The 72,089-nt window shown below is 45.4% G+C and overlaps 1 protein-coding gene, 1 long non-coding RNA gene and 1 other non-coding gene across 3 annotated transcripts; 2 read left to right on the top strand and 1 right to left on the bottom strand.

Moving 5' to 3' along the window:
• The first annotated feature begins 25,696 nt into the window (after positions 1-25,696).
• LOC115834551 lies at positions 25,697-25,759 on the top strand. Its single transcript, XR_004029492.1, has one exon. It is a non-coding gene; the product is annotated as a U7 small nuclear RNA (small nuclear RNA).
• A 23,413-nt stretch (positions 25,760-49,172) lies between these two features.
• LOC115832325 lies at positions 49,173-50,266 on the bottom strand. The gene is made up of 3 exons (XR_004027735.1): positions 50,119-50,266; positions 49,446-49,517; positions 49,173-49,289 (listed from the first exon to the last, which is right to left on the bottom strand). It is a non-coding gene; the product is annotated as an uncharacterized LOC115832325 (long non-coding RNA).
• A 5,484-nt stretch (positions 50,267-55,750) lies between these two features.
• On the top strand, positions 55,751-59,335 carry NKX2-3 (NK2 homeobox 3). Its single transcript, XM_003255326.2, has 2 exons — positions 55,751-56,307; positions 57,811-59,335. The coding sequence occupies exons 1-2, from the start codon at positions 55,950-55,952 to the stop codon at positions 58,542-58,544; spliced, it is 1,092 nt and encodes a 363-aa protein (XP_003255374.1). The 5' UTR covers positions 55,751-55,949; the 3' UTR covers positions 58,545-59,335.
• Positions 59,336-72,089: the final 12,754 nt, after the last annotated feature.

The raw sequence follows: 72,089 nt of genomic DNA, 5'->3' as shown, positions 1-72,089 counted from the left end.
GTTTGAGACTAGATGAGATCTCAAAGCGAGATTCCATCTCTGCAGAAAAAAAAAAAAAAAATTAAAAATCAACTGGATGTGGTGGTATGTGCCTGTAGTCCCAGCTACCTGGGAGGCTGAGGCAGGAAGAGTCCCTGAGTCTGGGAGGTGGAGGGTGCAGTGAGCCGTGATTGTGACACTGCACTCCAGCCTGGGCAACAGATTAAGACCCTGTCTCAAAAAAAGAAAAGAAAAAGAAACAACATAACAATCTAGAACATTTACGTGCCTAAGAACAGAACTTCAAAATACAGGAAGCAAAAACTGGTAGAACTGCAAAAAGAAATGGACAAATCCAGTTATAATTTGACATTTAAATACCCTTCTCTCAACAATTCATAAAACAAGTAGAAAGAAAATCAGGGTAGAGAAGAGTTAAACAACACAATCAACCAACTTGACCTAATTGACATTTATAGAACATGTTATGCAACATAAGCAGAGCCCACATTCTTGTTATGTGCACGTGGAACTTTCATCAACATATAAATAAGATACTCAGCCACAAACTAGTCAAATACATTTAAAAGAATTCAAGACATAAAAGATGTGTTCTCTAACCACAATGGAATTAAGGTAGACACAGAAAACAAAGGTGTCTGGAAAATTGCCAAGTATTTGGAAATCAAATGGCAACTTCTAACTTACTCATGAATCAAATAAGAAATCAAAAGGGGGATTAGAAAATATTAATCCCCCTTTTAAGGGGGCTGGGCGAGGTGGCTCATGCCTGTAATCCCAGCACTGTGGGAGGCCAAGGCAGGTGGATCACCTGAGGTCAGGAGTTCGATACCAGCCTGGGCAACATGGTGAAAGCCTGCTTCTACTAAAAATACAAAAACTAGCTGAGTGTGGTGGTGCATGCCTGTAATTCTAGCTACTCAGGAGCCTGAGGCAGGAGAATTGCTTGAACCCCAGAGGTAGAGGTTGCAGTGAGCCAAGATCGCACAATTGCACTCCAGCCTAGGCAAAAGGGGGAGACTCTGGAAGAAGAAGAAGGAGGAGGAGCAGGGGGAGGGGGAAGGGGAGAAGAAGAAAATATTAACTGAAAGAAAATGAAAATACAAAGTATCAAAATTTGTGGGATACTACTTGGGAGAATCTAATAGCATTAAATGTCTATATTAGGAAAGAAGAAGGATCTCACGTCAATGAACTGAATCATTGGTGGATCTCAGCTTCCACCTCAAGAAACTAGAAAAAACAGAACAAATTAAACCTAAAGTAAGTATAAAGAGATGAAGTAGAAAAGAGAAAAATAGAAAAAAGAAATCAATGAAACCAAAAGTTGATTCTTTGAAAATATCAATAAAATTGATAAAACTCTAACCAGACTGATCAGGAAAAAAATAAAAATTACTAATATAAGAAATGAGACAGGGACCACACAGATCCTAAACATATTAAAAAATGATGAAGGAATATTATGAAAAATCAATGCCAATAAATATAACAAATTACATGAAATTGACAAATTATTTGAAGAACACAAACTACCAAAGCTCATTCAAAAGGATATTGATGACTTGAATAGCCTTTATCTATTAAAGAAATTGAATTTGTAATTAAAAACCTTTCCACAAAGAAAACTTCAGGCCCAGATGACCTCATTAGTGAATTCTACCAAACATTTGAGGAAGAAATAATACCAAATCTATATTAACTCTTCTAGAAAATTGAAAAAGTAGGAATACTCCTCAACTCATTTGATGAGGCCAGCATTACCCCGATACTAAAGCCAGATAAAGGCATTACAAGGAAACTACAGACCAATATCCCTTATGAACATAGGTGCAAAAATGCTAAACAAAATTTGTCAAAATGAATCCAGCTATATATAAAAAGGATAATACTCCATGACCAAGTGGGGTTTATCCCAGGAATATAAGATTGGTTTAACATTTGAAAAATCAGTGTAATTCACCATATTAATTAAATTAAAAAGAAAAAGCATATAGTCATCTCAATAAATGCAGAGAAATTATTAACAAAACCCAACATCCATTTCTGATTTTTTTAATTAACAAACTAGGAATAGTTCGGAGCATCTTCAACCTGATTTTTTTTTAAATCTCTAAAAAATCTACAGCTAACATACTTAACAATGAAAGACTGAATCCTTTCTCCCTGTGAGCAGGAACATGATAGTAATAGTTACCCTTAATACTCCTATTCAACACTGTACTGAGAATGTAGACAATGAAATAATAAAGAAAAGAAAATGAAAGCATCCAGTGGGGAAGAAAGAAGTAAAACGCTCTCTATTCACAGATGACATGATCATCTATGCAGAAAGTCTTACAGAATTTACAAAAAAAACTCCTAGAATGAGTTCAGCAAGGTTGCATGATACAAGATCAATATGCAAAAAATAATGGTATTTCTATACGCTGGCAGTGAACAATTGGAAATTGAAATTTTAAAATACTATTTACAAGAGCATTGAAAGATGTAAATGCTTATGTATAAATCTGACAAAAGATGTGGAAGAATTGCACATAGAAAACTTCAAAGCAACATAGAGAGAAATTAAAAACCTAAATAGAGAGATACACCATATTCATGACTCTGAAAGCACAACTTTTTAAGATGTTGATTCTCCCCAAAATGATCTGTAGATTCAATGCAGTTTCAATAAAAATCCCAGCAAACTTTTAGTAGAATTTGAAAAATTATTTCTAAAATTTATATGGAAATGCAAAGTCTGAAGAACTTTGAAAAGAAGCATTGTCCAAACAACTTTGAAAAAGGAAAACTAGGAGGACTAACACTATTATAAAGCCATAATAATCAAGATAATGTATCACTAAATCAATGTACGACAATCAGTAGCATTTCTTTTTTTTTTTTTTATTTTGAGATGGAGTCTCGCTCTTGTTGCCCAGGCTGGAGTGCAATGGTGTGATCTCAGCTCACTGCAACCTCCGCCTCCTGGGTTCAAGCGACCCTCCTGTCTCAGCCTTCCAAGTAGCTGGGATTACAGGTGCCCGCCACCATGCCCAGCTAATTTTTTGTATTTTTAGTAGAGATGGGGTTTCACTATGTTGGCCAGGCTGGTCTCAAACTCCTGACCTTGTGATCCACCCGCCTCGGCCTCCCAAAGTGCTGGGATTACAGGTGTGAGCCACCACACCTGGCCCAGTAGCATTTCTATACACCAATAACATCCAGGATGAGAGTCAAATCAAGAACACAATCCTATTTATAACAGGAATAAAGAAAATGAAATACCTAGGAATACAGCTAACCAGGGAGGTGAAATATTACTACAATGAGAATTACAAAACATTGCTCAAAAAAATCAGATGATGCAAATGAATGGGAAGACATTCCATCGTCATGCAAAGGAAGAATCAATATCATTAAAATGGCCATACTGCCCAAAGCAACTTACAAATCAATGCTATTCCTAACAAACTACTAATGCCATTCTTCACAGAATTAGAAAAACCATTCTAAAATTCATATGGAACCAAAACAGAGCCTGAATATCTAAAGCAATCCTAAGCAAAAAGAACAAAACCAGAGGCATCACACTACCCAACTTCAAAATATTCTATATAAGGCTACAGTAACCAAAACAGCATGGTACTGATACAAAAACAGACACATTGACCAATGGAACAGAAGAGAAAACTCAGAAATAAAGCTGCACATCCACAACCACCTGATCTTCAACAAGGCCAACATAAACAACGGGCAAAGGACTCCCTATTCAATAGATGCTGCTGAGATAACTGGCTAGGCATATACAGAAGAATGAAACTGGACCCATACCTTTCACCATATGTAAAAATTAACTCAAGATGGATTAAGATTTAAATGTAAGACCTCAAACTATAAAAATCCCAGAATAAAACCTAGGAAATACCTGTCTGGACATCAACCTTGGCAAAGAATTTTTGGCTAAGTCCCCAAAAGCAATAGCATCAAAAATGAAAATTGACAGGTGGGAATCAATTAAACTAAAGAGCTTCTGTACAGCAAAAGAAATTATCAACAGAGTAAACAGACAACCTACAGAATGGGAGAAAATATTAGCAAACTACACATCCAACAAAGGTCTAATATCCAGAATTTAAAAGGAACTTAAATCAACAAGCAAGAAACAACCCCCCTTAAAAAATGGGCAAAGGACATGAACAGACTTTTCTCAAAAGAAGACATACAAGTAGCCAACAAACAAATGAAAAAATGCTCTTCATCACTCATCATCAGAGAAATGCAAATCAAAACCACAATGAGATACCACCTCACACCAGTGAGAATGGCTATTATTAAAAAGTCAAAAAACAATAGATATTGATGAGGCTTCAGAGAAAACAGAATGCTTATACAGTGTTGGTGGGAATATAAATTTGTTCAGCCACTGTGGAAGGCAATTTGGAGATTTCTCAAAGAACTTAAGACAGAGCTATCATTTGATCCATCAATTCCATCTCTGGATATATACCCAAAGGAAAATAGATCATTTTACCAAAAACACATATGCATGTGTATGTTTATTGCCATGCTATTCACAAGAGCAAAGACATGGAATCAACTCAGATGCCAATCAATGGTGGATTGGATAAAGAAAATGTAATACATACATACAATGGAATACTATGCAGCCACAAAAAATAATGAAATCATTTCCTTTGCAGCAACATGTATGGAGCTGGAGGCCATAATCCTAAATGAATTAACACAGGAACAGAAAACTAAATAGTGCATGTTCTCACTTACAAGTGGAAACTAAACATTGAGCACACATGAACATAAACACGGGAAAAATAGACACTATGGACTACTAGAGAGGGGAGGGGGGAGGGAAAAGGGAGGGGGAGTGTGGGCTGAAAAACTACCTGTTGGGCGCTATGCTCACTACCTGGGTGCAATATATCCATGTAACAAATCTGCACATAAAAGTTGTATCTAAAATAACAGTTAAAATTGTTAAAAAAGAAACTAATTTTTTTTTTTTTTGAGACACAGTCTCGCTCTGTCACCAGGCTGGAGTGCAGAGGCACAATCTCAGCTCACTGCAACCTCCGCCTCCCAGGTTCTCTTAGCCTCCTTAGTAGCTGGGACTACAGGCGCGTGCCACCATGTCCAGCTAATTTTTGTATTTTTAGTAGAGACGAGGTTTCACCATGTTGGCCAGGATGGTCTCGATCTCTTGACCTTGTGATCCACCCGCCTTGGCTTCCCAAAGTGCTGGAATTACAGGCACGAACCACCGTACTCGGCCAGAAACTAATAATTTTTTAAAGGACAATGTATCAAATTAAAGACAGACAATTAGATCAACAGAAATAGATGCACACATATATGAAAAACTGATTTTCAATAAAGGTAGAAAGCAATTTAGTAGATTGTCTTTTCAACAAATGATGCTGAAAAAATTAGATATCCATATACAAAAAATGGATCATAGATTTAAATGTAAGACCTAAAATGATAACATTTCTAGAAGTAAGCAAAGGAGACAATTTTTATGACCCTGGGTTAGGTAAAGATTTCTTAGACCCAGCCCAGCTTGGTGGCTCATGTCCGTAATCCTAGCACTTTGCGAGGCTGAGGTGGGTGGATTGCTTGAGCTCAGGAGTTCAAGACCAGCTTGGGCAATATGGCAAAACCTCGTATAAAAAAAAAAAAAAAAAAAATTAGCCAGGCGTAGCTGGGTGCGGTGGCTCATGCCTGTAATCCCTGCACTTTGGGAGGCCAAGGCGGGTGGATCATTTGAGGTCAGGAGTTTGAGACCAGTCTGGCCAACATGGTTAAACCCCATCTCTACGAAAAATACAAAAAATTAGCCGGGCTTGGTGGTGGGCACCTGTAATCCTAGCTACTCGGGAGGCTGAGGCAGGAGAATCGCTTGAACCCGGGAGGCAGAGGTTGCAGTAAGCCGAGATCAAGCCACTGCACTCCAGCCTGGGCAACAGAGTAAGACCCTGTCTCAAAAAAAAAAAAGAAAAGAAAAAAAATTAGCCAGGCATGGCGGTAAGCACCTGCAGTAACAGCTACTTGGGGGGTGCTGAGGTGGGAGGATCAGTTGAGCCCGGTAGGCAAATTTGCAGTGAGCCATGATCATGCCACTGCACTGTAGCCTGGGTGACAAAGCAAGACCCTGTCTCAAAAAAAAAAAAAAAGATTAGACAAAACTGAAGCACCTTTAATAAAAAAGAAATTGATAAACTGGATTTCATCAAAATTGAAAACTTCTGCTCTTTGAAAGACACTGCTAAGAGCATAAAGACAAGCCACAAGTTGGAAGAAAATATTTGCAAATCATATATACGATAAAAGACGTAGCTAGAATATATAAAGAATGCTCAAAACCTAATTAGAAAAAAATTCAATAATAATAAGAAAATGGCAAATTATTTGAACAGACACTTCACCAAAGAGGACATATAGATGGCAAAAAAGCACATGAAAAGATAACTTCATTAGTCATCATGGAAATGCAAATTAAAAGCACACACATACCTATTAGAATGGGTTACATTAAAGTAGACCATTCCAAGAGTTGAAGATATGAAGGAACTAGAACTCTCATACACTGATCGTGGAAGGATAAAATGGTCCAACTACTTTGGAAAATAGTTTGGGAGTTTCTTTAAAAATTAAATACAATTCTCCTATAATCCAGCAACATCATTCCTAGGTATTTACCCAAAAGATATGAAAACTTGTAGTTGTACAAAGAATTACACGTGAATGGTCATAACCGTCTGATTTGTAATAGCCCAAAAGCATGATCCAGAATCAGCAGGATCAATAGCATCTGGGAAGTTGTTAGAAATGCAAATTTTTATGCCCCACCCCAGACTTACTGAATGAGATGGTTTATGATTTAATCAATTTCCCTTTGGACTGGGAATTGTCCCAGTAATCAGTGATTAATAAATCCTTCAGATAATTCTGAAACTGGCTAGAATGTGAGAACCACAGCCCACCTTTCACCCTCCCCCTACCCCGACCATTCCCCAATCACACTTTGAGAACAACTACCTCAATCAATGCTTCTCCAACTTCTAAGTGCACAGAAATGACCTGGGGATCTTCTGTAAATGGATTCTGATTCAGCAGGTTTGGGAGGGGCTTGAGCTATGGCTTTTTGCTTTTTTTTTTTTTTTTTTGAGCCAGGGTCTCCCTCTGTCACTCAGGCTGGAGTGCAGTGGCACCATCACGGATGGATCACTGCTACCACCAACTCCTGGGCTCCAGTGAGCAGCCTCAGCCTCCCAAGAAGGTGGGACTACAGACATACAACACCATGCCCGGCTAATTTTTTTCTATTTTGTTTTTGGTGGTGTTGAGATGGGTTTCAGTTTTGTTGCCCAGACTGATCTCAAACTCCTGGGCTCAATTGATCCTCCCACTTCAGCCTCCCAAAGTGCTGAAATTACAGGTGTGAGCCATCGAGCCCAGCCAAGAGATTCTGCATTTCTAAAAAGCTCCCAGGTAATGCTGATTCTGCTGGTTCTGGGAATGATGGCAAAGACTGTTGTTCTTGGAAATGCCCTAATTTCTCAAAAACAGAGCATGTTTGACTACCTCAGTTCTTCTCCCAGAGAAAATCCATTAGGTATTAGGATGGAATGTAGCCTTTCTTACTCTCTTCTGCTCTGGTACCTACACAGTTTGGGAAAAGAACTAAAGCCCTCCCCTCTCCAGCAGACAGGGACTCTGTTCTGGAATGTTCTCTTGACAGCTCTAAAATTCTGACATTCCTTTGGAGCCTAGCCCCAGTGACTCTCAACATTAAAATTACCCATGGAGCTTTTAAAAACACAGATGCCTGGGCCCCACCCCAGAGACTCTGTTTTTGTTTGTCTGGTGTGAGGCTTAGGCATCAGTTTTGTTTGTTTGTTTTTAGAGACAGGATCTTGCTCTGTTGCTCAGGCTGGAGGGCAGTGGTGCAATTATAGCTCACTGAAGACTTGAATTCCTGGTCTTAAACGATCCTCCTGCCACAGCCTCCCAAGTATCTAGGACAACAGGTGCACACCACCATGCCTGGCTAATTTTTTTTTTTTTTGTAAAGATGGGTCTCACTATGTTGCCCAAGGTGGTCTGAAACTCTGGCCTCAAGCAATCCTCCCATCTTGGCCTCCCAAACTGCTGGGATTAAGGGCACGAGCCACCAGGCCTAACCTAGGCATCAGTATTTTTAAAGCTCCCCTGGCGATCCTCCTGTGAGCCAGAGCTTATAATCACTAACCCTTCCTGTGCCCCCAGACTGCCGCCTTCCTTCTTAACATTCATTCAACAAATATTGCTAAGCCACTATTTCCCAGACTCTGAGCTAATGTGCCAGGTATACTGAGATGGATAAGCCATGGTGCCTGCCCTCAGGAAGGTCATAGTCCAGTGGGAAAGACAGACAAGTCCACTCACAACTGTAATACCTACGATAACGGATACTGGCAGAGATATAACAGTGATATTTCATTCAGTAAATTCGCATTTATTGAGAATTTACAAGCTACAGGCACTAGGAACGTTACAGTGAGCATGACAGATAGAATCCTTGCTTTCATGGAGCTCATGTCCGATGGGAACCAAGTCACACGGGACACAGAAGAGGGGCCCCCAATCCAAACTGGAGTGATCAGAAAGGGTCCTCCTATGGTCCCAGTGCTTCCTTCGAACCTTAAAACCTCCTATCATCCAGGCCCAAGAAGAGAGGACAGCACTCCAGGCAGAAAGCAGCACAGCACGGGCAAAGGCACGAAGGTATGGAAGAAGACGGCACATCCAGAGAACTGGCAACGCCACCGCAGAGAGCGCGCCCTGTAAGCCTGGTCCTCGGCGTTTGACTCACCGCTTCTCCCCGGTGAAGGCAGCTTCTCCCCCTCTGCTTCATCACACACTCCAGAGTCCACACATGCACAGCTCTCTTCCCGTCCATTCCATCATTCCAGAACTCCACAATCTGACATCATTTATGAGGGGGTCTTAGCCCGAGAACCTTCCTCCTCTATTCTTCCGACTCCAAGACCACTGCCCAGACACACCTGGGCCCCACTTTTCCGCTACCGCCGCCAGAAAAGGCCTCCAGGTGGAGCCCTTTCATTCCATTCTTTTGCCATTACACGCCCATTTTACATTTCCTACCTAATTTCCACTCCACTGAATTTCCTCCCCACAAACCCCCGGACTGGAACTATCATCATCCTTAATTTGAGGAAGATCACAGGAACCGTGTTCAATGCACAAACCGGTTGAGTTGCTCACTTTGAGTCTTTTCCTTAATTCAAGAAGCCCATGATCATTCTTAGCTCTCTCCTGGCTTCTCCAGCCCCTGGGAAGCTCCCTGTGCTCCTGCCTGAAAGGCTTCCCCAACTCCACTCACCAGAGGTTGGGTGTTCCCTACCCCCCAGGAAAGATTCCGAGTGGAAACTCGGGCAATTCCTGCTCAAAGAATTGTTCCCCGGATAACTGGACATCTGGGCAGGGAAGAGGATACATTTTTTGTTTTTTTTTTTTTAGAAAAAAAATCCAGCATGCCAATCTCCACTCCCTGCTTTCTGCCCAAGAGAGAGCCAGAAGGGGCGGTTCCTGCAGAAGAGGCAGAGAGAGGCTGCTGTTGAGAAGCAAGCTGCGGATTCCCTTCGGACAACCATGCAAACCCGTTTTAACCATCACAACAATCGTGCCACTTGCTTTCCCTAGCCATTTCCCCTTACCACCTAGGTCCTCTCCATTTTCCAGTTATGCTTAACACCCAGGCTGGAAAATAGGACCCCAGCAGAAGGTAGGGAAGAATTGTTCTCCATGTTCTGAAGAGTGCGGGCCATACTGAAGCCATCTTGGCATCTCACAGAATACCTAGCACGGTGCCTCATCTCTTCCAGGCAGATGGCTTTGTAATGGATGCATATATAAAAACATTCTATGGATTCTAGCCTATTTGGAGAACAGAAGTTACAGCAGTGCAAGGCCAATTCCAGGGTTTACCTTAAAGTCCACAGAGATAGTCACTACTTTTCTACTTATTTCCATTTACTACATGTGGGTTGAGAAGATGATTCAATTTCTCTGTCACACTCTTTTTTTGTTTTTGAGACAGGGTCTTACTTTGTCATCTAGGTTGCATTGCAGTGGTGAGAACACAGCTCACTGCAGCCTTAAACTCTCAGGCTCAAGTGATCCTCCCACCTTAACCTCCTGAGAAGTAGCTGGGACTATAGGTGCATGCTACCATGCCCAGCTAGTGTTTTTTTTATTTCTTGTAGAGATGGGAGTCTCACTGTGTTGCCTAGGCTGATCTCGAATTCCTGGGCTCAAGTAATCCTCCTGCCTCGGACTCTCTAAGTGCTGGGATTATAGGCATGAGCCTCTGTCACACATTTATTGAACAAATACTGCCTACTGGTGCTGTGACACAGTGACTGAATGACAGTTGTCATAGGACAAATCAGACATAAGGACTTATCCTACTAATGACCGTAACACCAGTTCTAATGATCTCTTCCTTAGCATGCTCATCCACCCATTTGGTGACCACCAAACTGCAGGGCAGTTGTAGTGGATTGAAGGTAGCCATCCAATTTTTTTTGCCACTTCTTCTGTTGTGATGTGGAGTCTAATTTCTCTTTCCTTTGAATCTGGCTGGCATTAGTGACTCGCTTGACCAATAAAATGTTCTGGGACTTTCAAGACTAGATCATTAAGAAGCCTTTCAGCTTTCACTCAGGCCTCTTGGAGCAACTGCTCTTGAGAAAGAAGAAATCTTCATGCTGACACCACTCTGCTGTTAGAATGCCTGAGCTACCCACTTGGAGAGGCTGCATGGAGAAGGAGATGCCTGACCAGACCAGCTTCACACAGGAGAAGAAACTTTCAAATGACTCCAGCCTCAGCTGTCATGTGATAGCAACTGAACCACCCAGCGGAGTTCATCAACATTCAGAACCATGAGGTAATAATAAATTATTTGTTCTTAAATACTGCATTAAAAATAAATGAATAATGGTTAGATATTATCCCTGGGGGGAGCTGGGTGAAGGGTACAAAGGAATTCTCTGTACTATTTTGTACCTTCTTGTGAATATTAAATTATTTTTAAATCATTAACAAAACACCAGCCCACCTGATCTAGAGAAGATTCATTTTGAAAGAAATAAAGACAGCTGGAGATTCTCCCTAAACCATGCCCCAGATGCTGACAATACCAGCACTGGTTGCAGCCAACGAGTATGTGTGGCTATGGCCCTATGCACTTTGCTGGCTTTGAAGGCTCAGGAGAAAGCTCTGACCCCACCCCACACCTCCAGTGCCGGGGTGACTCAGCTTCAATCCTAATGCTTCACTCATCACATCTGGGTCTCCTCCTGGGGAAACACCCAGTTCTTCCTTTTGTCTAGTGAGAAAGAGACTGCTTTAGTTCTTCATTTTTCAAAGACTGACATAACGATATGAATGGGCATGAAATGTCACTCAGCCAAAGGAGAGAGATTTTCTCTGCCCGTGTTTTTTAAAAACTCCTTTTCTTTGGTTTTAAAAAGCCCCTCATAAACAAGTGAAATCCTGTCCTCCTTCTGCCTTGCTTTAGAGGTATTCCACCCCACTGTCTCTTCAGGGAGATCATGCCCCTCCCAGATAGCCTCCCTGGAGATCCCAGTCCTCAACTACAGCTTCCATCACAGAAGATGCCTGAAAGAGTAGACCTTCCACCTCTTGTGCATTGCAGACTCTCACTCATCCACGCTGATGGCTCGTGACAAATAGAGGCAGCCACTTTGAGTTGGGAGCAGGTGGCATATAGGGTGATATTGTTGAGATCAATACAGCAATCCACAAATAGTTATTGGAGAATCTGATTTTTCACAACACTGAGGTATAGGCACTGTTGAGGTATAGATGTGTGAGCTGGAGACAAAGGACTGTCATAGAAAAGCTTTGGACTTCAAGGGCCTGGACTGACATCCTAGTTTTGCCATTTACTGGCAATATGGCCTTGGGCTGGTCTTTCATTCTCTCTGAGGGGACAAGAAAATTCTCCTTACCAACCCCTGGGGCTTGTGAAAATCAAAAGTGAGGGCAGTACTTTGTCAACCACTGGGCCAATGGAGGCTATTATTATCACACAGCATTGTGTGTTAGCAGGTCAGAGAAGGAAGAGGGCGCTGAGCAGGAGCTGTCAGGGAGGGCTTGATGGAGGACGCTGGTCTAAAGTGGACCTTGGAGGAAGGAAAGGATTGGGAAAGGCAGAAAAGGCATTCCTCCCAAGGGGAACTGAGGGAGGGATTTGTATCCTGTGGGGGAGGGAGGAAAGTAAGGAAACTTGACCTAACCTGTGAGAGGGGTTTTGATTGAGGAACCATATGGAAAACAAGTTTAGGGAGATAAGGGAGCCCCTGATTATAAAGGATCTAGAAAAAAATAAAGATACATAACAGGATAAAGATACTGGGCAAAGGATGTGTACCTTCCTACCTGCTCTGTACCACAAAATATATCCCAAACTCCCATTCTTCTAAAGTATTTACTACTCTGGTCTATACTGTGAAACTACCATAGTAAACTACATTGGACAATGGAAATTGAAACAGCAATAATAAGGTATCAGTTATATTGATAGATCCCATATATAGGGAGGGGACACTTTGAATTTTATTCTTTTTGTTTGTTTCATTTTTTATTGTAGCTTTTTTGTATGTTTGTTTAGAGATAGGGGTCTCTCTATGCTGCCCAGCCTAGATTTGAACTCCCAGGCTCAAGCAATCCTCCCACCTCAATCCCTCGAGTAGCTGGTACTAAAGGCATGTGCCACTGTGTCTGGCTTAGAATTTATTCTTTATGCTCTGAGAAACAAAATGATGTTTATCTAGTTGGCTGCCTTCTAAAAGATGTGGCAAAGTATTTTCCTAACTAGAAGGTTCTAGGACAGGGAACCCTGTACTTTTGCTTCACACATTGATCTACTCCAGCTCTAAATCAGCATACTGAGAGGAAAGGGCAGCTTGCATCTCTACACACTCCTTCACTAAGATTCAGTCAGGCTAGAACACAACAGCTCTAGCCTGTCATATGCCCCAAGCATGGGCATCTTGCAATTATCTGTGGCTGGGGTAATCCAATACAACAAATCAATCTCCTTTAAAGGCAAAGATCATGAATCAAGAAAAGTTCTCCTTTTTGCTTTCTGTACAAGTGTTCCTAATCTTTCTTTAGCATCTTATTACTTCGGGGGTGGAGGGGTGCGCTTTTATTTAACCTAAGTTTCCCTCTCATTAAAAGGAAATAGAGGAGTCTGGTTGAATGCTAGAAAAATGCAAAGCATGCCAAATATAAGAGCAAATTCAGCTATATTGTGGTTAAAGAACCATTGAAAAGAATCACATCTCAAAAGCTGCTGTCGCTCCTGGTCCTTGCAAAAAGAAACCAACAATTTTTCACAAAATTATGGCTATTCTTTCAAGTTGAATTACTTCTTGAAAACAAGTACAAAACCAAAGTAAATAAAGTGTATTTAAAAATGAGAAAAACAGGCCAGGCACAGTGGCTCATGCCTGTAATACTAGCACTTTGGGTAGCTGAGGCAGGGAGATTGCTTGAGCCCAACAGTTCGAGACTAGCCTGGGCAGCATAGGGAGACTCTGTCTCTACAGAAAAAAAAAAAAAAGAAAGAAAAGAAAAAAATAGCCAGGCAAGGTGGCATGGACCTGTAGTCCCAGCTACTCAGGATGCTGTGGTTTGAGAATCACCTGAACCCAGGAGGTCAAGGATGCAGTGAGCCATGATCAAGCCACTGCATTCCAGCCTGCAACAGAGTGAGACCTTGACCAAAAAAAAAAAAAGAGAGAGAGAGAGAAACATAGTTGGTGCCACTAGACTTAAAGTCTGAGTTGAGTTTGTGTCTGTTCTTTTTGTATTCCTGTTACTTAGCACAATAAATATACACTGAGTAAAATCTAATGATAATAGTAAATAATGTATCATGAAAATAAGAAAAGGTGATAAACTAGATCCAACACAAAGAGCAGATGAAAATGATCAGTGAAGAAATCTTGTGTATCTAATGTGAGAGTACACATGTCATCACCAGGAACAAACATATATTAACTGTCCACAATGCAAATATAGCTATGCTATCTTCTTAGCCTAAAATGCAGCCACAGTTCCTATCCTGGGGGACTTACCAATTGCTGGAGAAAACAACACACAAACTTATTCAATGGAAATACATAAAAACAATTATCTACCGACTGTCGAAAGAAAAATAGTGTGTCAGAAATTGTGCTGGCAAGTTGGAGAGTAGGTGCGGTTACTCAGGAAACATGACATTCCTTATCATCAAATACTGTTTATTGAGACTGATTTTGATCATTCAGAGAAGATGAAAATGGAGAATGAGGTTGAGCTTGAGAATAAAATTGAAGATGAAGATCAATAATGAGGGTGGAGGCTCATTATTCACATTATCCTCATAATCAGCCTGGGAAGTATATTGGACAGATATCCCCATTTCATTGATTAAAAAACTGAGGCTCAGAGAAGACTTGATGTCTTCTTCAAATATCCCAGAGGGAAGTTAGACAGTGATGGACCTAGAATTTGGTTCTATTCTTTAGCCCCAATCATGCTGAAAACAGAGTGGAGTTGATTTTTAAAGGACGGATAGTTAAGTTGTAAAGTCAGCTTACATGGTGAAAAATATGTATAATAAAAACTATGCTTGAAAAGTCCATAATTCAGCCATAAAGTAGAATAGAGGTGCCCATACTTACATGCCTCTCTAAAGACATCTCCATAGCCAGTTTTTTCTCCTGGATAAGAGCAGTGCTCTATACATTGAGTACTAGGTGGAGAATTTAACTCATATTTAAAGACCATGTTGTTCTCCACTCCTCACCTCTCACCCCAACCCCTCCCCTGACACAGAAAAATATGTATCTATATTATATAGAGAGATACCGGAATCACACTCCTCGCTGCAAAATCCTACATCATGACAGGCACATGGCAAATGAGACCAAAGGAGCTGAGCAGATTCACCTCTCCAGTCTCACTCTCTGAAGTTAAGTCTTTGCATTTTAAGTCTGAACTCTGTAGTTGGCAGATCCTGTTTGCTTCTTTGCAGAGAGGCAAGCCTGTTTCAAAAGGTTTCTTTTTCAAAAAGTCAACTGTATTGAAGTATAATCTACAAACAATAAAACATACCCATTTTAAGCATATAGTTTGACAAGTTTCACATAAATATATAGACATGTAACCACCACCAAACTGAACAAATAAGGTATTTCTGTCCCCCCAAAAAGTTCCACTGTGGCTCTTTGCAGTAATTTCCCACCTCTGACACTAGGCAACTACTGATACATTTCCCTTTTCTAGAATGTTTAGAATTTTGTGTAATTGGAATTTCCCTTTCCAAAAATTTCATGTAAATGGAATCATGTAGCATGTATTCTTCTGTAAAAATGACCCATTTAAGACCAGGTGCGGTGGCTCATGCCTGTAATCCCAGCACTATGGGAGGCCGAGGTGGGTGGATCACCTGAGGTCAGGAGTTCGAGATGAGTCTAGCCAACATGGTGAAACCCTGTTTCTACTAAAAATACAAAAATTAGCTGGGTATTGTGGTGCACACCTGTAGTCCCAGCTACTCAGGAGGCTGAAGCAGGAGAATCGCTTGAACCCGGAAGGTAGAGGTTGCAGTGAGCCAAGATCGTGCCACTGCACTCCAGCCTAGGTGACTGGGTGAGACTCTGTCTCAAAGAAAAAAAAAATAATAAACCCACTCTTAAACAAGGATTTAAGGATTTAACCCCTCTGTAGAAATATAATAACTACAGAAGGTAGTAAAGCCTTTAAATATAACTTAAAGGGAAAAAAGGAACATAATATAAAGGAGGGAAGTTGCTCTACCAATAAGGGACAAAATGCTCAATTCTTGAAGATAGAAGAATCAATAGATAATCAAGCTCAGGAGACCTCAATAAGGTCAACTTCAGTAGCAGGATGGTTTAGGATGGATCATTGTGGAAAATGAAAGCAGATAAAAACCATTCAGAAAAATGTGAAGGTAAGAAGGAAGGAAGAAGTAGAAAAAGCCAGGCAATCAGCGTCAAACCTTTTTTTCAGCCCTGTTTTGTCACTTACAAGCTGTGTGACTTTAGGCAATTCGTGTGCCCCATATGATCCTGATTTCCTTGTCTATATGCTAAAGGCATTGGACTGCATACATGATTTCTGCATAGCTGCATTATTAGATATAAGTTTCACAAGGACAGGAACTTTGTCTTTTACTGCTGTGATCCCAGCATCCAGCAAAATGCTAGCATTCAATATTTGTTGAATGAATGAATGAATCTAAGCTTTCTCTTCTAGCTCTACATCCAATCACTTTTGGCAGAATCATCTGACATGTTGTTGGTATCTCAGGCCTTGCCAGCCACCAATGAGTCTTGACCCAAACTACCCTCTTAGCCACATGACCCATGTACATGTGAAGACTAAAGGTGAATCTTGCCCACCCAATAAAAGCCATTGAGACAAACACTTCCCAATGTACTCAGAAAGAGAAACAACCTTCAGCCTCCCAGGAAAGCCAAGGGTGGAGAACAAAGTGGCAAATGATCTGAACCTATAATTTGTGGCAAGAAAATTTATGACATATGGGTCTTCTAATGGAGTACACTTAGTGGACAAATGAGACTGAAAGGTCAGGTGTGTGACCTTCTAGTGTTACTAAGATGTTTGTAGGCATCGTTTTCCTTGGCCTAACACATTTCACTCTGAAAGTTTGGCAGCCTCTATCACATGCCAAAAGACCTTACCCCAAAGGTTGCAAACTCAAATGCCTTCAGGGGCTGGATAAGTAATGAATAAATAGTAATATGCTGATATAGAATGTGAGAAGTGTAGTGAGCTTGAAAGTACATGCTTAAACTTAAAAATCTGAGTCAATTTTTAAAATGCTTTGCTGGTGAAAAGATTGCTTTTAGAATTAGGCCCCTGGGTTGCCAGTTTTCTATTACATCATGGTTGTATTCATGATGGTGGGAGTCTCTCCAGTGGCAGCTCTTAGAAAAGCCCTGAGCACACAGTAGGAATTTAATGAATACTTCTTGAGTTAACAGATTGTGTTTATGGACTGGGGTTTTATTGGAATGAAAAGTCTAAAGAAGTGAGTTCCTTTTATCATCTCTTCTCTCCACCTTGCTTCCCAGTAAAGTGCCTGCTCCAATTTCTGGTTGTTCCACACTTTCAGCTTGCCCACCTTGAAGCAAATTTGACATTCTAATTTTCATTTGTCAAGTCGAGCCTGCTTTTATGTCTCTGTCTCTGTCTCTCTCTCTCCCTCTCTTTTTTCTTCTCCTCCTCCTCCTCCTTCTTCTTCTCCTTCTTCTTTCTTCTTTCTTCTTTCTTCTCTCTTCTTTCTTCTTTCTTCGTCTTCCCATGTCCTCTTCCTCCCAGGACAGAAGTTGGTTCACTTTATTCTGCAAACTTCCACCCACTTTTTGACCCTGGCATGCTGCACACCAGCTTTCTCTTTATTAACTCTCCAAGTTTGTGCTCCTCTTTCTATTATAAAAATTTCTCAGGGCCAGATGTGGTTGCTCGCATCTGTAATCATGCCAGTTTGGGAGGCCAAGGTGGGAGGATCACTTGAGCCCAGGAGTTCGAGACATAGTGAGACCCTGTCTCTCCAAAAAGACAAGAAGATTAGCCAGTTGTGGTGGCAGGTGCCTGCAGTCCCAGCTACATCCAGGCTGAGGTGCAAGGATCACTTGAGCTCAGGAGGTTGAAGCTGCAGTGAGCAGTGATTGCACCACTGCACTCCAGCCTGGATGACAGAGCAAGACTCTATCTCAAAAAAATTATCAGTAAACCTATTCACACCACTGTATTAATGACAATATGTTACTCCTCCAAGAATGCTTAGTTTCAAAGGGGATATAAGGGCACTACTGAACGCAAAGGAACACATCCAGGCAATGAAAAAAACAAACCTAATATTTGGCCCACTCACCTCCTAGGTGACCCTCAGATCACAGTACCACTTTCATTGTGTCAATGGCTTAAAGACAATTGAGAGCCAGGTACATTTTCTTCTGCTATAAAGTAAGAAGAACAAAGCTGGACTGGCAGAAAGCTTAGTAATTATGTGCTTTGGTTTACATTCCAATTTTGCCTCTTGCTAGAAGATCTTGGGCAGGTTACTTAACCTGTCCATGCTTTAGTTTCCCTACCTCTAAGATGGAGATAATGATACATACCTTGTGGGTTGCTGTGAGGGTTAGGAGAGTTAATATATCTAAAGCCCAAGAAGAGAAGTTGGCACATAATTAGAATCATATGAGTGTTAGCTGTTATTGCTTGCAGATTAGGGCCAGTGGATACTTACAAGGTTGGAGAGTTAAAAGGGCCTGCATTAAGACATTTAGCATGGTACTTCACACACAGTAAATGTTCAATAAATTCCTATAGTTACTTAAGGGTATGGTAGGCTAAATAATGGCCCCTGTATTCGTCAAGGTTATCCAGAGAAACAGAACCAATAGAGGAAATAGAAAGATAGCTATAGCTATAGCTATAGCTATAGCTATAGCTATAGCTATAGATATAGATATAGATATAGATATAGACATAGATAGATCTTCTATATAATAGGATATGGCTGTAAACATAGTTGTCCTTATTTTAACAGCTTTCACCCTGAAAATGTGGCTGCCTCTATCACATCCCAAAAGACCTTGCCCCAGAGGTTGCAAACTCAAATGCCTTCAGGGGCTGAATAAGTAATGAATAAATTGGAAATATGCCAATATAGAGTGTGAGAAGTGTGGTGAGCTTGAAAGTACATGCTTAAACTAAAAAACAAATCGGATTCAATTTTTAAGATGCTTTTTTGGAAAAGCTATACATATATACATATATACATATATGCATATATATGTATATATATGCATATATATATATATGAATGGGCCAGTTCCTGCAATAAATCTCTGTCTCTCTCCTCTCATTCATATGTATTTCATTCATATGTATATATATACATGTATATATGTATATATATACATGTATATATATACATATATATGTATATATATACATATATATGTATATATATACATATATATGTATATATATACATATATATATATACACATATATATATATGTATATATATGTATATATATACATATGAATGAGAGGAGAGAGACAGAGGAGACTTATTGCAGGAACTGGCCCATTCAGCTATGGAGGCTAAGTCCCATAATCTGCCATCTGGCCTGAGAATTGAGTGGCTGATGGAGTAAGTGCTGGTCTGAGCCCTAAAGCCTGAGAACCAAGAGCATTGTTATCTGATGTCTGAGGGCAGGAGAAGATGGATATTTCAGTTTAAGCAGAAAGAGAGCAAATTTGCCCTTTCCTCCACCTTTTTCTTCTACTTAGGCGCTCAACAGGTTGCAGATGCACCCCCACATGGGTGAGGATGAGTCTGCCTTCCTCAGTCTACCGATCCAGAAACACCCTCACAGACACATCCAGAAATAATGTTTTCCCAGCTATTTGGGCATCCCTTAGCCCAGTCAAGTTGACACATAACATAAAACATCACAGCCCCCCAAAAAATCCAATTTCTCACCCTATGGAAACTGTGAATGTTTCCTTGCATGGGCAAAGGGGTCTTTGCAGGATCTTGAAATGAGGAAATTATTCTGGATCATCCAGGTAGGCCCTAAATTAACCCCGTGTCCTATAAGAGGGAGGCAGAGGATGATTAGTCTACAGAAGAGACACATGACAGAAGCTGAAAGAGGCAGGCTCAGAGGTAGAAAATGCTATGCCACTGGCTTTGAAGATGGAGGAAGGGGCTGCAAGCCAAGAAATAACAGCAGCCACCAGAGGCTGAAAGAGGCAAGAAACGGATTCTCCCCTGGAGCCTCCAGAAGGAACCAGCCCTACTGGCACCTGGATTTTAACCTCATAAGACTCAATTTGGACTTTGCATTTCCAGAACTGTAAGAGGATGAATTTCTGTTGTATAAAGCTATTAAGTTTGTGGCCATTTGTTATAGCAGCCACAGGAGACTAACACAGAGTGCTCATTTTATCCAGAAGCTCCTTTATAGCACAGTAGGATCTTCAAGGAAATCAGGGGAGCAAGAATGCTTTAGGGATAAACAGCTGTTAAGACTCTTTGGAGAAAACACATTTTGGTACCTCTCTTAACCACAGGGAGAATCCAGTTAAACTTTCTTTTGCCCTGGGTTTGGAGGGAAAGGAAGGAGCTGAGAATCCCAATCTATTTGCAGCAATGCAAGAGTCAACAGCCAAAATGGTCATTTTTTGCAGTTTTTTAAAACAATAGAGTTTGTTATTTCTTCTCCAAATGCATCAGCAGGACCAGTGGAGAAGGTCTGGAAAGCAACAGCTAAGATTAGCTTCCAAGCTCCCACTGAGACCTTGAGTGGCTGTCAGCTCTGCAGGGAACAGCAGCAAACCCTCACGCAAATGGCCTATAAAAAAGGCCTTGTCAGAGGCACCTTGACCTGCCAGGGCTTCTCTGGTACTCTGATTCCCAGCGGCCCTCCCAGGGTTATGCTCCCTTGCATGATGTATTTCCCCTGCCTTTTTTAGAGCTGCATTATGCTTGCTCCAGGAAACAGCCTCTTCCTTCTCATAAACACAGCCTTGAGTTTCTGACCAAGCACCCTGCCACTCTGTGGCTCCTCATCCATCCATCACACCTTGCTGTCACCCTGGCCCCGATTGTGAAGAACTGGTCCAACTCCAGAAGTGAAGTCAGGGTGGGGAGAAGGAAGGGGCAAGCCGTGGGAGCAGCCGAGGTCAAACACACCCCAATTCCAGCCCACTGATGAATTCCTTGGAAGCTGGCTGGACTGCACAGTGAGCAAGCCTTTCCGATGACCCAGCAAGTATGTTGGAAAGGTCTTGATAAGGTCACCACCAGAGCTAGGCTTGGCATTTCCACTCCCTCAGCTGCATGTGCAGAGCTCAGGGATAGGCTAGATCAGAGATGCCAGGGAGAGACTGAATCCTGAAAAGAGTGTGTACCCGTGTAAGAGAAGGGAGACGTAGTGAAAAACCCTGGTTCCTTATAAGCGGTATTATAGATATAGCTAAGGATGAGATTTGAAGGGTCAACATGACCCACTCACAACATATATGCTCCATTGGCTCTGGTAGTGCACCTGGAGTTTCCATTAATGATTTAAAAAGAGTTAACATGTATTGAATGCTGACCATAAAAGTGCCAGGCACTTTTCTCAGTGTCTCATTCAATCCTCTCCCTCATCCTGTCAGGTAGGTATCATTACTGCCTCATTTTACAGATGAGAAAATTGAGGTATGCTGTATAAGTTATGAATGGTCACAAAGCCAGTAAGTGGTAGAACTGAGATTCAAACCCAATGCAGCAACCCAGTGTCCACACTGTTTACCATCATGCTATCCTGCTTCTCAGGAGCAGCCAAAACATTAAAGACAGGATAATTGATGCAGATATTATCTAGGAGTGTGAATACCAAAAAGTTATTTCCTCTGCTGCTCCCAGCACTTGCCCCTTCCTTCTCTCCCCCATGGGGAGAGAACTTATCCAACTCTCCTCTCTGGAGTTGGATAAGTTCTCCATAATCACAGCGAGAAGCATGGAGGAAGCCCTCCAGAATGCTAGAAATGTTCTATATCAGGGTCTGCATATTGGTTATACAGCATATATTGTGTAAAAATTCATCAAGCTGTGCACTTAAGATTTGTGTACTTTCCTGTATGTGCACAGTATATCTTAATTAAACATACAAACACACAATCTCCCTCATTCTCCCTTCTCCTCTCTATTCCCTTCTCATTATTGCCAGGGCCTTCCTTATGAAATTTTGAATCATGCAGCTATTTAGGTAATTAGGTGGTAGAGGGCAAAGAGTATTGTAACTTTGTCAATGTTTTTATTTAGGAAGAAGGAAGTTTGAAGGAACTACAACAGATTTGGTGCAATACGTACTTGCAAGAGAATGGAAGCTGGGGCTTGGAGCAGCAGAGAGAGAGGAGTGTTATGTCCCACTGCCTTGCCATGGTCAGGGGATGATCACCCCTGCAAAGGCGCATAAGATGATGGAGTGATATAATATTTTATCCATACTGCACCCCTTTCATAATCCTTCAACCTGACTTTCCCCAAAAACACTCAGTGCAAAACATGCTCTCAGCTCTTATCACATCTAATGGCCTTTTCTCTCAGTTGTCATCCGCCTTGATGTCGTAACCTTTGGTCTTTTTTTTTTTTTTTTTTTTTTTGAGGCAGAGTTTTGCTCTTGTTGCCCAGGCTAGAGGGCAATGGTGTGATCTCAGCTCACCACAACCTCTGCCTCCCAGGTTCAAGTGATTCTCCGGCCTCAGCCTCCTGAGTAGCTGGGATTACAGGCGTGCACCACCACGCCTGGCTAATTTTTGTATTTTTAGTAGAGATAGGGTTTCACCATGTTGGTCAGGCTGGTCTGGAACTCCTGACCTAGTGATCCGCCTGCCTCAGCCCAGCCACCTTTGGTCTTTTGACCAAGACCTGCCTTCTTTGGTGGGGCTCTTCATCTGACTTTGGTGGTACTACACTATCCTCTCATTCTCTCTCTCCAGTGCTTCTTCTCTGTCTCCTTCTTTTGTCACTTCCTTCTTCTGATGACCCTAAACATGATTCTACATTAAGATTTCATCCTTGCCAGGTACGGTGGCTCACGCCTGTAATCCCAGCGCTTTGGGAGGCCCAGGCAGGTGGATCACCTGAGGTCAGGAGTTCGAGACCAGCCTGACCAACATGGTGAAACTCCTTCTGTACTAAAAATACAAAAAAATTAGCTGCCTGTGGTGGTGGGCACCTGTAATCCCAGCTACTTGGGAGGCTGAGGCATGAGAATTGCTTGAACCTGGGAGGCGGAGGTTACAGTGAGCTGAGATCATGCCATTGCACTCCAGCCTGGGCGACCCAGTGAGACTCCTTCTCAAAAAGAAAAGAAAAGAAAAGAAAAGAAGAAAAGAAAAGAAAAAAAGACTTCATCCTTGGCCTCTCCACATCTTACTCTCAATTCTGTCTCTATTCATCTCCTGCCATGGCCTCTACCTACCATCACCTCTATCTCAATGAGTCCTAACTCTACAGTTAGGACTCAGTGTAGATAATATATTATATTATCTATTATCCTATTATTATAGATATTTTTTCTGAACTCTAATCCTGCATCTCCAAGTGACTACTCAACACCTCTATCTAGAGGTTTTTCCAAAAGCAGCATGTGAAATGGATGGGTACTATCCTTCCCCATAATCAGCTCCAAGCCTGAATTCTTCCTTTCATCCCAGATCAAACCTTGGCATCTTCCCCGATGCTTCTTCCTCTTTTCCAATATCCAGTAAATCTCTACATCCCATAGCTCTTTCTTTGCAAAATCTCCCCAACCAGTTCTTTCTCCAAGGCAGATCCTCATCAGCTCATCTCAAACTCCTGGTAGTGTAGGCAGGGAGACTGGAGTCTTTGAAAAGGTAGTTCCTTACCCAAATACCTTCCTCCAAAGCCCAAAATTCCACATCACCAAATCGTCATATTGTGTAAAGTACCACCATCTCCTGCAGTCTTCTTTTAAGATGCAAAATTCTTAGGAGGAAGGACGTGATTTTAAAGAAAGAAGACAAGTTTGAATCCCAACTCTGTTCTTTAGTGTGTGGCCTTTCAGCAAGTCCTGAGCTTCATGGAACCTTTGTTTTCTGGTATTAAAAACAAGGATATTAATTCTTCCCTAGCTACCTCACAGCTAATGTCGCTTTGAAGAGAAATTTTAAAAGACCTATGAGCTCTTCAATATGTATTATTTGGTTATGTTCCCAGCAACTTTGTGTAAATGGTTTTGCTGGTTCTCTAAGAGGAAGGACAAGGGTGCTTCGTATTGAAGGATAAGGAGCCTGCCTGGTTCCGCCGGTTTGCCTCAGAGCAGCCCTGTAACTCTATCACATAATTACATGTATGTATAATACATATCTACAATTATATGTATATGTACATATAAAATACATATATCATATAATATGTATATTATATATGTAATGTCGTCTTAGAATGACATCTAAGATTATCTTTAAAAATAAACAAATTACACCTATTAGACATATGCATAATTATATATTATATAACATAATCACATATATATGTATACAATCACTTGTAATGGTACCAGATTATGAAGAAAACTGAGGAATAGTGGTCTACTAAAATCTAGAAATATCTGTAAATATATTTAGGTAAAATGTTGTGGTAGTTGGAAAGTATGTTAAAATACTCAGCAAAGAAAAAGAAATAGATGAAATGAAATGGAAAAATGTTAATCATTTTTAAATCTAGGTAGTGGATATGTGGATGCTTATTATGATGTTGTATCTCTTTTACATGTATCAAAATTTGTATAATAAAAATTTGAATATCTTAAAGACAGAAGTAATTAATAATATTAAAATATTCATCATATGCTATTAACTTTTAAAATAAGCTATGAAACAATAAATAGAGTATGTTACCATACTTGTACCAAAAAACAAAAGGAAGAAAAGGAATATAAATTGTAGCACTGGCAGTAAACACCCACCAAGTTATCACTGTTATTATTGCTGGGTGGGATTGTGATTTTTAAAAATCATCTCATTTTGCTTTTCCTATTTTGTAATTTTTATCTGATAATTACTTGCCTTTTGTTTAAATTGTGGAAAATGCTATCTAAAATTCAATAAATAACACCTATTAAATGAATATTTCAGAGACTGAGGATAGCCTGTCTTGGTGAAACTGAAAAAAACAGGCACTTCCATTCCTATTTGATGAAAATGTAAACTACTATAATCTTTTTAGTGAGTAAATTGGCAATAACTATTAAAATTCTAAATGTTTGCTGGGCACAGTGGCTCACGCCTGTAATCCCAACACTTTGGGAGGATGAGGCAGGTGGATCATGAGGTCAGGAGTTCGAGACCAGCCTGGCCAACATAGTGAAACCCCGTCTCTACTAAAAATACAAAAAATTAGCTGGGCGTGGTGGTGGGCACCTGTAATACCAGCTACTCGGGAGGCTGAGGCAGGAGAATCACTTGAACCAGGGAGGCAGAGTTTGCAGTGAGCCAAGATCATGCCACTGCACTCCAGCCTGGGCAATAGGGCGAGACTCCGTCTCAAAAAAAATTCTAAATATTTACGTCCTATTTTTCAGAAATAAATAAAAGAAGAACGAAAGAAAATAAAATCCCAAAAAGAAAAAGTGGAGACGAAATAACCCAGGGGGTCATCAATAATGGACTGGCTAAATCCATCATGGTTCATCCATACAATGGACTATTACGCAGAAGTATGTGAGGCAACAGTAAGCGGTATTTGGTGGGGAGGTAGGTGCAGAAACCTTGTATAAAATGCTACCATTTGTGCAAAAGGTAAAAAGGAAGAAAAAAGGAATATGTGCTTATTTACTTGTACATGGATAAAATGTTTCTGAAAGATACATTTTAAAAACTGATAACATTGGTTGACTCTAGAGAAGGAAACTAAGGGCTGGGTATGTGGGAAAATAGGATACTTACACATTTTGAAATTAGAAAAACATGAATTTAATGCCCATTCATATAAATAAACATAATTACAATTAAATACAAAATATAAAAATAGGGTTACAGCTCTTTTAGAATTTGTCTAGCAGATTTTTCAGTAAAAAAAAAAAAAATACAAAATATGGTAAAACAAAAAAGGGAGGGTATGGCATCAAGTCAGTATATTTCCAAATGAGTGCAATTACAAGAGAAAGAACAACCAGAATGACATCTAAGATCATCTTAAAAGCCTCTGGTTCCTTTTTTTTTTTTTTTTTTTTTTACCATGATTCTACCAATCGAGGCTGCTAGAAGTATTATAACGATAGTTTTTATTACTTGCCCCATGGCACAGGTTTTAATGATGGTTTGGAAATCAGGGTTCTAGCCTTGCATTACCCATGGTAGCGCAATGGGAGATGACGGGCTTCTCCATCATTCTTCCTTATAATCACGCTTTGACCCTCCCCTCCAGGACCAAGCCTTTTCCAAATATTCAGAACTTTATTGAAAGGGGCAAAACCTGATGAGGCAACTTGTATACAGTTTTCTTTAGTGCCTCTGTGAGTACATAATCCATTGGGCAGATCACCTGTTGACGTTTCTTTTCCTTCAAGATCCCAGACTTCTGGGCTCCCACTCTTCTCTTGGGAGATGTGTACTTAAGGCTTTGGAGCTAGCTGTCCATTAGGCCAGGCAAAAGCAAAGCTCAGAGAATGCCATCTGGAGCAAATATAGGCTGATTGGCTTGGGGGTTTTTCTGTACATGTGTCAGCTTGATTAGCCCCAAGGTGCCTTCCAATTCTAACATTCTGCTGTTCTAGAAATCCAGGATTTCCTTTATTACCCCAAGTGACTGAAAAGTTAGCTGAACAGCTAGACATACATAATGTCCTTGATTTTTGCATCTTCTTACACAGGTCTGGCTCTTTTCTGAAATAAAAATTTTATGTTAGGATCCAAAGTTTAACCTCACACCATAGCCCTACCTTTGTTTGTTTGTTATTTAGTTTTTTTCACCTCCCAATTATAAGAAAGGTAGAAGTAATAGAATCAAGAAGCTGAATTCCAAGCCAGCAATGGGGAAAGCTGAGAGCCAATCCAATGAGTACCATAGAATCCTCAAAGTCTCAGAACAAGCAGCATCAAGCAGGAAAATGGAAGATGCCTCCGTGAGAATTTGACCAGACCAAGAGGAAATACCTACAGATTCTGACATTGAAGGTTATGCAACAAACAGCTCACCCAAATCACAATACAGTGAGGTGCAGAGTCAGAAGTTCCACTCCTCTTTGAGGTTCCCATCAGCACATTTAGATCAGATCTTAATCAGAAGTCTACATACATTCAAGTAGCACTAGACATCCAAGGAAAGCCATTATCATGAAATACAAAGATTAAAAAAAAGTCAAATGTAACTTGAAAGATACAGCAATTATGCAGAGAAGAAAACAAAACTATCAATATTACCTTCAGAGAAAGAAGATATTGCAACCAGGAAACAGGAACAGAATGTTGTGTTTCAACAAAGCAGCATTCAGAGAACAAAATAAAAAGGAGCTCATAAAATTAAAAACATGAAAGCAACAATGAAAAACTCAGCTATTGAACAGGATACTACATAGAAAGTCTTCCAGAGAGTTAAGAAAAAAGTCAAAGAGGTTGAAAAAAGTCAAAGAGGTTAAAAAAAAATGACAAAATAAGAAAAACGAAGGGCCAGCCCAAAAGACCCAATATCCAAATAATTGAAGAGGAAAAGAAAAAAATAGAGGACAAAAACCAATAAAATAACCCGAAAACATTTAGCAAACTGAGGGACATGAATTGATAGGCAGAAAGGATCCCTCAAGTGCTTAACACAACAGATGAAAATAGACCCACAGGATGGCACATTATGGTGGAATTTCACAATATTGAGGGGAAAGAAAGCTTCTACAAGAGTCCAGAGAAAGCAAAGGTGATTTAGGGATGATTAGGACTTCTCGACACTTAACATGGGAAGCTAGAAGACCATGGAACAATGTTTTCAGCCTGCAATCCCAGTACTTTGGGAGGCTGAGGCAGGAGGATCTCTTGAGACCAAAAGTTTGAGAACAGCCTGGTTAACATAGTGAGACCCTATCTCTAAAAAGAAAAGAAAAGAATTTAAAAAGGGGAAAGGCTGGGCGCGGTGGCTCACGCCTGTAATCCTAGCATTTTGGAAGGCCAAGGTGGGTGGATCATGAGGTCAGGAGTTTGAGAACATCCTGGCCAACATGGTGAAACCCCGTCTCCACTAAAAATACAAAAATTAGCCTGGCGTGGTGGCGCGCCTGTAGTCCCAGCTACTCGGGAAGCTGAAGCAGGAGAATTGCTTGAACCCCGGAGGCGGAGGTTGCAGTGAGCCAAGATCGCGACACTGCACTCCAGCCTGGTGACAGAGTGAGACTCCGTCTAAAAATAAATAAATAAATAAATAAATAAATAAATAAATAAATAAAAAATACGTACATACATACATAAAAAATCACCCAGGCATGGTGGTGTGCACCTGTAGTCCCAGCTACTTGGGAGGGTGAGGCACGAGAATTGCTTGAACCCAGGGGGTGGAGGTTGCAGTGAGTGGAGATCATGCCATTACACTCCAGCCTGGTGACTGAGCAAGACTCTGTCTCAAAAAAAGGGGGCGCAGACAGATTTCCAAATAATGAAGAAAAATCATTTTCCAAACAAAAATTCTAGATCTAAACAATCCATCTATTAAAGATAAGGGTAGAATAAAAGTAATTCTAAGCTATTCAAGGTCTTAGATTGTTGATATACCATGTATCCTCCCTTTTTCAAAAAGCTCTTGGAAGCAGTGTTCCTACAAAGTAAGGCAGTAATCATGAAAAGAATGTGGGACACAGGAGAGCGGTGAGCCAGCATCGGAGAGGGGTAAAGGCAGTCCCGAAGAGACTGATGGAGAGTCTAAAAGAACAGTTTTGTTCCCATGAAGAGGGGTCTTGCCCATTGTCTTGTCCAAGATGGTGCAGGTAAACTCTCGGGAAAGCTACAGCAGGACTATGACTCAGAGGCTCTGTTCACCTTATCTCCTCCTGAGCGCCATCATCTAATAGTGACAATATTGTTCTTTTCATAGGCAGCTAGATTTATGTTTGAGACTCAGGTTTTTTCCCCAGAACTTTGGCAATAGGGTGTTTAGAGAGACACAGATTGAAAAATTCTAAGGAAATAGGCAACACAATAATATCTGGGGGTAAAGGAAGGCACACTATGAAAGAAGGGAACTTCTAAGTCCCAGCAATGGTTTATTTCTCTACCTGGGTGGTGAGTTAAATGTTTATATTCTTGTTGTTATTAAAACTGAACATATGTTTTATATACTCCTTTCTATTTAGTACACACATATGCACAATAACTACATAGAAGAAAAAAATCCATACTCTTAATACCTAGTCACAGGTATTAACATTTGCAAGTATTTCCTTTTATCTTTTTTCTGTGTACTTGACGTAACTGAGATGATACTGTGCATACATTTTTGATATGTTCCTTTTTTTGAGACGGAGTCTTGCTGTGTTGCCCAGGCTGGAGTGCAGTGGCGCGATCTCTGCTCACTGCAAGCTCCACCCCCGGGTTCATGCCATTCTCCTGCCTCAGCCTCCCCAGTAGCTGGGACTACAGGCAGCCGCCACCACGCCCGGCTAATTTTTTTTGTATTTTTAGTAGAGACGGGTTTCACAGTGTTCACCAGGATGGTGTCGATCTCCTGACCTCGTGATCTGCCTGCCTCGGCTTCCCAAAGTGCTAGGATTACAGGCATGAACCACCGTGCCCGGCCTGATATATTCTTTTGTGAGAACTGTTTAACATAAGCAACTTACGTTAAATTCTTTGCGTACTTATCATTTTAGGAACCACGTAATATTGCACTGAAACTCTTCCCTATTTCAAAGAGTATAACTCTTGGGAATGACATGACTGAATCTTTGTGTTGGTAACAGCTTGTATGTGAAAATGCTTGCAGGGAAATTCAGAATGTCTTCTCACCACCTCATCACCCTGTCAAAACCACACACCTCCTTGAAGGTCCAGTTCAAACCCCACCTCCTCCATGAATCATTCCCTGACCTCTGCAGAGAAGCCCTCTCCTCTAACCTTCCAGAATCCAGAGTTCTTGTCTATTCTGGCTTTTGTTTTTTTTTTTTTTCAAGATAGGGTCTCACTCTGTTGCCCTGGCTGGAGTGCAGTGGTGTGATCATGGCTCACTGCAACCTCCACCTTCTGGGCTCAGATGATCCTCCTACTTCAGCCTCCAGAGTAGCTGGGATTACAGGTGTGTGCTTCCACGCCTGACTAGTTTTTGTGTTTTTTTTGTAAGGATGAGGTTTCACTATGTTGACCAGGCTAGTCTCGAACTCCTGGGCTCAAGCGATTCACCTACCTAGGTCTCCCAAAGTGCTGGGATTACAGGTGTCAGCCACCATGCCAGACCAGCTACTCTGCCTCTTTTTAAAGCTTTTTATGTGCTCATTTCTTTTCTCTCTGGTACACTATAAGTTCCTGGGAACAGAAATCTGTCTCTAGAGGGGCTGGAATATACTAAGTGGGCCATAACTAATAAGTAAATAAATTTGGAAGGCTGTTTTTTTATTTGCTTTAATATCCTGCATTACAAATAGTATATATGATTAGGTCATTTATGAGCTTTCACTCAAATTGAAGGTTCTCAAGTGGAAACCTTCTGCTTGTTCATAAATACCACATTCAGAAACTAGGAGTATGACCACTCCTGCTGTCTCTGATAATGGATTTTATATTTGCTTTGAGGGCTGGGTTAAGCAATGGTTGAGTTCTAAAAATAACATTTATGTTTATTGAGGGCCTATTACGTGCCAGACACCAGCCCAAGAAGTTTTCATGCATCTGTAATTTAGTTCCTATAGTAACACTATAAGGTAAACCACTGAGTTTTCTCATTTTACAGCTGAGGAAATGAAGTCATCTGCAGGGAGTCAACTAGGTTGTACGTGGAGGAATTAGAAATCTAACTCAGCTACACATGATTCTCGTATTTCTCACTTCTGAGCAAGGCTGCCTCCTCAGATATAAAAGTATAAAATCTAGGATTTGGCTTCCAACTCTCAGTTCCATATTGAAAATCATTCTCCATCAAATGGCTGACACTTGTGAATATATATTTTATTGATAAATACAAAGAATATTAGATAATATTTAGAAGAGAAGTAAGAAAGAAATCCACAGTTTCACCACCTAACAATTACTGTCATTTTAGAGTGTTCTCTTCCAGTCTTTCCCTATATGTATACCTTTAAAAAGAAAAAAATAGGCCAGGCCCGGTGGCTCATGCCTGTAATCCCAGCACTTTGGGAGGCCAAGGTGGGCAGATCACCTGAGGTCAGGAGTTCGAGACCAGCCTGGCCAACATGGTGAAACCCCATCTCTACTAAAAATACAAAAAATTAGCCGGACGTGGTGGCAGTTGCCTGCAATCCCAGCTACTCAGGAGGCTGATGCAGGAGAATCACTTGAACCTGGGGGACGGAAGTTGCAGTGAGCCAAGATTGCATCATTGCACTCCAGCCTAGGCAACAAGAGTGAAACTCTGTAAAAGAAAGAAAGAGAGAAGGAAGGAAGGGAGGAAGGAAGGAAGGAAAGAAAGAAGGAAGGAGGGAGGGAGGGAGGGAGGGAGGGAGGGAAGGAAGGAAGGAAGGAAGGAAGGAAGGAAGGAAGGAAGGAAGGAAAGAAGGAAAGAAAGAAAAAAACATCCTCAGTTGTGTGTGTGCTTTTAAGCAGAAGAGTCTGCTTAGCGGTAGGGTGAAGACAAGGGTAGCAGCGAAGACAAACTTCAGCTATTCTACCACCTGGGGCTCATCTGACATCAGATAGAAACATGAAAACATAACAAAGATTAAAGGGCAATTAACACAGATCTGATTGCCTGCACTGAGATGGCTTGTGTGTAGCAGGGGCTCCTGGATGAGAAGGGGGCAGAAGTTAATAGAGCTGACTTGTGCCTTGAGAGTCATATCTTATGTATTCAGCTGCTGACTGTGCAGCAGAGTGTAATATAGTTTACTAGAAAATGTTGATCTTTAGCTGCATTCTTAATTCTTAACTTTTCAGTTATTGAAAGCCCATTTTTCTGGTAAAGACATTAGGGAGATCCTTCTGCCCCACCCTCCTTCTCCCACTCCCTGATAGGCAGAAGAGTGGTTTCCAAAGATGCCACACCCTAATCTCTGGAAGATGTGAATATTTTACCTTACATAGCAAAATTTTGCACTGTGATTAGAAGTACCGACCTTGGTATGAGGAAATTAACCTGGATTACCCAGGTGAACTCAATTCAATCACATCAAATTTTTTTCTTTTCTTTTTATCTTTTTTTTTTTTTAGAGTCTCGCTCTGTTGCCCAGGCTGGAGTGCAGTGGTGCAGTCTTGGCTCACTGCAACCTCCACCTCCCAGGTTCAAGCAATTCTCCTGCCTCAGCCTCCCAAGTAGCTGAGATTACAGGCACCCGCCACCACACCTGGCTAATTTTTGTATTTTTAGTAGAAACAGGGGTTTCACCATGTTGGCCAGGCTGGTCTCGAACTCCTGACCTCAGGTGATCCACCCGCCTCGGCTTCAAGTGCTGGGATTACAGTCATGAGCCACCGTGCACAACCACATCAATTCTTAAAAGCAACGAACTTTTCCAATCTGTGGTCACAGAGGGATGTGACTACAAAAGATCAGTGAGAGAACCACAGAGATGGCAGCGTGAGGACTTGGCCTATCATGGCTGGCTTTGAAGATGGAGGCAGGGGGCTACCAGCCAAGGAATGTAGGTAGCCTCCAGAAGCTGGAAAATTCAAAGAAATGGATTCTTCCGTAGAGCATCCAGAAAAGCTTATACCTTGATTTTAGCCACGTGAGATGTGTCAGATTTCTGACCTACAGAATTGTAAAATTAAAAATTTGCATTTCCAACAGATGAAAGGCAGAAGAAATTGTGTTCTGTACAGCAAAAGAACAATTAACAAAGTGAACAGACCTCACACAATGGGAGAAAATATTTTCAAACTATCTATCTGACAATGGATTAATAATCAGAAGATATAAGGAGCTTAAACAACTCAACAGGAAAAAATTTAATTACCAATTTTTTAAATGAGCAAAAGGTCTGAAGAGACATTTCTTTTTTTTTTTTTTTTTTTTTTGAGACGGAGTTTTGCTTTTGTTGCCCAGGCTGGACTGCAATGGTATGATCTCAGCTCACTGCAAACTCCACCTCCCAGGTTCAAGTGATTCTCCTGCCTCAGCCTCCCCCGTAGCTAGGATTACAGGCTCCAGCCACCGCGCCCAGCTAATTTTTGTATTTTTAGTAGAAACAGGGTTTCACCATATTGGCCAGGCTGGTCACGAACTCCTGACCTCAGGTGATCTACCCACCTTGGCCTCCCAAACTGCTGAGATTCTTAAAAGAAGACATATAAATAGCAAACAGACATCTGAAAAGGTGCTCAACATCATTGATCATCAGAGAAATGCAAATCAAAACTATAATGAGATATAATTTCACCCCAGTTAAAATGGCTTATATCCTAAAAACAGGCAATAATAAATGCTGGCAAGGATGTGGAGAAAAAGGAACCCTTGTACACTGTTGGCAGGAATGTAAATTAATACAACCACTACGGAGAACAGTATGGACGTTCCTCGAAAAACAAAAAAACAGAACTATTATATGATCCAGCAATCCCACTGCTAGGTATTAATATACACCCAAAAGAAAGAAAATCAGTATACCAAAGAGATATCTGCACTCCTATGTTTATTGCAGCACTATTCACAATAGCTGTATTAGCAGTTCTAGCTCTGCTAATAAAGACATACCCAAGACTGGATAATTTATAAAGGAAAGAGATGTAATTGACTCACAGTTTCACATGGGTGGGAAGGCCTCACAATCATGGTGGAAGGCAAAGGAGGAGCAAAGTCACATCTTGCATGGTGGCAGGCAAGAAGAGCTTGTGCAGGGGACCTCCTATTTATAAAACCATCAGATCTTCTGAGACTTATTCATTCACTACCACAAGAACAGTATGGGGGAAACTGCACCCATGATTCAATTATCTCCACCTGGTCCTGCCCTTGACATGTGAGGATTATTACAATTCAAGGTGAGATTTGGGTGGGGACACAACCAAATCGTATCAATAGCCAAGATTTGGAATCAACCTAAATGTTCATCAACAACCAGTAGATAAAGAAAGTGTGATATATATACACAATGGAGTACTATTCAGCCATAAAAAATAATGAGATCCTGTCATTTACAACAGCATGGGTGGAACTGGAGGTCCTTATGGTAAGTGAAATAAACCAGGCACAGGAATACAAACTTCTCATGTTTTCACTCATTTGTGGGAGCTAAAAATTAAAACAATTGAACTCATGGAGACAGACAGTAGAATGATGGTTACCAGAGGCTGGGAAGAGTGGTGGGTGGGTGTGAGGAGTGGGGGTGGTTAATGGGTACAAAAATATAGTTAGAATGAATAAGATCTAGTATTTGACAGCACAACAGGGTGACTACAGTCAACAGTAATTTATTGTACATTGTAAAAATCACTAAGAGTGTAATTGGAATGTTTATAACACAAAAAAGAATAAATGCTTGAGGTGATGGATACCCCATTTACCCTGATGTGAGATGTGATTATTACACATTGTAGGCATGTATCAGAATATCTCATGTACCCCATAAATATACACACCTGCTATGTACCCATACAAATTTTGTAAATAAATTTTTAATTGCAATTTATAGATACACGGAATATTATTCAGCCATAAAAAAGAAGGAAATCCTGCCATTTGCAACAACATGGATGAACTCTGAGGGCATTATGCTAAGTGAAATAAGTCAGACGGAGAAAGACAAATACCGTATGATCTCACTTATATGTGGAATCTAAAAGAGGTGAACTCATAGAAAAAGAGAGAAGAATGGTGGTGGCCAGGGGCTGGGGCCTGGGGGAAATGAGGAGATGCTGGTCAAAGGGTATGAACTTTAGTTATAAGATAAATAAGTTCTGGGGATTTAATGTACAGCATGATGAGTATAGTTAATAATACAGATGTTCCTCAACTTACAATACAGTTGCACCCTGATAAACTCAACACAAATTGAAAACATCACGTCAGAAATGAATTTAATATACCTAACCTACCAAACATCATAGCTTTAGCTTAGCCTACCTTAAACGTGCTCAGAGCACTTTTGCCTAGGTTGGGCAAAATCATTGAACACAAAGCCTATTATATAATAAAGTATTGAATATCTCGTGTTATTTATTGAATACTGTGCTGAAAATGAAAAAAAGAATGGCTGGATGAATATTAATGTACACATTAAGTCGAAAAGTCATAAAGTTGAAAAAGTGTGAGTTGAACCATCGTAAGTCAGGTACTGTGTGTACTGTATCGTACAATTGAAATTTGCAAAGAGAGTAGATCCAAAACTTTCTCCCCATATACACCAAAAAAATGGGAGAGGGGGCAGGAATTTTCCTTTTAAGTCATGGTGGTAATTTGTTACAGTAGCAATAGAAAACTAATTTCTCTCTCTCTCTCTCTCTCTCTCTCTCTCTCTCTCTCTCTGTGTGTGTGTCTGTGTGTGAATTATGTCTTTACTGACTAGTGTATGTGACTACTGTATGCTTAATTCACCAGTCCTTCATAGATCCTTAATATCCTCCAATGGAGACCATCTCAGTGACTGCAACAAGTTTCCCAGGCTTCAACTTCCAGATCTTCAAATCTACTCATCTCAAAAAGAAAACAAGAAAAGAAGCAGAAACTCTAGAAGTCACTCTCTGTACTGTCTAAAGGGACTAGTGACAGAAACCTTGTCTGTCTGCTGAATCCCCAATGCCTAGAAGAGTGCGTGGTACGTAGTGGTAACTCAATGAACATTTGTTGATTGACTGCTTGATTGAGGAATAGTAATATAGAAATGTGTATCTTTTACCAAAGCCATGTACTGGAGCCCTTTGCTGCTGCAGACTCTGAGTCTCATCATGACCTCATCTTCCTCCAGGGAGAGAGATGAATGCAAATGACCCACTAGGATAGAGCTGGGGTTGAAATAAACCCAGGAGTAGCTCTGCTTGGCCAATGAATACTTTGTGTAAGTGTAGCTTATGCTGTGCATGGAGATATATATACAAAGCTTTCTTAGTTATTTATTCAATCAAAATTAAGAGTCTACTATGTGTAGCAGTCTCTGCCACATTCTAAGAACACAAAGATATATAGGACACAGCCACTGTCATCCTAGCATTAACAACCTAGGAATGGCTGTAGGCATCCTTACAATGTGGTGGACACTCTTTTACATACAACAATCTCATTTAAATATTAGAACAGTAACCAGATAAGTGGGTATTAGTCCCACTTTATGGATGAGGAAACTGAAGTTCAGAAAGTTAAATAACTTAGACAAGTTACTTAGCAAGTAAATGGTTCATGCCAGGTTTAGAATTCAGGTTTATCTGGCTCCAAAAGCACATAGTAGCTATTGACATTGCACAGTAACCTACAGTTTGCAAACCACTTTTATTACACATTATCTTACTCCATCCAACAAAGGTTATTAAATAGGTATTACTATACCCATTTTACCAAACAGACAACTCAAACTCAATTTTTCTACCCAAGTCACAAAGTTCTTCAGTGACAAAAACAGAATTGGAACCCAGATATTTTGTCTCTAGCCCCTATTCCCTTTCCACTCTGCCATGGTTTCATTAATCTCTGAATTCTTCACACAGACCCACCTGCTATCATGAGTGTGATCTAAGACCCTGATGAAAGCACATGGGAGAATATAAATAAGGCAAACAGGACTGCTAGAGTTGAAGCTCATGCCAGGTGAACATTTATTAGTTAGAGCTGGGTTTACTCTGTGCTATCAGTTATAATCCCTTGCTTGATCTGGGGCTAGCAATTTCATAACTATCTTCAAGTGTCCTATTGGGTGTATCTTACCCATCTCTTAACATTTGGAACAAGCCCCACTTTGTTCAACACTTTAACATTATAATAGTGTTCATCAAAGCTCATGGTCTAACTAGTTACCTGTTACAACAGAGAAGACAGGTCTCCAATTAATCAATATACTAAAAGCTCTTCTCCTCCCTTCCAATAAGACTTTGGCCTTGGCAACTGCACAAATATCAAATTAGGTCTGGATCAAAAGAATTAATGGTTATCAAGGTTACTTAAGATTGATAGTGATTAGGCCAGGCATGGTGGCTCATGCCTATAATCCCAGCACTTTGGGAGGCTGAGGCAGGAGGATTGCTTGAGCTCAGGAGTGTGAGACCAGCCTGGGCAACATAATGAGACTCTCATCTCTACAGAAAAAAAATAATAATTAGCCAGGCTCCCACTTGAACCCAAGAGTTGAAGCTGCAGAGTTATGATCATGCCACTGCACTTCAGCCTGTCTCAAAACAAAACAAAACAAAACAAAACAACTGATAGTGAATGGAGAATGTATCTGTGAAAATTCCTGAAGAGTAGTGATCATTTCTTGTTTTCATTTCTGTAGCTTCCATCGCATCTAGGTCAACACCTGGTCCATGGCAAGTAATTACTCATTGAGTGAAAGCTCCAAATATGCCAACTCAGGAAGACTCTGTAAAGGATCATAGAACCTAGGAACACCTGAAAGCAAATGGAAGCCAGTGCTTCAAGAAGAAAAAGTTATATCCGCCTTGCCACTGACCATGTGGTTACACCCTGAACTCACCACCACCAAGTGTAAGAATTAAACTTGGCATTTAAGTCTAGTGGACTACCTCTTCCACAAACAATGTGGTCTTCAACAAGTTTCTCTTGTTGTGTGTAAAATATAGGGTCAGGGTAGGAATGGGGATTCAGATTAAATACAGGATTAATTTCAGTTAATTCCTGAAGTATTTTCAGAGCCTTTGCCAGCACTTTGGGAACCTTCACCAAGATGCCCCATCTCCACTTCCATCTCTGCTATTCTCACATGCCTCATCTGCTGTGCCCACCAATGTCACGTACACCACCTGCAAGCAGTCTACACAGAAAAGCCTAGAATCCCTGCTTTCCCACCCACCTCCCAGCTCTCCAAGGAGATCTTCCTTTCATCATCCAAGCAGCCAACCAAAGTGTTGGTGCTAATCCATGAGGATCAGATGCAGTGATTCTTACACTTTTGTGTGAAAAAAAATCCTCTGAGCATTAAGACGAAAATGCAGCATTCTGGATCTACCCACAGAGGAGGTCTTAGAAGGAGAAGGGACTCTAGAATCTTGTAACAAACACCCCTAGAAGATTCTGATGCAGATGATCCAAAGATCACTCTTTCAGATGAAGTGATCTAGGTTTTGATCCTAGACCACAGGTTCTTCACCTGGCAGTTTATGAATTCCCAAGGGATCTGAGGACCAAATCCAGGTCCTTAGTTAAGTCCATGAACTTAAAAAGGGAAAAATACAGGCATACCTCAGAGATATTGTAGATTCTGTTCCAGACCACTGCACTCAAACTAATGGCGCAATACAGTGAGTTATACAAATTTTTTTTGTTTCCCAATGCAAATAAAAGTTATGTTTTCACTATATTATAGTCTACTGAGTGTGCAAGAGGACTGTACATTCCATAATTTAAAAATACCTTATTGCTAAAAAAAAATGCTAACGATCATCTGAGACTTCAGCAAGTCATAATCTTTTTGCTGGTAAAGGCTTTTGCCTTGACATTGATGGTTCTTTTGACTGATCAAGGTGGTGGTTGCTGAAGGCTGGCATGGCTGTGGTGATTTCTTAAAAGAAGATGACAATCAAGTTTGCCATATCAATTGACTCTTCCTTTCACAAAAGGTTTCTCTGTAGCATGCAATGCTGGTTGATAGCATTTTACCTACAGTAACTTCTTTCAAAATTGGAGTCAATTCTCCCAAATCCTGCCACTGCTTTGTCAACTAAGTTTATGGAATATCCTAAATCCTTTGTTGTCATTTCAACAATGTTCACAGCATCTTCACCAGGAACAGATTTCATCCCAAGAAACCACTTTCTTTCTTTCCTTCTTTCTTTTCTGAGATGGAATCTTGCTCTGTTGCCCAGGCTGGAGTGCAGTGGTGCGATCTCAGCTTATTGCAACCTCCACCTTCCCGGGTTCACGCCATTCTCCTGCCTCAGCTTCCCGAGTAGCTGGGACTACGGGCGCCTGCCACCACACCCAGCTATTTTTTTTTGTATTTTTAGTAGAAATGGGGTTTCACCGTGTTAGCCAGGATGGTCTTGATCTCCTGACCTCGTGATCCGCCTGCCTCCCAAAGTGCTGGGATTACAGGCATGAGCCACCGCGCCCGGCCAAGAAACCACTTTCTTTGCCCATCTGTAAAAACCAACTTGTCATCCACTCAAGCTCTATCCTCAGATTGCAGCAGTTTAGTCATAGCTCCACTTCTAATTCCAGTTCTCTTGCTATTTCCACCACATCTACAGTTATTTCCCTCACCAAAGTCTTGAACCTCTCAAAGTAATCCATGAGGCTTGGAATCAGCCTCTCCCAAACTTCTGTTAATGTTGATATTTTGACCTCCTCCCATGAATCACAAATGTTTTTAACAGCATCTAAAATGGTGAATCCTTTCCAGAAGGATTTCAATTGACTTTGCTCTGATCCATCAGAGGAATCACTATATATTGGCAGCTATAGATATAGACTTAGACACTGAGTTTCTTAAATAAGACTTGAAAATGGAAATTACTCCTTGATCCATGGGGCGCAGAATGGATACTGTGTTAGCAGGCATGAAAATAACATTATCTCCTTGTACCTCTCCATAAGAGCTCTAGGTGACCAGGTCACTGTCAATGAACAGTAATATTTTGATTTTTTTTTTTTTTTTTTGCTGAGCAGCAGATCTCAACTGAGGCCGAGGTGGGCAGATCGCCTGAGGTCAGGAGTTTAAGACCAGCTTGACAAACATGGAGAAACCCCGTTTCTACTGAAAATACAAAATTAGCAGGGCATGGTGGCACTTGCCTGTAATCCCAGCTACTCGGGAGGCTGAGACAGTAGAATCGCTTGAATCCGGGAGGTAGAGGTTGCGGTGAGCCGAGATTGTGCCATTGCACTCTAGCCTGGGCAACAAGAGCGAAACTCTGTCTCAAAAAAAAAAAAAAATTAGTAAACCATGCTATAAACAGATGTGCTGTCATCCAGGATTTGTTGTTTCATTTACAGAGCACAGGCAGAGTAGATTTAGCATAATTCTTAAGGGCCCTAGGATTTTTGGAATGGCAAATGATCTTTGGCTTCAACTTAAAGTCACCAGCTGCATTAGCCCGTAACAAGAGATTCAGCCTGTCATTTGAAGCTTTGAAGCCAAGCATTAACTTCTGCTCTCTCATGATCAAAGTCCTCAATGGTCTCTTCTTCCAAGAGAAGGCTGTTTTATCTACATTGAAAATCTGCTGTGTGAACCCAGGAAGCAGAGGCTACAGTGGGCCGAGATCGTGCCATTGCACTCCAGCCTGGGCGACAGGGCGAGACTCCGTCTCAAAAGAAAAAAAAGAAAGAAAAAAGAAAAGAAAAAGAAAATCTGCTGTTTAGTGTAGCCACATTCATCAATTATCTTAGCTTGGTCTTCTGGATAACTTAGTGCAGCTTCTGCATAAGCATTTGCTGCTTCACCTTGCATTTTTTTACATTACGGAGATGGCTTCTTTCCTTAAATCTCGTGAACCAACCTCTACTAGCATCCAACTTTTCTTCTGCAGCTTCCTCACCTCTCTCCACCTTCATAGAATTAAAGAGTTAGGGCCTTGCTCTGAATGTGGCTTTGGCTTAAGAGAATGTTGTGGCTGGTTTGATCTTCTATCCAGACCATTCAAAATTTCTCCATATCTGCAATAAGGCTGTTTTGTTTTCTTGTCATTTGTATGTTCACTGAAGTAGCACTTTTAGTTTCCTTCAACAACTTTCCCTTTGCATTCACAACTTGGCTAAATGGTGCAAGAGGCCTAGCTTTTAGCCTATCTCAGTTTTGGACATGCCTTCCTCACTAAGCTTAGTCATATTTCTAGCTTTTTATTTAAAGAGAGACACGGGACTCTTCCTTTCACTTGAACACTTACGGGCCATTGTAGGGTTATTAATTGGCCCAATTTAAATAGTGTTGTGCCTCAGGGAATAGGGAGGTTTGAGGAGGGGAGGGCAGAATGGCCTGTCAGTGGATCAGACAGAACACATAAAACATTTATCGATTAAGCTCACTGTTTTACACGGGCACAGTTCATAGTACCCCAAAATAATTACAATAGTATTATCAAAGATCACTGATTACAGATCACCATAACAGATAGAATAATAATCCAAAAGTTTGAAATAGTACAAGTATTACCAAAATGTGACCCAGAGACATGAAGTGAGCACACACTTTTGGAAAAATGCCACCAATAGACTTGCTCAAGAAGGGTTGCCGTAAACCTTCAATTTGTTAAAAATGCATTATCTGTGAGGCACAATAAAACAAAGTGTAATAAAATGAGGTTACCTGTATATCTTTTTTATTTTTATTAGCTGTAACTAGAAGTTAACATTTTTCTTTCTTTCTTTTTCTTTCCTTCCTTCCTTCCTTCCTTCTTTCTTTCTTTCTTTTTCCTTTCTTTCTTTTTCTTTCTTTTTTGACACAGGGTCTCACTTTGTCACCCAGGCTGGAGTGCAGTGATCATGGCTCACTGTAGCCTTGACCTCCTGGGCTCTAGTGATCCTTTCACCTCAGCCTCCTGAATACCTGGGACCACAGGTACATGCCACCATGCCCAACTAATTTTTTTATTTTTGTTTTTTGTACACATGGAATCTCACTAGGTTCCCCAGGCTGGACCTGAACTCCTGGGCTCAAAGGATCCTCCCACCTCGGCCTCCCCAAATGCTGGGATTATAGACATGAGCCACTGCACCCTGCCTAGCATTTCTTCTGAATGTCTTTTGATAAAGACAATAAACCCAGTAGTATTAGTAGCACCTGTGACTCCGCCATCAATAGAAATCATTGATATTGTTAGAGCACATTACTGCTATGGCAGATACCTTGAAATTCTATTTACACTCATCACTGCTTTGAAATTATGGTTGTTGTTTAGATAGATCTGCCACTAGATTTTGTTATTTAATCAAATAATAAAGAACTATGTATATTACCATATCATTTTTAAAAATATATTTTTATAATTGTATTTTAATGTCATTGGTTTCTTTTGTGATCTATGTACTTTATTTCATACATTTAAAAATATTATTCCCGGGGGGGGTGTCAATATGCTTCACCAGACTGCCAATGGGGCCCTTGGCACGCACACACAAAAAGTTTAAAGAGTCCTGCTCTTGGCAGAGCCAGTTATGCCAGGAAACAATTTCTGGCAACCCTGCTCTCTGTTTTCTTTCTCTTGCTCCTCCCCAGAACCTGACCTTTCAGCCAGGTGGTGGACTGCACCAGAATTACAGAGTTCTCAGGGATAAAGAAGGAGCCACTCTGGGCATGGACTGTGTCCTGAAAGTGACTTTGGCAAGGGTTAGGAGAGGCTAGGTTCTCCTGCAGCTTCCCTGGGCCTGGACAACTTGTCCCTTTGTTTTCCCAATCAAACTGAGCCACCTTCCTAGTTCAGAATCCACTGTTTAATATAAATATTGACTTGAGGGGCTAAGAAAACCACTCCACAGATGAGCAGAAACTTCCTGGAACCATTCACAAAATATTCATCAGAAATAGAAACCCAGAGAGGTGGAGAACTAGGACTGCCCACTCTTGTGCCAGTACCATCATCTCTACTTGATTTCATATTTACAGGCTGGCCCAAGAATAAATAGGGTGGCCATATCATTTTGGAAAGAGAGGCTAAAGAAGTAATGCCAAACAAGCCGGCCAAATGCCTCCCTTGGCTTAATGGGTGTTTGGGCAGTGCCCACCAATTACAAGTCCCTCCGCTTTATAGACTCCTAAAGTAGCTGCTGAAAGCACTATCCAGTTTACAAATGAGAAAGAAGCCTGAACACAAGCATCCTGGTGGTTGGGTTGGCAGCTCCTGCTAAGAGTTTATCTTTGCATCCACAGCCGGAAAGGAATTGGCATTCCTAGGCTTGTGACTTAAAGAGAATTAATGACTGAGCCAGACACGTCCTGAGGACCCCCTACCCTTGCAGTCTTAACACTCGGGGCGAGATTTCTAGGTTAGGGGGAATGCCCCACCTTCTGGCTTTGGCCAAGCCTGGGATTTCTTAGAAGGTTGCGGGGCCAATCAGCAGCCATAAATCTTAGAGAACCTTCACCGTTTTACAAGGGAGTTCGCAGGGGCTGCCCTTCTCCCTCACGCGGTCTATTTACAACGCCGAAATCTCCGTGTTAATGGACCTAGGATAATGGTGTTTACTTTACCGCGATAAAGCGCTGGGCTTCCTGGGGGAGCGGCTGTAAAATGTCCTGGAGGTAGGGATGGAAGGGGCGCCGTAAAAGCGGGCGCTGGAAGGGCGGGGGCACCAGGTTCTCCTTCAGGCCGGCGCCCCCGCCCTCCACCCTCTAGGCCAGGCTGAGCAGCCCAGGCCTCGCGGGCGAGCACCGTTCCCACATAAATCACCAGCGCCAGAGTCTCGGGAAAAGGCGCATTTTTCATTGCTGGCTGCAGGGCAACTCCAGACCGCGAACGAGAAACAGAAGTTGTCTTTAGATAAACCGTTCACCGGAGCGCGCTTTGTGGCAGCATGGTCCGCAGAGCACAGGGCAACCCGGGTCTGGCGCTGCGCCCCCGCCAGCCGATCACCTCCCAGAGGCCCCCCAAGAAACCCAGATCCTCTCAAGGGCTGGTCCCACGTCCTCCTGCCAGAGAGGAGATAGGGAGCCATGCGGGAAGGAAAAGGAGAACTTCAGGGTTTGGAGAGACTGGAGAAGTGGTGCTCGCGAAGGCAAAACCTCAAAAACCCGAAAGCCTAACTCCACGTTTACCAGCAATGTAATTTCGAGCAAGTGACTTTACCCCTCTGAGCTTCAGGAACCTTAAGTTGTAAAACAAAAAGTACTACCTTCTTATTCTGTGTTCAAAATTAACGTGAAATCAAATGCGAGTTGTATAACCGGACCCAGGAGGTTCCCTGAAGCCCCTGGAATTGTTGGCAAAGGCTCACGCGTATCTGGAGAGAAGATCCCACGCAAGTGCTCAAACCACAAAACAGTGAGAACCACCGCCCTAGCTCTGTAGACAGACTATATGGCTAGAATACTGGCTCTACCACTTACTAGCTGTGAGATCTTGCTCAAGTTACCGAAGCCTCTTGTTTTCTCTTCTGTAAATAGGGATAATCGTTCCTACGATTATGTGGAGAGTAAAAGCGCTAGGCACGGTGTCTGGCACGTAGTAAATGCTAACTAAACGATTAGCTACATTCACGCATCAGCCCCTAGCCTATAGCAAAGACACTTGACTCCAAAGTCAAGAATTCCAGGCCTAGTCTTTTCAAACTGAAGGCTGCCAAGATCTATGAAACCCTACATTGGTCCTGGGCGCCAGTGGGCAACTCCCCCATTGCCAGATGGCGGCCTTTCCACTGCGTTGGATGGGTGCGCGGGTCGCGTTTTGTTCCCGGTCTAGCAGTGGGTAAGCGTGTGCGCACCTTGCGCCGGGCGCTGCAGGGCCTCTCCAGCTCCCGGAGGTGCGCACTCGCTGGGCGGCCGCCCTTTGAAGGCAGCTCTGACCCTGCCGGCCGCCAGGCGCCCGGGGTTTGGCCCTAATCCGGATTTGGAGGCCGAAGCAGTAAGCAGGCCGCCACCGACTGCGAGGAAATCAAAGCGGCCGCCATCCCGGTCTTGTTTACTTGTTGACGCGCGCTCACCCAAGCAAGACGACCTCGAGTTTGGTATCCGCCTAGAGAGAAGAGTGGTAGGGGTCCCGGGAGCAGCCAGCCTCCACCCCGCGGGAGGCCAAGGTTTCCAATTGCGGCTGACAAGTTTCCTTCCCTTCTAAGGTCAGAGGTCGAGCCTGGGAGAGGCCCGCTCCCCTTTCCCTCCAGGCCCACCCGGCGCGGTGTCCTGGAGCCCCGTTTCCAGCCGCGCCTTCTTCTCCCCTCCTAGCTCGTTATCCATTAGTATAATCCTCTGTCCAAACACTGCAGCCGGGACGGCCAGACGTTTGGTGTAAACAGACCCGGGGAAACAATTCTAACGATATAAATAAAATAACCATTAATAGCGCAAATTGTTCGATGAACCGGAGGCCGAGCACCCGGGACTCCAGCCTCACTGGGGTTTGTGTACACAGCGTGGACGCCACGCATCCGTCAGGTGAATCTGAGGTTCTTGTCCCAGCCAAAATCTAAACCAGGCGCAGGTGAGGTCCCCTCAAGCGCGTCAACGGGGACCCGGCTCCTAACACTCACAGGCCGCGACACGCACGCGGCTCAGGACAGACGCACACAGCGAGGTCGCCGGGCGGCCGCAGCTCGCATTAACGTAACCGCAGGGGCCCGCCCCAAACAGAGTAACTGGGGTGAGCCCGGCTCTTCAAAAACTCTCCCCTTCTCCCCATGGCCAGCCGCGGCCTCAAAGGACGCCACCTGGTCATATCGGCAGCCTCCGTGTGAGCAGGGACACAGAGCTCACACCCCAAACGGAAAAAAAATCATCCTCCACTTGTCCCGGGCTTCATAATAATAAACTAACATTTATTGGGCGTTTCTTGTGCCAGGCACCACGCTAAGTGCTTCACAGAGGTAATTTCCTTGAATCCTCGGGCGACCTAAGAGGTAGATGCTTTTAGTATTCCCAGTTCCACAAATCAGAAAAGCAGAAACCTCTGAGAGGTTACGGAATTTGCCTGGAGACCCATGGAGACAGAATTTGAATCCACAGCTCTGCTCCAGGAAGCGCACGGTGCCTCCCCGAGATGCAGCCACTTGCTCAGATTCCGGGGTGCCTGGCTGCCAAGGTCTGAAGCCTAGCTCCAGCGCATTCCCGGCCCCGCCGGGCTGCAGGGGGTTTGCTTTCCAGTGGGAAGTTCCTACTTCTCCCGAGAGCGTGGGCAGAGTGGTCTGAGAGGTCAGGACAGAGGCAGGAGGCGAGCCTCCTCGGAAAGCCCTGTGACCTATTCCCAGGGACCCAGCAGTGGGCTCCCAGCGGGCCCTGCTCTGGCGTCGGGGTTGCAGATGCCGCCCAGGAGGAGGCGAGCGAGGCCTCTGGGACAATAGGTCAACCCTGCGGGGGTCGCGGGGGGAGGCGGGGGCACTTGGAAAAACGCCTCCCTGGGGCCGGATGGCCTTGGAGTCATGGTTCCCGGAGTCTGGCTGGGGCAGGACGTTGTGTTCAGGCGTGGAGCGGAGGCGTCCTGCACCCACTCCTTACTTGCTTCATGACCTTGGACAAATAATTTTATTTCTGGGGCCTCAGTGTCCAAGGCTCTAACATGGGACGGGAGGGGCGATGATACTTGTCTCCGAGGGATGTAGCGATCGGAAAAGACCTTTGTGTGGAACGCTTTGTTCACTGGTGGAAAGTTTATTATCATGATTAGTGTTAACTTGACAGTAGGCACCTCAGAAGGCGGGGACGAGGGCTTCCAGCCCCATACTGAGTAGAAAGCGAAGGACGGAGGTAGCGAGAAAGGAAACTGCTCTGGGGGGCGGAGGTGGGGGTATACGTAGGAGGGAAGGGGAGGGGGCTATAGGAGGCTCCGCCCCACCGTCCGGCAGTGTTTATTTTCAAGGCAGCTTCCAGTCAATCCTGACACCGGGGCACATTCTTTTCGGGGGCTGTGAACCACCGTCAGGGCTCTGCAGGAAGATTTGAGGAGGGGGAGGGCTGTCGAGTAGGGAGCAGGAATTCGCAGAGTAGAGAGAACTGCGTCTGGGCAGGCAGTCCCTGCGTGGCGCAGGGGAAGCAGAAGGGGGAAGAGAGGAAGCTGAGTGTTCAAGGCAAGGAATTTTAACAACCTTAGGCAATTTACCTCACCCTTCTGAGCCTCAGTTCCCTCCTCTGAAATGGTCATATTAATAGGGCCAAAGAGAAGAGCTGTTGCAAGAAGCAGAAGCAGTAACAATGGCGGACACTTAACAAGAGTTTACAGCAGCCTGGCGGACTCTCGCAGCCCAACAGAAGTCTCTTGACCATGGTCTGCCAGTTTATGTGAGGGCTGGGTGGGGAGGGGAGGCTGTTTACCTCTGAGCCCATTGGTGCTTGTAGAAAAGCCATGAACAGTAGCTAGTACTGTCCATATAGTCATTGGTGGTGGGATTGCTAATGTTACTGTTGTCAGCTGTATTATTTCTATTGTTACAGCCACTCACTACCAACCCTAAAAGGTAGCCGCCATTAACTCCTTTATGGAAAGGAAACAGGCTCAGAGAGGGTAAGTGACTTGCCTAAAGTCACACAGCAGGTGTGGGGCCAAGCGGAGAGATAAGAAACCAGGCAAATCCAATGGCCAGATGCTGTCACCCACCGCAGAGGTAAAAGGAGAGAGGGCACAGTTTAGTGCAGGGCGAGGCCTGGGTGAGGGAGGGACACCCACCACCAGGGCAGGTCCCCAGCAGCTGATTAATTTGCATTCCAGCGGGGACGCTAATTGGCCAGATCTTTATCTCAACATGATAACAATGACATGAGACTTCAGGGATTTGTTTACAGCAGCTAAAAATGATGCATTTGTGGGAGTGGGAAGCTGGGTTGGAGTGCGGGTTTTGTTTGCGTCTGCTTTAGCTTCAGAGGGTGAGGAGTGGCTATTGAGGGAGTGAGGAGGCTGAGAGGAGGCTGCTGGTCATTCTGAGAGTATTTCCTAAAACTAATGATTAAGAGAATTAGTCTCCTTGTTTGAGGACCCCAAAAAACACAAAATTTGATGGACAATTAAATAATGCTTTTCTAAGTGGGAAAACAGAGGTCCTGGGAACCCAACTCTCCGCCTATCTCTGCTCAGCTAGAGGAGATGTTCGGCACCTCTGTGCCTAACAACCGCCCCTCACCACGCACACCCCCAGCCCGCCGCCGCAAGAACCATTTCTCCTCGCATAGGTGTGGAACGCTCTGTAAGTGCTTTTCTTAATCTTTAAGGCAGGCCTATAAAGTCCACACCGTTATTATCGTCTTTTGTAAGTGAGAAAACAGCCATGTAACAAGGTTGAAGGACTGGCTCAAAGTCACAAGACTACAAAAACAGCAGGACTCCTCACCTAGATCTGGTGGACTACAGGGCCAGTGCTCCAGCCCAAGATAGAGGCATGAGTTATGATTATGACTTAGGGAAAGCAACATCTCCCTGGGCCCCATCCTAAACTCAACCTCCTCATCTATGGACTCTCCTTGCAGAGGAGGGTGTCACCGGGGCAACCCTTGCACATGAATGCTCAGGAGGTCTACAGCCACTCACACGCATGCTTACTGACCAGTTTTGGGAGGTATAAGATACTCACATCTGCCTGTGTAAATGCTCACTTATGTGGGGGCACAATACATACATATATATACACACGGGCCACCCTTCTACTATACTAATGTGGAGGGCATGACACATGGAGTTTTTAAAAGTCTAAATTTCAGAATATTTCAATGTAGTTTTATTACTTTCAACAACACATACAGTCATTACAACTCTGGTAATAAAATCTATTCCCTCTTCTCTGACTACAGCTTAGACAGGCCCTTATGGAACCACTTTGTACAAGACTAATTGTAATGATCCCATAAATTGCCTTATAGAAGTACTGCATCTGATAGTCATGGAACTTAATTTTCATCTTGGATCATATAAACATTTTCTCCAAATCTCATGTCACTACCAGTAATTCACATTATTGTGGGGCGGGGTGGGTGGGGAAGGAGGGAGGGAATTTAGAATGAGCGTTGGCCAGCCCTGCGTTAATGACCACATGATCTGAAAGAGCAGAGCCCTAATGTGGAGTCTACATTTATGGGGAGTCCTGAGTGCCTTCTTCCCCACGCCCATCCACATGTGCACTCATTAATGTATTCACACAGGAAAGCACTTTCCTCTTCATTCAAGGAGAAAGACAAGTCTGTAGAAACATCTGTATCATGTCTCTATCCACCTACTGGAAACCTATATTTCTCAGGAGATGAAACTGCCACCAATCTCAAAAATATGGCTGCAGCTGGAAGGTAAAGGGTAGAGGGTGGCTGGCTGGCTGCCTGCCATGCATCTGGGGAGCCCAGCTCCCAGGGGAGAATGCATGAGACTTAGTCTCCTCTCAGGAGGCCAGTGACTCAGTGTCCCCCACTGGCCCCAGTTAGGGAAAAGGTAGGAGATTATTGGTGGACCCAGAGCAGCTAGAGTGCTCTGTCCTTGGCTGGTGTAAGAAGCCAGGGACCCCACTCTTTTCTCTTAGATTTGGCCCCTGCATTTTAAGGCAATCTCTGAAACACCTTCCAGTTGGGGTGATCCCAAGACAATACAACCCCCAGTCTAAAGTGGGGCTGTTGGGAAAGAAAGGAAGGTCAGTTTGCTCTCACCTGTGTGTGGTGCAGTAGGGGTGGGTGTTCCTGGTCTGGGAGCCCCCATCTGGTCTCAGGGATGCCTGGGGCCCAGGCCTCATGGTCACCTCCAGCTCTGCACTGGTTCTCTTCAGACTGCCACAATAGAAGGAAACGGAGAAGGATCTGCCTGGAATGGGGATTTCCATGGGGAGGGCAGCCAAGCCTGCCACCTGGAGCCCCACAGACCAGCTAGGGCCCACTGCTGAGGCCATGGGGGAGTGGGGGCTTGGGAGGTGGGAGAGGTCTTACCAGTTGGAGCAGGGCACAGAGTAGCTTCCCTTTCACAAGCCCAGGGGTGCATGGGCATTTTCCTGAGCAGCCCTGAGGGTCAGAAGCAGAGGGGCGGGATGGGGGAAGGAATGTGGGGCTCAGGAGTGGAGTCTTGCTCAGTTAGTCTCACCCCACCTCGGCGAAGCCCTCCTGTGCTGCCCTGATTCCCTTCACATCAAACATCTGCAGGGGCCACGATCAAAAAGCCTGAGAGCATCAGAGTGGAGGGGGTAAGAAGGGAGGGAAAAGAGGGGAGTGAAACAAGATGAGGGGAAGAGTGAGAAAATGGGCAGGAGGGAAACAGGTGGGGAGGAGTGGAAACAGTGAGAAAGGAAGCTGAGGAGATGGGGGAGGAGGTGAGGAAGAAAGGAAGTGGGGGAAGGGCAGAAGGGAAAAGGGGTGGCAGAGTAAAATGGGCTCTGTCAGAGAGGAAGGGGCTACGAGGGGAAAAAGGCTAGCAGTGAGGGAGAGGAGGAAGACTGCAGGCGGAAGAGCGCGCGCGTTTTAGGATCCCCGACTCAGAGGCTCTGCCTGGCCTCAGGATGCGGCGAGCCTCAAGAGGTAAGAAGGTCCTCGCCTCTGCTTGGCAGGAGTGCGGAGAGGTGGCGGGGAGTTCGAGAACCTAGAGGCAGGTTCGAGAACAAAGGCCCACCTTATGCGGGCCGGCCAAGTCTCCCTAGTCCTCTTCGCTAGGGCCCCAGGCCCTTGGCGGGCGGATGGAGAGAGATGCCCCAGGAAAAAGCCCAGCACTGCTAGGCCCTAAGTGCACGGGCTTGGAGATGCGGCGCCAGTGGCGGGCAGGGCACAATGAGGCTTGGGGCCCTTACAGTCGCTGCAACCTGGAGGTACCTAACCGGGCACCTCCGATCTGACGTGCCGGCGAGGCTGCGAGGTCCAGAGCCTGGACCTGGTTCCTAGGGCGCGCCATTCCTTCTGACCCCTGTGGCGTGCGTCCTGGCTCGCCGCACCCGCCTGGTGCCTCGGCCCTCTCTACTGTTCCCTGGCTGATTCTGAACAAGGCCAGCAGCCCACAGCCCCACCCGACCCCCACATCTCCGCAGGGTCAGGCGAGCCGAGCCGGAGCTGCGCCGGGGCAGTGGTGATGGCTGGCCGTCCCTGTAGCTTCAGGGGCCAAGGGCAATCGGGGGGCTAGGCCCGCAGACCCAGCCGTCCGCTGACGCAGCGAAGGTCTAGCGGAACCTTGGGGATCGCTCTCCCAGTGCCGACCGAAGACCCGGACCTCCAGGCTGGACGCGGCGAAGGCCGCATAAGACGTTACTTAAACATGTTATTTAAACAAGCCTGCAGTAAACGTTTCTTTCCAAGTGAGAAAGGTCTTTTTCGTTCTCAGACGGTTTGAAGGTATTTGTGCCAACGTGACCCCCAGGGAGATTTGGAGGAAGCTTTCTACGTCCTAGGAGGCTGAGATCCCACGGAGCCAGTTTACGGTTGAGAGCAGACAGTTTCGAGTAGATAGCTCTGGAAGAGACACGAAGAATCTTTCTTGCTTCTTGGAACGCGATAACCACATTTCTCTCTCTGTTCCTCCACTACTAAAAATCAGCAATCCGCACAGAGCAGGCAGCCGCTCTGGTTCAAATGAATTAATTTTCCCAAGACTGCAGCCGCTCTTCTAAACTTTTTAAAAGTTTAAACACATTGAAATTTCGCTACAGAAAGTTAAACGCACGCTAGCAACAACAAAAAAGTTAAGGAATGCATTCAGAATTCCAGTTTAATCCTCAAGTTAAAACTGCTCACTGCACGCCCAAATAGCACACGCAAACAGTACAAATAAATGTCTGTATACAGGAGTCCTTTATTTAGGACTATTTGTTTTTTTGTTTGAAAAAATATTGATTTTCATTCAACAAAGATACAGTCTTTTCGACATGTTTTATTAACAGAACTGGTTTTGGTAAAGAAAGTGTAATTTACATTTTTATCTTTAAAATTTTTGGAGGGGCAGATCCACAAGGATAGCTGTGAAGTCCTCTCCCTGAGAAATCGAAAGTCACATTCTCAGCAAGGACCTGTAATTTACAAAGAACTATACAAATTACTGTATTCGGACTAATTTTCTCCCAGGAAAGAGAAACAGTGATTAATTTAGAAAACTCAATTCCAAATAAAATCTATGAAAATTTGGCATTCCTGCAAACGCATGCAAAACAAACTGAGTGCTTAAAACAGCATTTCAAAATCTCTTTTATGAAATTCCTTCGACAAGAAAAAAACCTCCTGAGAAATTAGAACAGTTTAATGCCTTCTAGGACTCACTAACCCAGTTGACATTTCTTTAAAAGCATAAAATGTATTCACCCGTCTCGCAATTAAAATGCTATTGCTTCTGAATTGCTTTAAAAAATGGATAGCTTTCTAACATTCCTTAACAAAACACCAAAGCAAAGCTCACTTGCGCATACACACAGACACACACACCCCACCACCACCACCGCCACTACCACCAACAAATTAACAAAAACCCATTTAGTGGGTCTCTCTCTCTGTTTCATAAGTTGACATTGAAAATGAAACTTCTAGGAGCGCAATAAAAAAAAAAAGAAAAGATTCACCTGAAATGTTTTGGCTATCTGAGTTCATCACAGGATGATTTTTTCATGCTTTAATAGAAAAATCTCTTCTGATTGTAGTGTTACATTGTTACATTTTGATTAGAAAGCCACGATAACTTTCAACTTGTTTGCAGCCTTGGTTACATAATTAAATGACCATTTGAAAAGTTGAGAGAAAACGGGATAAGCAGTGGCATTTACAACTAAAATTATCCATTATCTGCCTATATTTATATGTGCATTAAGCAATCTTTGTGTAGACAATAACAGCTACGAGAACACTTTACAGTTTTCAAAAAATTGTCACATTTTTCATTTGATAATGCATTTATTGTAATGGCTAGCATGTGGTTTTCCCTAAAAAAAAAAAAAAGATACAGACGTTTATGCATCTATTCAGCACTTCCCCTTCAAGGACTTTGCCACCATTTACTGATGATCTTTAATCATAGGGTGGGGGAGAGAGCTTGTATAAATGTATGAGGTGATGAAAGGGTAGGAAGGCAGATACACTCGATTAAAATAAAATCAAAAGCTTCCATGGATGCAGCCATACTTACTTTATCTGACAGTAATTAGCTAAACTGTCTGGAATGAAAACCTATTATTAGTAGAGCACAGCTCGAGGATTTCAAAGATCTACTTTTCAGACGAGAGAATGCAAATGCCGCAGAAGGCGATCGTAACTGGATAGGTGTTGGAACCAGATCCCACTCTCTGATAAGAGACTCCTGCGGAGCAACTGCTGCTGTACAACTACCGCTCTCGAGTTCTCCTCCTCTCAGGCCCGCGGCCGTCGCGGGTACAGGCTGAGCGCGCGGGAAATGAAGGCCACCTAGATGAGATTGGCCTGGTGGGGATCCCTGCGGGGAAGCACGGCCACTGGAGAACCAGACCAAGGGAGTCTGAACAATACTGAGGGAGTAGCTGGAGACAACCCAAACTCCTGCTCTGGGCATAAAACTCAGATCAACTTTAGGAATGCGGTAGCGGATAGAGGTTTTCCGCAGGCTGGAACAGCACTGCACTGGGCTGGGTATGGGGAAAGGAAGCGGCTATAAGGCCTAGGCGCCGCCCGCTAGACCCCTTCGCCTGGGAATCCTCACAGGCCCTGGTGGCCTACTGAGGAGCAACCTGCCTAGGGTCCTCAAGAGACAACCGCTTAGGCCTGGCGCAAGGTACCTGGCCCGGGGGCGGCTGGGGCGGCGGAATTTGGGGTAGAGGGGCACCTGTGGGCCTGCTGGTGGGGAGCAGACAGCCCCCTGCATGAGCTCACAGAGGCACCCTGGTGGGCTCCGGCGGCTGCAGAGCATCTGTGGGCGTGTATCGGCGATCAGGCGCTGGAGGGGCGCTTTGTCCTGGTCGCAGTTTTAAGACCTGGATTGTTGGGGCTATATTTATGTAAGGCCTAGGAGCGAAGCGAGACTGAGAAGCAAGGGAATGTAACAAGGAGAAATGCAGGCTTCGGTTGGAAACTAGGGGGAGAGAGATTGTTTCGATAGCCTTTCTCCTTTTCTTTTTCCAGAATCATGAAATCACCCGAGGAGAAGAAAACTGGGGACTAGAACAGAGCAGAAACATTTCCCCTGAGACAGTTTTGCCCCGGAGGCGGGGTGGGGAAATGGGGCTGGAGCTCAGCTTCCTGCTTTTACGCTCGGTGGCCACCGTGATGCACACACACTCAAGGTCCGCCACTCCGCAGTGCCGTGCACCCCTCTGCCCCCACCTCGGAATCTTTGCGCCCGAGCGCTCGGGATCCACAGCAAAACCAGGCACATTCCTCCCTCTGCAGACTCACCGCCTGGTTTGTAGACACTGGTCTCCGCCTGGGGCGTCAATAGTTGCAGGATTTAAAGCAGAAAGACACCGGGCGCCCCTGTGGCTGAGGAATGGCGGTTCCAGCGCAAGACCCTGCCCACAGAGGGTCTCTCCCTACTGCCTGCGGGCCGCCGCCAACCTAAGTACTCCGGGGCGCACGTGGCCCGCGCGGCATCCCAGCTCCCCGGGCGGACCCAGGGACTGCCTCTCCACATTTCCGCTCCCTTCTGCAGAGCCCCGCCTCTCCCACCTCCCGACAGGCTGTTCTTTCTCCCTTCAACCTTGGGCACCCACTCCTGTCGCCGTTGCGGGACCTGCGTGGCAGCCCTCCACCCTCGTACCCACTCCCAGCCGGTGTCTTATGCCGCTCGGAGGCAATGTCCACCGTCCCTGCATCTTTCACCTGCCCCTTCCAGGTGAGACGGGTCTCTTCCAGCTCCGCCAGCCTGACCGCCAAAAAAAATGCTTGGAGCGGCTCTGGCCCGATGAGGACAGCCACCGTTGAGCTGGAACCGTTCCCTATTTTTTTAAGGCCAGCGCTGCACACGGGTCTTTCTGTGGCCCTCAAAGCAGCGCCCGCTGCTCCTCACTGGGCTAGGCCTGGTAGCGAGCAAATGCCTGTTGTGGAAGAAGATGGTCCCCACCAGCGCGGAGTTTCCAGAATCTTTGGGGGACCGCATAGACTCCCCCAGAAAACAACCAGGGCCTCATGAAGGTGCCAGAAGGCGTGTAGATAGAGAAACTTTAAAAGCCTGTCGGAGAGGCAAGGCCTACATTCAGGCTCCTGATTTCAACAGGCGGAAAAGAAGGCCGCCAATGCTGGGTCACCTCCCTTGTGAGGACAGATCCTGCTCTCAGTATGTGCCACACTCCAGCCACGCACCACCAATGCAGTCAACAAACACTGCTTGACCTCCCATACCGAAAAGCAGTCGTTGACACGTACTGAGCGCTTAACATACGTGAGGCCCTGCACTAAGATTCTGGTATGTTTTGCCTCATTCAATCCTAGCAATGACCAATAAAGGTATTACTGCCTTCGTTTTATAGACGAGGAAACAGACTTAGAAATGCCGAAGATCACACACTGACTAGGCCAAGCAAGAGCTGTCGAATACCAAAGTTTAGTCATAACTCTATCTTCCTTTCACATACTGCTCTGCGCGGCTGCTGCCAGGGATATAAGGGCAAAAGCAACGCCGGGATACTGCCCTCACGGAGCTTACAGTCTAACTGGGGCGACCAGGCAGGCACATACAGCTATAGAATTAAGTGGGAAGTGATAAGTGACATGCATGTCCTTTGCTAACACAAGCTGCAAGTTCAGAGCCTGAAAGAGGGGACTTCCGGCTAGACGATCTAGGAGCTCTTCCTTGGAGAACATTTTCCACTCGTGGAGGCTAAGGGTCAGAAACATGTTCCAAGTGGAGAGAAAGCTTGAGCAAAGGCAACAAGTTGAAAACGGACATGTCGCCCACCCACAGATAAAACACTCTATCTCCTCGTGGATCCAGCGCCCGGTATTTACCCGCCAGGAAGTTTTCCTGCCCCGCGCAGCAGCTGAAAAAAACACACTCCTGGGGCATCCTTCCCTGGCGTTGGTTCGTGGACAGCAAGCCTCCCAGAACTGGCCTAGGTCGGGAAGGTGCAGCCACGTGGGAATCAATAGTTCAGGAACCGGATCAGTGCAGCCTCGCCCGCAGCGTCTCGGACTTCAGGACTCTATACTAGTCCTTGTCTATTTCTGGTAGAGCCGCAACATCCCACTCGCAGAGAGCAGGGGGCGTGGCCCACATGAGCCGGAACCTATGGGGAGGGAGGTTGGGGCGCCGGCCCCGCCCCCCGACGTGACGCAAGTCTCCCGGACAGAGGCTTCGGAGCCCGGGCCCCAGTCCCTGCAGTGGCTGTAACAAAACCCAGACCCCCAGGTCCCGGCCAATGGAGGCGATTTAGACTGGAGTGGGACCGCGTCTGTCAAAAGCCCGACTCGGCAGCAGCGGCGGAGTCCAGGAGGAGAGCTGGAGCCGCCGCGCTGCCTCCCCGCCCCCGCCGGGATTTATTATTTGGACTGGACAATTAAGTGGCCCTGATGATGTTACCAAGCCCGGTCACCTCCACCCCTTTCTCAGTCAAAGACATTTTGAATCTGGAGCAGCAGCAGCAGCACTTCCATGGTGCGCACTTGCAGGCGGACTTGGAGCACCACTTCCACTCTGCGCCCTGTATGCTGGCCGCAGCTGAGGGGACGCAATTTTCTGACGGAGGGGAGGAGGACGAGGAAGACGAAGGCGAGAAATTGTCCTATTTGAACTCACTAGCCGCAGCCGACGGCCACGGGGATTCAGGGCTGTGTCCCCAGGGCTATGTCCACACGGTCCTGCGAGACTCGTGCAGCGGGCCCAAGGAACATGAAGAGGAGCCCGAGGTCGTGAGGGACCGGAGCCAAAGTGAGTAGAGGGGGAAAGAAAAACGCACCCGCACACCTGGAGCAATGGCAGAGCGCACACAAACAGCCCACAAACCTTGCCAGCGCAGCTGCCCACCCCTTTACCCTTTGGCTGGGGCCATGCCTCCGCCCTGGTCACCGACAGCTCCACAAAGCGCAGGTACCTGCAAGGGAGCCAGGGTGGAGAGACAAGGAGTAGGTGACCCTGACAACTACTCCCCCCAAGAGGGGGAAATGAGGGAAGGTAAGGTGGTTACTGCTGCCCTGATGCTGAGAGACGACGTGGGCTCAGCGCCTGGGTCCTCATAACTGGCAGTAGTTTTGCTCTTCCACCCCCTCCCAAAAGGCTCTTCCCCCAAAAAGGGCAGGAGCCTGGACCTTTTTCATTTTCCCTCTAGGGTGAGATGAGTTCTCTTAGCCCAGGGCAGCCACCCCTTCTTCTCCGAAAAGACAGCCCAAGCAGCCTGTGTCTCTCGCACCCGCAGGGGCAGGAACTTTGGTGGAGGCCAGCTGGGCGGTTTCCTCCCTTCTCTGCTTGGAGCTCAGCGTCCTTGAACCCGTGGCACTCGGTAAAGGGAGAGGAGATGATCGGAAAGTGCGTGGGAACAATGTCTATTCCGCGCGACCATAGCTCTCACATCCCTAAGGCTCCAGCCTTTTTTGAAAATCCGTAACGTTTTGCTTTGTGTCCCAGGCTGCGGGCCGAATAGAAAACGCGCCGAACTTGAGTCTGAGATCTTGGCTGCTAACATCGGACGGGAAGTGAATTGAGAGGGAGATGGAATAATCACATAAAGTCCCCAAGGACGTGTATTTAAGAGGACAGAATCACAGTCTTTCCCCAAGAGGCGGTTTGATGTGGCAGAGGCCAAGGCCTATGCTCTCATAGTTGCCAGAGCCTAAAATCGGCATGAAACTGTCTATAACTAGTCAATCAAACTTCATTTTCAAAGGGCACACAGACGTTGTCATCACATTTGCATGTAGTCTTTTATAAGCCACACACACACACACACACAAGTCCCTGGGCCATGCACAAGCGTTACACTCAGAACAGATTTTCGCGCAACCCATGCCCACCGGCCCACTCATACCAACAGGCCTCACACCTTCAGTTATCCTTGGTGGAGTAGAAGGCAAACGAGTTTGCAAATACTGTAGTTATTATGTAGTTGCAAGCCTTCATCCTGAAAATAGTCATTAGCACGTCGAGCCGCATATTTAATACAGAGTAATCTCTTCTCTCGCAGATGCTCAAGATCCAAATAAACACGCACTAACTACCCCTCTCCACGAAACGCGCCTCCGCCTGCTAAGGGCGTTCTTTGGGTACTGGGGCTGTCGCAGGGTCCCACAGCGCCAGGAGCCACAAACGTTCCCAAAAGTCCAGCCATTTACTACCGCACGCTCTGCGCAGCCACCAAAAGGGGTCACGGTGCTCCAGGACAGGAGCCGCGGTGCGGCCGGGAACAGCTAAGGACGCTGTTGTTTGCTTCTTCCGCAGAAAACTGCCAGCTGAAGAAGTCTCTAGAGGCGCCCGGAGACTGCAAGGCGGCGGAGGAGAGCGAGAGGCCGAAGCCACGCAGCCGCCGGAAGCCCCGGGTCCTCTTCTCGCAAGCCCAGGTCTTCGAGCTGGAACGCAGGTTCAAGCAGCAGCGGTACCTGTCGGCACCGGAGCGCGAGCACCTCGCCAGCAGCCTGAAGCTCACATCCACGCAGGTGAAAATCTGGTTCCAGAATCGCAGGTACAAGTGCAAGAGACAGCGGCAGGACAAGTCTCTGGAGCTTGGCGCACACGCGCCCCCGCCGCCGCCGCGCCGCGTGGCGGTCCCGGTGCTGGTGCGGGACGGCAAACCGTGCGTCACGCCCAGCGCGCAGGCCTACGGCGCGCCCTACAGCGTGGGCGCCAGCGCCTACTCCTACAACAGTTTTCCCGCCTACGGCTACGGGAACTCGGCCGCGGCCGCTGCCGCCGCAGCTGCCGCCGCCGCCGCCGCGGCGGCCTACAGCGGTAGCTATGGCTGTGCGTACCCAGCGGGCGGCGGCGGCAGCGGCGGGACCTCCGCAGCGACCACTGCCATGCAGCCAGCCTGCAGCGCGGCCGGAGGCGGCCCCTTTGTGAACGTGAGCAACCTAGGAGGCTTCGGCAGCGGCGGCGGCGCACAGCCGTTGCACCAGGGTACTGCAGCCGGGGCCGCGTGCTCTCAGGGCACCTTGCAGGGCATCAGGGCCTGGTAGGGACGGGGCGGGTCACGCGGCGGGCACCCCAGCGCAGCCTGGCGCCGCGGGACTGAAGCTCGAGAAGGGCCTGACCTAAAGGTCAGGTCCCCTCGTTAAAAAAATATATACGTCTCGCTCCTCAGGGCTTCGGATCGCAGCTCACTCGAGGCCTGGGGAAGGGGGCTCAGGGGCGAGGAGGATGACTGGGTCCGGTCGCCAGGACTGTCTCTGAGGCAGAAACGCCGGCTGGGCGCCGGGGAGGACGATGGCCCCGACCCTGGCAGCGAGGGGAGAGCAGGAGGCTAGGACCCTGGCCGCGCTTGGTTCTTCCAAAGCGAGAAGGGCTTCTCTTCCTCGGCCTTTCCGCGGCCTCCGCGAAGCGTTGGCGGGGAGCCCAAGGACATAACAAATTAAAAGCATGAAGGAGAGAAAAATGGGGGTCGTGGCTTGAGAAATTCCAGGCCCTACCGATCCTCTGCCCCCTTTGCGAGCCTGGAGCGCCACAGCACAGTCGATTTCGTTTCGCAGCTGTCTCCCCTCCGCAGCAGATACCTTGGTCCAGATCTCCGGATTGTCGGGGGACGCAGGACTCTTCGAGGAAAACCAGCCGAATGAGATCAAAATTTGGGGGTGGGGGAGGCTGAACAAACTCGGGACCTGGTGGCCCACCGGAGGTGTTACCGGGTTTCCTTTCTGTTTCGTATTCTGTATTCAGCACATATTATCTATCTATATAACTATAACCACACGCCGTGTACACACCCGCTGCCACACACTACAGGAGTCAATAAACAAGGTGCAATATTTTCAAATCGTTGGTCGGCTATAGAATTTGTTTAGCCCCAAAGAGTGGAGAGGAATCCTTTAAATAGGGCGGGAAGGGGAGGAAAAGTTGCGAGGGGGAAAGCCATCCTCCGTGGGCGATCGCAGGCCTGGTCTCCCATGAGCCAGGCCCCAGGCTGCAAGTCTGGTCTCTTCAGGGCTTTGTTCATTAATTTCTGTTTACTCTTGAGGGCTGGACAGGTCGAAGGCTCCGGGCCATTTGAAGTCCCTGGCTTTGCAGTTCCCCCTAAGTTTTACCCAGATGCTTGGACTAGCTGGATAGACCTGCGTTCGGTCAAGTCTTGGACTCTGCCCCACCTCGAGGGTCGCCAGGGAAAAGGAAGCCTCGCTCGCAGTCCCAGCTGTTGGCGGCGCGAAGGCAGCTCCCTCCCTGGCTGCAGCCAGGGCTACCAACGCGCCCCGGGGGCGCTGCGCTGCGCCCCGCCGCGGCCGAGCTCTCCCCCTTGGCCGCCCTCCCTTCTCCCCCGGCGGCCGCGGCTTTATGCGGCTCCTTGTCACTTGCGGAGAATGCCTGTGCGAGGCCTGTGCTGCCACACGGCCGATTGTGAGCGTGCCAAGGCGGGTGAATGGGGAGGCCTCAGAGCGCCGCGCCATTGTGGGGCCGGGCCTCGCTGAAAGGCGGCTCCGGGCCGGGAAGGTGCGGAAAGAATGGCTTTTTATTGGAGTCCCGAACAAAAGGTGTGGTAGGAAGGCGAGGTCCCCTGCGCGAACAAAAACCCCAGCGCGTCGGATTGACGTCCCCCCCGAGCTCCCCATTGCTTCTCAGAGCGGGGGCTTTGTGCAGCAGTCTGCTCAACAGAGGGACGGAGAAATGTGCGGGGGGTTTTGTTCCCCACTTTTTGTGCACTGGGGGAGGGGGCGGCAGGAGGACGGGGGCTGGGCGGGCAGCAGGGAGGGGCGCGCTGATTAGGCCGAGCCGGCCGGGGCTCTGAGATGTTCAGCGGGAGTCGGCGGCCTGAATGCTGGGTCATTATTGCTACAAGTTTAGCAATTTCACCCTTACAGGAGGGGGTGGGGCTGCTAGGCTGTGGCGGGGCCGCCCGGCTGGGGAGCTGGAGAGACCCGAGGAGGAGGAGGAAAAAGAAGGAGGGGAGGAAGGGAGGCAGGCAGGCAAGGGAGCCCTCCGAAGCCCTCTGACCGCCCAGGATGCGACTTGGACACATCCGAAAGGGCCTAGCGGGAGGCTAGAGAAGCGGCACTTGGGGGCGAAGACCTTCCCTCCCCTCGCCTCTCAGGCGGCAGAAAGACCCCAGAGCCCAGCGTGAGCCAGTGCACAAGACTGCCAGTCCCGCAGCAACTCGCGGCCGGTTCCCTCCTCTTTCACGTCGCCCCCGAACTGGGACACAGCCTCCCACCACCGCGATGCCCCAATCCCCTTCCCTACAGCGCTCCGTCTTCTGGAGCCGTTACCTTCCCATGGATTGCTTAGGCAAAGGGCTGGAGAGGAAATTCTTGGCTCCTTACTTGCTTCTCACAGCCTGCGGCTGCAGACTTTCATTCATTCATTCATCCATTCAGCTAGGTATACTGAGCACCTACTATGTATTCACTTGTACTGTTGAGTTGCTGGGAACGGTGAAAAAAAAAAAAAGTCTCCCTAGACTGGTGGATTTTATTTTCAGGTGTGCAGGTGTGGGTGGAGGGAGGGTGAGACGATAAACAAATGCAAAAACAGTAGACGAATTCTAAAAAGGAAATAGAACCAAACGCTGGGAGCGGGGGTCTTTTCAAGTAGGAAAGCCTGTTGAGATTACATTTAAGTCAATGCCTGAACGACAAAAGGAAGTCATTCCAACAGTGCTTTGCTATCTCAGCCTCCATGCCTCTGCACATGCCCTCCCGTCCAGCTGGAATGCCCTTCCATCCCCATTTTTCTGGTGAACTTTTGCCTCTCCTTCAAGGCCAAGCTTCTTTCCTGAACCACCTAAGTAGAGGTAATCACTCTCACATTTGTGCCACCAGAGTCTTAGGTACTTTCCAGTATCATAACATGGTGTCATGCAAAGATTTATTTGTCTCTCTCCCTCCACAGGAGGTTGTGGAGGGCCAGGTTGGCATCTTTTCCCTCTGGGATAGGTACCACAGTAGGAGGAGGCCATGGGGTACCACATGGGGCCAGGAGGGTTGTGGGATGCCCCCTGGGCTCCGTCAGCACCTCTTCCCTGGTGCTCCACGGCTGCCTGAATTGCCCGGGTGCTGTTGAGCTGTGGCCTTGGCTGCTAGCTTAGAGGGAAAAGTGGAACTGGAATCTTGGCTTCCCTGGGCCTAGTTCAGGACACTTGGCAACCCATCTCCAACCCAGCCGATGGTCCCCCCTCTTCTGTACCCCCTGATGCTGCCTAAGGACATCCCTGCCCACAATGTTGCACCTCGTCCTACAGCTCAATACCTAGAACAGAAGGGAGGCTAAGACCTTGGTGAAGACCTTGACCCCAGGGCACAAAGTTTGGGGCCTGGGGAACACTAGGATGTGTAAGAAACCCAGAACCCACATCTGGGACCCAATTCGACTTCCCCTACATTCATTAGGTGCAGGGAATGGAAAGTCAGCAAGACCTGGGCTAGCGCCCTGTGAGAGCTCACACCCCAGGTGGAATTTCAGCACCTTCGCTCTAGGAACTGAAGTCTCTAGGAAGAGCTGCCCTTGCTCCACTGGGGGTTTCCTAAGTAAGCAACTACTTTGCCTCCAATCCAGTCCCTTATCCTGCTGGGCCTTGGCCTCTCAGTGCTCCCAGCACCACACCCCCACTTTCCTTGCTGGGCTTCCTCTTGCCCTGAGTTGGTCTTCCTTCACTCTGCATTCCCTCTTGTTCTGGAAAAGTGGCTTGTGATCCTCACAGAGGAAACTGAACTGGTTTTGTGGATTGGCTTCCGCAAGTTTGCGTGTCTTGAGATACTTGAAGCCAGCCTAGACCAGCCCGCTCCCTACCCTGCTCCGGAGCCTGCAGTCTCCAGGTATAAATAGCTCCCACCACTTCATTGGAGGATTTCCCTACTGCTCATTGCTGGGGTTCCTCCATCGGAGGTTGAAAACCCTTGACCAACGCAGGTACCTCTTCCCTGGGCTCCCTCTCCAGGGTAAAAGTTCCCCCTGACAGGACAAACTGCTGCTTCATTAAATTGTCCTGTAAGCCAGGAGGAATCAAAATCCACGCAGGCCTTCTAATGACCCATGAGACTTGGAACAGGCCAAGTAAGTTGTTCCTCTGGGCTGTGGTTTTTGAGATCTATGGTAGAGAGAAGGGTGAACCATATGATTTCAGAGGTCACTTCAGGTTCAACCCTCCTGGGTTCCCTTGGATGACTGTGTAACCCCTCCCCACCCACTAAGCTCAGGGTGGGTTGGCACCACTGGCAGAAGTGGGATAGGTTTTAGATGGCTAGTACTTTTTCCTGCAAAGCCTGATCTTGAGGATCTTGAACTCTGAAGTCAGACTGAGTCCATTCTATTCTCAGCAGCACCACAACCAGCAATGGAAACCTTGAGTAAGTTAGAAGTGCCCTGAACCTCAGTTTCTTCCTCTATAAAATGGGTATGCTTGTAGCACCTCTTTTTTTTTTTTTGCCTACAGTGAAACATGCAAATAGTTAAGTATACAACTCAGCGAATGTTTATATACTAAACATTCGTGTATCAATCATTTTGGCTTTGAAAGTTAAATAAGATGATCAGGCTGACCACCTAGGATATTGCGTCGACGTTCTAGGAAGATGTCTAGGACTCTATTCCGCCCTCGAGGCACTCCCAGGTCTCGGGGTGAGGGGGTGGGAACGGGGCGCTGGGGAGTCGTGGGAAACAGGGCGGCACAAGGACCGAAAACCCCAGCTCCGCGGGCGCGCGTCACCACAGAGATCTGGCAGAGCCATTGCGGGTAAACCTGGGACAGGTGGCGCCCGGCGGGGTCTGCAGGGCTTTGACTTCGGCTGCATCTGGGACATTCGACAGAAGGGAAAGGTGGAAGGGCATTTCCTGGGGGAGGTACGAGTCCTCTCTAGCCCACCACTGCAGGGAGAAAAGGGTAAGGAGTGGAAACCCGGCCTGTCTCCGCGGGGCTTCTCCCGGGCCCGCACGCGCCGCCGGAGTGACTTGGGGCCGCGCCTCTGCCAGGGTGGGGCCGGGTGGGCAGGCGCTTCCCTGGAGACTCGCGCGTGCGGGAGACTGGGAGGTCCAAGGCCCCAGTCGCAGCCGCCCAGTTCCTCGCTTTCTGGTTCAGGACGCCAGTGGGGACTTCCCGGGCGCCTCCTCCCAACTCCAGGGGCCCGAGCCCTGGAAGGACTGTGATTTGTCCGCGACTGGAGAGAGTTCAGTGCAGTCTGGCCCCGCGCGAGAGGGAAGGATCCTTTCTAACCGCCCGGAGCAGCGCAGGTGCCACGGGGCGGGGCGCCCAGTGGCCGGCCGCTGCTTCCCAGGCGGGCCCGGGGCGGTCAGAGCCAGCTGGGCCGGGAGTGCCCCGGCGAGCCCCGGGAGAGCCTAGCCGACTCTGCGGGTGAGAGCCCAAACTGCAAGAGCCAGCAGTCCTGACGGTCGCGGAGGCAGGACGTCCTGGGTGGGGCTTAAGGGGGCACTGGGAGGCCTCTGCAGGGAGTCCTGGAGAGGCGTCAGGGGGAGGGGGCACTGATCTCTAAACCACGTTTGCTTTGTTGAAAATATGCCCCCACCCCACCCCATCTAGATTGTAAGTAACAGATTAATAACAGCTGAGGTTTTCCAAAGGGGCGATTAGTAAACTTCTTATTGGAGTGGGAGATACATAGAGAAAACCCCAAGCATACGGCTCGCTCTATCTTTATAAACGGAACCCTTCCATGCTACCAACTCCCAGATGAAGAAGCAGAACATTATCAGTCCCCGGAAAGTACCCCCATGCTCCCTTCTTGTCACTACTACCTGGAGCCACTAAGGGTAACCACTGTCCTGGCTTCTAACAGCACAGGTTAGTTTTGCCTGTTTGGGAACATTATCTAAATGGAATCATATAGACTGTACTCTTGTGCGCCTGCTTCATTCGTTCGTGAGATTTATCCATATGGCTGCGTGTAGTTGTAGGTCGTTCATTTCAGTTACTTTAGAGTGTTCCACGGTGTGAATATACCACAATCAATGTATCCATTCTGCTGTTTATAGGTATATGGATTATTTCTAGTTTTAGGCTGTTGTGAATAGCACCACTACGATATGCTAAAACGGTGTCCAATAGAACTTCCTGCGATGATAAAAATGTTCTATATCTGTGCTGTCCAACATGGTAGCCATTAGTGACATGTGATTTTTGAGCACTTGAAATGTGACAAGTGTGACTGAGGAACTGAATTTTTAATTTTCTAAAATTGTAGTTAATTTAAATGTAAATAGCTAATATGGCTAGAGCTACTCTATTGGACAGCACAGTTCTAGCTTGTCTTTTGGTGACCACAATACATATTTCTATTCAGTATATGCCTAGGAGTGCAATTGCTATGTCTTTTTTTTTTTTTTTTTTTTTTTTTTGAGACGGAGTGTTACTCACTCTGTCACCCAGCCTGGAGTGCAGTGGTGCAATCTTGGTTCACTGCAACCTCCACCTCCCGGGTTCAAGTGATTCTCCTGCCTCCACCTCCCGAGTAGCTGGGTGTGGGTGTGCGCCACCACACCCAGCTAATTTTTGTAATTTTAGTAGAGACAGGGTTTCACTATGTTGGCCAGGCTGGTCTCGAACTCCTGACCTCAGGTGATCCGCCCGCCTCAGCCTCCCAAAGTGCTGGGATTACAGGCGTGAGCCACCACGCCCAGCTTGCTATGTCATAGACACAAATATTAGCCTTAATAGGGTCTGCCAAGCAGTTTTCTACAGTTGGTTAGACCAATTTACACTCTTACCAGTGTTAGCACCACATGGTCCCCAATACTTAGTATTTTTATTTCATTTCTCTTTCATTTTAGCCATTCTGGTGAGCGTGTAGTTAAAAGAGGCTGTTGTTCACTTTTGTGTAAGATTTTGAAATTGCCATTTAACCATAGTGAAGAAGATGATGATGGTGGTGGTTGGGGGTTTCTTGGAGGCTGAGAGAGGCCATGTGAGTCTAAAGCCCACCCTTTTCATGACCCCACCTTGCAGTCAGACCTCCTGCTCAATCGCTTTCTCACTTAGGAACTAGACCTAGGGCATCAGCAGGACTTGAGGGAAGGGCAGTGTGTTTGGAGGTTATCCATCTCCCATAGCTCTTGTTACTTTATGCCTTCTCAAAATCAGTATCCCCTCTTCTTTTACTGCTACTTATTAGAATGCCTCACCAGAGGAGATGGTGAGCTTGCTTGGCAGGCTGCAACCAGCGTAGAGAAGCCAGGTTTTGTTCTGGCCGCAGTTTTTAGTTTGTGGCTTGGCTTTGCCATGTGTAAAACAGCAGTAGCAATCCTTGGGGCTAGACACGATGGCTCGCATCTATAATCTCAGCACTGTGAGAGGCTGAGGTGGGAGGATCACTTGAGGTCAGGTATTCGAAAGCAGCCTGGGCAACACAGTGAGACATTGTCTCTACTAAAAATAAAAAAAAAACACTAGCTGGGTGCAGTGGTGCGTACCTGTAGTTCCAGCTACTAGGCAGGCTGCGGCAGGAGGATTGATTGAGCCCAGGAGGTCGAGGCTACAGTGAGCTATGGTCTTGCCACTGCACTCCAGCCGGGGCGACAGGGTGAGATTGTCGAAAACAAAACAGGCTGGGCACGGTGGCTCACACCTGTAATCTCAGCACTTTGGGAGGCCGAGGTGGAAGGATCATTTGAGGTCAGGAGTTCGAAACCAGCCTGGCCAACATGGTGAAACCCCATCTCTACTAAAAATACACACACACACACACAAATTAGCCGGGCATGGTGGCACAGGCCTGTAGTCCAGCTACTTGGGAGGCTGAAGCAGGAGAATCGCTTGAACCAGGGAGGCGGAGGTTGCAGTGAGCCGAGATCGCACGACTGCAGTCCGCCTGGGAGACCCAGAGAAACTCTGTCTCAAAACAAAAACAAAAACAAAACAAAAACAAAAAACAACCCTTGGGTGTGCTTGCTGGGAAGTAAAGCAAAGTCAACTCCGTGGAGGCAGCAGGGAGATTTCTTACTATGTGTCAGGCTGTGTGTGTGTGTGTGTGTGTGTGTGTGTGTGTTTGTGTGTGTGTGTGTGTGTGTGTGTTGCTTTGTAGACATTCTCTTTAATCCTCAGAATAGCCATGGGAAGATTCCTTATTTACACATGAAGAAACTGAGGCTCAGAGAGATTAAGTCACTCTCCCCAAGGGCCACAGCAAATAAACAGTAGCAATAACCTCAATAGGACTTTTCACCCAATGCCACTAAGAACATTTCTGTTTTCTACCTCTCTCCTCTGGGTAAACTGACTAGTGCAGATCTTGAAATTCTGGATGAAATTAGATGCCCTATGCTACACCTCCTTTTGTATGGACCTAGGCTGACCATTGACCACCTATGTGTTGGAAATTAAGCAAAGCATTTGTTATGTTAAAATACCAGTGAAATTCACTTTGCGTGATACAATGAGTTCTTGGAAAGTTGTGTGCAAAGAGCTTTTTGCCATGGGTAGGGAGAAAAACTCAGTACATTTAAACTCATCACTGGAGTTTGTTCTTTAAAAGTATCCCAAGCTGAATTATTTTGTAAAGGGAAGGATTCCTTTGAAATATGAATAATAACAACCCAGAATTTCTTTTTTAAGTTGAGGGTTACAAGTAATTTTTAAAAAGTGATGAACAACTCAAAATTATATGCAAGATTCATCAATATTTCATACCTATTTCTTGGTTCATTGAGCAAGGTTATCTTGAAAGTTTCACTGGGGCCATCTTGAGAGTGAATTATCCAGGAGGTACACAGATTTGTTCTCAATCCAGGTAATGAGTAACTAGAAACCCATTGCCCCCATGGCTACTGGTGGATTCAGGCTGAGTTTGGCTATATTTTACAGTCCTTGATCACTTGGTGAGCCTCTCACAGAGGGGGCTCAAGAGTCAAAGGATTATTATATTACATCACCTTTTGGGCCCCTTCCAGCCCTGAGAGTCTTTAAACTAAATTTGTTACGTGCCTATAGATTCAGCTGTACATTTCACCCAAGAATCACCAAAGTCTAACTCTTTTCTGATGCCCAGTTCTGCCTGCAGCATCCTAAGCAAGGCACTGTCCCATATCTCCTGGACACTACCCATGGGAGAACCACTCACCCCTCTACTCAATAAGTGTGAAAAAATTCTGTCTTATGTTCACATGGAATCTGCCTTCCTGCAACTTCCATCACTGGCAACTCCTGTTTTCACAGATGTCTACTTCTGCATGTCAACTCTTCACATATTTATAGATCAGCCATTGAATGCTGTGTAGACCCTCTCTTCTCCCAGTAAAATAAACTCGGTTTCTTTGACTGTCCTCAGCCTCCCGGCCATTCCTCAGCAGATGTTCTCTAGTTCCCCTGTTTCTTCTGTGCCTGGGCTGTTCTGCTGTGTTCCCCAAACGAGGGCCCCCCTTCCTAAGCCTTTAAACATATCTATCCATCCTCCCCGACTCTTCTGAGAAGGAAGGGGCCAACTGGGAGGCTCTCCTCAAACTAAGTTTTTATTCCTTAGTCTTCAGAGGAATAAGTACCATTCTTCCCTCTACAAGTAATACTTCCTTTTAAAGTCTAGATAAAAGTTTCTTTCCTATTTCTAGAAATAATGGTTCTGAGGCCAGGCATGGTGGCTCACACCTGTAATACCAATACTTTGGGAGGCCAAGGTGGGAGGATTGCTTAAGCCCAGGAGTTTGAGACCAGCCTAGGCAACATGGCCAAACCCCGTCTCTACAAAAAATACAAAAATTAGCCAGGCATGATGGGGCACACCAGTAGTCCCAGATACTAGGCAGACTGAGATGCAAGGATCACCTGAGCCTGGGGAGGTTGAGGCTGCAGTGAGCTGAGATGGTGCCACTGGATGACAGAGTGAGATCCTGTCTCAAGGAGGAAGAGGAGGGGGAGGAGTAGGAGGAGGGGGAGGTGTAAGGGGGAGGAAGAGAAGAAAAGAAAAGAAAAAGAAATAATTCTTCTAAATTTTGAGTTCTGAGGTCCTACCACCCTGCAGTCTAATATTCTTTACCTTCCTTTCTCTCTCAAACATGTAGCCATCTCTCCATATTACCTTCTCTTAATACTGGTGCCTGTTTCTTAAATATCTTTCCTCCCTTTTCTGTCAGTTTCTGCCGATTTTTTCACCAGCTCCTTCCCTCTCCCCCAGCCTAACTGATGTTTGCTTTCTAGGTGGTGGACACTGATGCTTGGTTGGAAGTTGCCTTTGTGGTCCTCTGGCTCAATTCTTCCCAGACACCTGTGCCCACTCTCCAGCACTCCTGAGGAGTCATTGTCCTCAAAGAGTCACTCTTTGAGGTCAGCATTGGTCCAGTGGCTTCACTTCAGGGTTGTCCTTTATTACTTCTCTTTAACATTTGGCAAAATGACTTTCTTCCTGGAAAGTCTTCTCATAGTTTTGACACCATGTACTTGCCTGATTATTTCCTTGCACAAAGTATAGCTCCTAAGCCTTCCTTCTCCAGCCCCACTTAAGGGAACCTTCCAAGGCTCAGTGGCTTTTCAACACTCTTTCGATCCTAAAGCTGGTCATTGTACAGTGTCAACTATCACTTTTATACTACGGGCCCCTGAATCTACAGCTTTAGCCTTGGTTTCCCTCTAATGTCATATTTCCAAATGCCTAGAGGATAATTCTACTTGTGCACCCCACAGTCATCTCAAGTTCATCACCACTCCCCAAAAGTACTCACATCTCAGCTTCGGCCAATGGCATCACCTGTCCTTGTTTTCTTCCCTTCGTTTGTCTGTTGAACCAGTCAACAAATGATTTCCCCAAGAGTCTCTCTTCACTTAAAACAGAAGGAAAGGGAGGACTAACGTTACTGAGCACCTAATGCTTTTCAGGTACTGGGCTTTCACCCTGACCCATTTCATACTAGAAACATTCTGAAAAGTAAGTGCCATTATTCTCATGTTATGGATTAAGAAATCAAACTTTGAGAATGTTGAGCCTTGTTTAATGACACCCAGCTCTAGAGTGACATAACCAAGTTCAAATCAAGGTCTATCTGATTTTAAAGCCTAAGCACTTTACTGTAATGACCTCCTAACTTGCCCCCTTGGTGTGAGTATATTGTTGATAAACCCAGTCCTCATGCAGGCACTGACTTATTTTCCCCAGTGACCCTTACTCAAAGGTACCTACATTTTTTTCAACCACACTATGGCTCCTCGCTGTGCATAGGATCAAATATACACTCAGGCCACTAATGAACTCCTATTACTTTGCCTAGTCAACCAAATTTCCCACTTTTTTTTTATGATCTACACAATCTCCTTACCATCCTGCTCCCCCTACCCCTTTATTAACCATGCTCATTCCTGGGGAAACCTCTCAGTTCTTCCAAAACTCGCCGAACTTCAAGTCAAGTGCCTCTAATGATGAAGTCTTTTCCAGCCAGCACAGCCCACGGTGATGGCACATTCTCTGAATGTAGATGAAATAGTGACCGAATGCGGTGGCTCGTATCTGTAATCCCAGCACTTTGGGAGGCTGAGGCGGTGGATGGCTTGAGTACAGGAGTTCAAGACCAGCCTGGGCAGCATGGCAAAACCCCATCTCTACAAAAAAATACAAAAATTAGCCAGGCATGGTGGCATGCACCTGTAGTCCCAGTTACTCAGGAAGCTGAGTTAGTAGCATCACCTAAGCCTGGGAGGTTAAGGCTGCAGTGAGTCATGATTGTGCCACTGCACTCCAGCCTGGGCAACAGAGTGAGACTCCATCTCTTAAAAAAAAAAGTAGTCTTGTTTGTGGTCTCATTATTTCCATTCTCGATTAGAAAATAAGCTCCTTGAGGGCAAGGATCATGTTTTTGTGCTTCCTTTGTATTACCCACAGAGATGGATATAAATGAAATAATTTAGGAAAAAAAGATTAGAAAAGTATAAAATACAATATAAATGAAGTATGTTATTCTTAATATTGCTAATGTTATAAACATTGGGAGAATTTATTGTCTGGTTGGAATTGTGTACAAGTTCAGCAAACAACAGTAACTTGAGGGATTCAATAAATAAAACAGGCCCAGGGTTCTTCTTCCTCCTTCTATTTAATCCTTAACAGCACTGTCTTGCCTACTCAGACTGAATGTGTTAGAGAGGCACCTACATTGTCCACTAGATGACTGGCTCCTTAAGGACATGGAAGGCCCAAATCATAGTTGCTCCATTTTACAGATGAGAGAAAACTGAGGGGTTCAGAGAGGTTAAGCAACTTGTACAAGGTCACGCAGCTAGTATCAGAGCAGGAGATAAAGCTGATCTGTTTGCCTTCTACAGAAAACTCTTTGGGACACATTGACCAATTGTTGGCTGCTTCAAGTGGATGTCCATTTCCTCCTCAATAGCTGTTCTTGGTGATGTCTCTGCTGAGAACTGCACCCATACTTTGGCTCTATCAATGATCCTGTTAGTTTAGCATCTCCTGAGTGGTGAGAAGCAGTCAAGTGCCCTGCCTCTGCCCTCTAGTGATGACCATGGGATGCACAATTCCTCCTGGCACTGTCTCTGAGGGACCTGTCAGTACCTTCTGATGTTGCCAGGGACCGGAGGCCACATAGACTAAGGCTACAGAAAGGCACAAGTCTCCTAGGCTTCCTTCCTGGGCTGTTCCTTGAGGGAAGTCTTGGGTTCTCTGGGCCCCCCACTCCTGCTGGTCCTTTAAGGAAGACCCACCCATTCCTGACCAAAATCGGATAAGAGAGGGACTTGGTGATAGCCCCAGATTCCTTTTCAAGGAGTCAGCGAAAGCATCTGACTCAGAGTCCAGAGAATGGATGTCTGTTCTTAGCTTCCGTAGCCCTTTGTTCATTGATACACACCTATGCCTGGTATTGTCATGAGTTCCAAAATGTACTTATTTTATGTGACCTTGAGCCAGTCTCTTAATCTCTCAGAGTAGTAGCATCCTAACCTGAAAAGGGAATGAAAATCTTCTTACCTCACCTACCTATAGGGATGTGATGAGGATCGAGCCAGAGAGCCAGTGTAAAATGGGGTGAGGTTGAAGGTAGCTCTCCTTCCTCTTCCAATGTCGTCTCGGGGCACTAGAGCCTATGTGCAGACCAAGCCTCCAGGGCTGTCCACCATCTCAGTGTTCCTTCAGATAAATAAGCTCACCACTCTGATTGGATGCTGGCTTACTTAGGACCACCAGTGCCTTTGGGTGAATTAGAAAAAGACATCATTTCCTCCGAGTGGATATGGCTTTTGCCAGGTGCTCAGCTTGGTGGATGGAAATGGATTTCTCTTGGGGCAGGTGTTCTCATTCAGTGAACAACCCACACAGCCAAACATCATGGTTTTGATGCCATCAGCATCTGTTTATCCCTCTCTCTATTCCCTGAATAACCAAATGGATATGCTGATCACATTTAAAGGACATTAAATCATTACATTAGGAAAAAGTCAGCCATAAATAGGTGATGTGGCCTCTAGGGGAGGAAATTCCCAGCCCTGTGACTGGGGTTCCTTGATTTCCTCAGGCATGGGGCAAACAGTGCTCTTGTCACTGGCCCTACAGCCTAAAGAAGAATTCCTCCCTTAGCTGACCGTCATCCTATACAGTGATTGTGGACAATGATGAATTTCAGACTTGCATTTTGAGGGCAAG

The sequence above is a fragment of the Nomascus leucogenys genome, chromosome 3 (genome assembly GCF_006542625.1).
Source record: "Nomascus leucogenys isolate Asia chromosome 3, Asia_NLE_v1, whole genome shotgun sequence".
Taxonomy (NCBI): domain Eukaryota; kingdom Metazoa; phylum Chordata; class Mammalia; order Primates; family Hylobatidae; genus Nomascus; species Nomascus leucogenys.
This window is presented reverse-complemented; position numbering and strand designations above follow the sequence as displayed.

What these genes read in the sequence shown, in the direction of transcription:
- NKX2-3 (XM_003255326.2), top strand. Translation starts at nt 55,950, where the DNA reads ATGATGTTACCAAGCCCGGTCACCTCCACCCCTTTCTCAGTCAAAGAC. An exon ending in CGTGAGGGACCGGAGCCAAA is followed by an intron (nt 56,308 to 57,810) that starts GTGAGTAGAGGG and finishes CTTCTTCCGCAG; the next exon opens with AAAACTGCCAGCTGAAGAAG.